The following is a 57,878-nucleotide window of genomic DNA, read 5'->3' as shown; positions in this document are numbered from 1 at the left end:
AGTAAGTTATTAGTGTTATTATATTTGTGTTAAAGGTATAGAAATCATTATTCAATCTCTTCATGATATTGAAAAATGTCGTTGATATGAAATATGCCTCTTAGTCTGTTCTCTGCATCTATTAACACATAACTATTTAGTCCATTCTGATTTTCAATTGTATATGGACCTTCAAACATTGGTTGTAATTTCTTACAACGGTTTTCTTTAACATTACTTTTTCTAAGTGAACGAATTAACACTAGGTCTCCTTTTTGAAATGTGATTGGTTTTTTTATATTTCGATTTTGTCTTCTGATATATTTTTCAGCTTTCCTCCTAATTCGGTTATTCACTTTCTGCATTACTTGTTCTAACATATCCTGATTATATTCACTAATCCACTTTCTGTTTCCTATATGGCCAAACATTAAATATTCTGGTACTTCCTCTGTATTCAAATTATGTGTATTATTTAAAAAATACTCTACTTGTGGTATATGTTGCTGCCAAGTTTCGTGTTGATTTTGGCACAGTATCCTTAAATATTTTATAACTTCTTTAATATATCTTTCTGCAGGATTTGCCTGAGGATGTCTGATACTTGTAAAATGAATGTTGATTCCCTTTTTCTCACAAAATGCCCGAAATTTTTGGTTGTTAAAATATGTAGCATTATCTATTATGCAATTTCTAAATGGTCCTATTTCTTCGAAAAATTGATTAATATATAATTTTAATGTTTTAACATTTGTTCTGGAGCAGGGATATAGTTTAATAAATTTTGTATATAAATCAACTATCACTAGTATATGCTTTTTTCCTGTTGGACTGAGAACTAAATTTGAAATAAAATCCATGGAAACTGTATTTAGTTTTTCATATACAACATTAGATTTATATGTGTTCTGGTTTTTGAAATTCTTTTCTTTGTTTAGTTGACATATTGGGCATTGGGTAGTAATTTCTTTTGCTATACTTATGTCATTCTTTGCAAAATAATTGTCCCTAAATAGCATCCATAGCTTTCTTGAACCAATATGCATATAATTGTTATGTAAATTTTTCAATATTTTCTTTGCTAAAGTTCTAGTTATTACATATACTTCTATGCCATTTATTATTTTATAATATACTCCATCTTTCCTAAGGACTTTTTGTTTTTCACTCAAATTGATCTGATCTCTTATAATTTCTTCTTTAGAATATAATCCAGTACTTTCTACTAATTGATTTAATCCAATTTTTATTGTTCGCTGCCCTTTTTGTGATGTATTTTCTAACCTTGATAAAGCATCTGCCACTATATTGGATTTTCCAGAAATGTATTTGATTTCAAATGAGTATTCACTCAATATTAGACTCCATCGATGTATTCTACTGTTTCCATATTTGTTATTTAATATAGACGTTAAAGCTTGGTGATCTGTTTCTATTGTAAATTCATTACCCAACAAATAAAATCTTAATTTTGTGACACAGTGTATTATACTTGCTAGTTCTAATTCTGAAACTGAGTAACCCTTTTCATGTGGCTTTGTAATTCTTGAAATGAATTGTATTGGGTATTCGACCCCATCATGTATTTGTAATAATACCCCTGATAATCTCTCTATTGATGCATCTGTTCTTAATATGAATGACTGTGTGTAGTCAGGATAGTATATTTTCAAATTTGACAGAAAAATGTTTTTAATTTCTTGGAATGCTAGTTCTCTTCTCTGATCCCATCTCCATTTTACACCTTTTCTCAGTAGTTCAAGTAATGGAATTTCTTTTATACTTAGATCTGGTATCATCCTTTTATAATAATTAATTATTCCAATAAATCCTCTTAAAGTTCTTAAATTGTGTGGTGTTTTATATTCCTGAATGACTTGTGTCCGTTCTGGATCCATTTCGATTCCCTTAGTGTTAAGTTTATAACCTAGATATATGACTTCTTTTTGAAAAAATGTACATTTTTCTTGATTTATTTTTAGTCCAACTTTGTCTAATCTATTTATTATAATTTTTAGGTGTTTCTCATGATCTTCAGCCGTTTTAGAAAAAATTAATATATCATCAATGTAGTGAATTACAAAATGTTCATATTGATCCAAAATATCATGAAGACATCTACATAGAGCACTGCAAGATGATTGAAGTCCAAATGGTACTACTTTGAATTGATATACTACTCCATCTATCTGAAATCCTGTATACTGTCTACTTTTTCTTTCTAGAGGTATTAACCAGAAACTATGCTGTAAATCGATTTTAGTGAAAAATGACATTCCTGTAATTCTTCCTAATATTCCATCTATACTCATTGGTGCTTCAAATTGCTTTTCAGTAATCTTGTTAATATTCCTTGCATCCAAACATAACCTGATTTCACCTGATCTTTTTCGTACTACTACTATGGGGTTAATAAAACGTGTGTCTGCCTTCTCAATGATTCCATCTTCTAACATATTATTAATTGTTTTGTTTACTTCTTCTCTGTATTTATATGGTATTGGGTATGATTTTGTTTTAAAATCTTTTTCTTCTTTAACTTTTATACTATGGATATAATTCTGTGCAATTCTATTTTCTTTATTGACAAGTCCCTTGTGTTGCTGCAATATGGAAATGACTATTGATTTATATTCTTCAGGGCAATTTAAAACTTTCATCATATCTTCTTCTTTACAAATAACATTATTCTTCATTATGTACTCATTATTCCTTGCTTCCAATTTTACGCACTCCGCCTCGTAGGCATCCATCTGCTTAAAACTTCCATTCCTTAAATATTCACTACAATAATTATTCTTTACATTCTTTTGGGACATTTCCCTATCATCAAAATACATTTCTTCTTCATAAACATCATTATTTTCTTTTAATAATATCCTATCAACTCTTATTCCTTCTTCCACCTCATCTTTCTGCATAAATTTAATTATTTGCCCTTCCAAAGTTACCATTTTTTCTTCAAAATCTATCTTTACTTTCTTCTTTTCCAATTCATCATTTCCCATTAATATATCAACACATAAATCCTTGACAATAAATCCTTGCATATTAATTTCTTTATTAAGAATATTAATTTTAAAATTGGCTAGTTTATCAATTTCACCCAACTTCTTATTATTTGCACCAATAATTTTAATTTTTGGAATCTTTATTATATCTGATAGTTTTAATGTATTAAAAATAAAATTCTCCGAGACTAATGTACTTTCTGAACCAGTATCTATCATAATTTTAATCATTTTATTTTTGGCCAAAGCATTTATATAAATTAAATTAATAGATTCAATAATTTTCTCTTCCTCTAAAGAAATAAATTCTGAAGGTTTTTCATAATAGCAATGGCCTAACTTGTAATTCAGAAAGTTTACTGCACAAAATTTTGATTATTAGAATTGTCAGATTGTATCTGACCACTTGAATCTGATGTCCTATGTCCTTCCCTACTATGACTTCTACTCACATTTTCCTGCCTTGTAGTACTTCGTTCCCTGTCTTCGCAGCTTCTATTCCTTCGAACACAATTTACCTGTCTGTTATAGTTAGGTCGCTCTGTATTTCTTCTATTGTTAAAATCTTGTCTATTATTATTAGTACTGTTATTAAAATGTTGTTTATTATAATTACTGTTATTATTATTAAAATTTTGTAAATTATTACCATATCTATAATTATTATATGATTGTCTATATTGTTGATTATCATTTTTATTATATTGAAAGTTATTATTGTTTTTTCTGTTGTTATTATTACTTGTCATATTGCCTCTTTGTATTCTTTGAATAAAATTAATAAAACTATCTATTGTTTGAATATTTTGTACAGTTACGGTTTGCACAACATCAGCATCAAAATGTCTAGATACATTTAAGACTGTTTCATCCTCTCTAAGTGGTGGTTCTAAATATTTTGCAACTGTTATCAGTTTTAATGCATAATCTACCATATTTGATTTTAAATTGTGATTATACTTTCCAAAATATAGAATTTCTCTAAACTTGGCTTGCTCTAATTCACCCCAATAATAATTTAAAAATTTATTTTCAAATGTTTGAAAATTATCTAAATCATTCTCAATACTAGCAAACCAAGTTGCTGCATTGTCATTTAATGTCATTCTAATATAATCTTTAATATCATTAATATTATTCACAAATCTTAATTTATGTTTTAAACTATTTATGTATACTCTAGGATGCAAATTTTTTATATTACCAGAGAATTTAATCCCAGTCTCATTTGTTAAATTTAAGTACGGTCTCCCTATGTCTCTCATTTGTGAAATATCATCTATTCTCTGTTCCACATTTCTTATTTGATTACAATTTATTTGGATATTTTGTTGTATATCGTCTAATTTTTCTTCTGTGTTTCTCATGTCTTCGTTAATTTTTACTTCTAAGTTACATTTCTGTAACTCTATTTTCTGTTCTATATCTATCTTATTATCTTGAATAATCCTCTTTACTTCTGTCCTCTCATTTTCTATCCTTTTCTTGTAGTCCTTCCGTATAATTTTTATTTCATTTGCTACTTTTTTCTCTGCAGCTTCAAGTTTTTTATCCATTTGTTTTTCCATTTGTTTTACAATTTTATTATTATTATCTTCTATTTTCTTTTCTAATTTTCCATAATTCTCTTCCAATTTTTGTTCCATTTTTTTCATGTCTTCTTTGACTTCTTTTGAATTCTCTTCCAATTTTTTTATGTCTTCTTTGATTTCTTTTGAATTCTCTTCTATTGTCTTGTTCATCTGCATCATTAATGACATCAAAGCTGCCATATTGACATTTTCCTCTCTTTCTGGATTCATTTCTGCAGTATCTTGTGGAACTTGAACTAAACTCTCCTCTTGTATAGGTTGTGTTTCTACTTCCACATCTTCTTCATTCTTTTTGCTTCTTGTACCTTTCTTTCCTTGAGACATTTTGAGACTTTACTTGTTCAAATATAATTAAAAATAAATTCTATAATTTTTCCTTTCTACTGATAATTAATTTAATTATATGAGAGCACTTATCTTCCCAAACTAATTCTTTTAAATAGAGAGCCACCGCGTTGGGTGCCAAATTGTTATGATGTGTTTTTTTTGTGTTTGAATGATGAGCAATGAGTATTTTTAATAATATAATATATAGGGTTTTTATCGCGGTTCTCAAAGAATTAGCTTGTAAGTACTTTTTTAAATTATCTTTATTATAACTATTATGAAACACACATATATATCTAACCTAGTCAATGTAAATTTAAAATAAACTATCTTTAAACTGATATTCTTATAAAACTAATTAAATTCTATAGACAATCTAAAATTTAAACAAAATATCTTCAAAATTGAAATTGTTATGACACTAACTAAATTATATTAACAAAATTTTGTACCTTTCTTTCACTGAATGCCTAAATGAACTATTTTCCACTAAGTATATAGATTCTAATCACCACTGAATGTCTTCGTACTTCAGTTATCCTTGTTTTTTGTGAAATTACTTTTTTCAATTATCAGCTTCTACCAATTTGATATATTTTTCTTCACCAGCATCTATACATCACCAACCAAACCAACAAACAGCATTTATATTTATTCTTCTTTTCAATATACCAATATCCAATTATTATAAGTTGATTTATACTAATCTCCAACCATAATATAATTTAATTTCTTCCAATATACCTTTTTTTATCTTCAATAATTATTTGTGTATAATTATAAATGTGCATTAAATTATATGCATAATTTTTAATCTTCATTTAACTCACTATATTAAACTATTGGACTATTTGTACTTGATTCACTGACTCTAACTAACTTTCATAATAAACTACTTGACTTCTGACTAAAAAAACTTAAAAAACTTCTTAAAACTCTTCTGACTGCACTATCTAAAACTTTTCTGACTAAAAACTTTCAAAAACTCCCAAAAAACTGCCATCTTGAATCCAAATCACGGGTATTTATATCTTTTGGACATTCTAGAACCATCTCGTAAGAGATCATGTTCCAATTTGTTCTATTTCATACTTGTATGAATTTTCTGGAACAAACCATTTCGCAAACATGGCCATCTCCGGAGATCCAGAGAATTCCATTCTTTTCTATTAATAATTTTGTTTACATTTAGGCTTTTCAGATCAGAATATATAATTAAATTAGTAACTTAACATTCTAATTTAATAAAATACACATTTCAAACAATATATTATTATAACCCACTTTATACTCGTAAATATTCTTAAACGTCACTTCAGAGTATAAATATCTGTCAATCTCCGAGAGTATTTTTGGTTGCCTAAGCACATGGCTCACTTATATATATTTACAATATTAAAATACAACTTTTTACAATTATTATTTTATAATATACTAATTTATTAAAAATGCCCTCACATAAATATATTTTTATTAAATTCTCTAGTATATAACTTATTTAAAACAACCAAATATCTAATATTATGTAGTATATAACTTATAAATTATTTTCTATAAACCATAATCGTCACAATATATATATATATATATATATATATATATATATATATATATACATATATATATATATACATATACATATATATATATATATATATATATATATATATATATATATATATATATATATATATATATATATATATATATATATATATATATATATATATATATATATATATATATATATATATATATATATATATATATATATATATATATATATATATATATATATATATATATATATATATATATATATATATATATATATATATATATATATGTATATATATATATATATATATATATATGTATATATATATATATATATATATATATATATATATATATATATATATATATATATATATATATATATATATATATATATATATATATATATATATATATATATATATATATATATATATATATATATATATATATATATATATATATATATATATATATATATATATATATATATATATATATATATATATATATATATATATATATATATATATATATATATATATATATATATATCTACGGCATAAAGTGGACTCCGCCCATGTTAAAATTCAGGTTTAATTGAGCTCCGTGGTCAAGTGGATACCGATATACGGAGCTCACTTGACCATTCCATAATATTGGTTCTGTCGATTCATCAACATGTAGAGTTTAATAATTTATAAAAATTTTTTGGAGCCCGTAAATACCCCTGTATCATAAATGTATATCGTTTAGTTCACGAGTATATATTATAGGGGTCGTTCAGATCTTTTTCATTGTATATTTGAACCATACGTTTATCGGTTTAAGTAAGCTCTGAGAGTTTGGCAACTGTGCGATTATACCGTATATTTTCAACATATACCCTGAACGGTTTATATGGGCTCCTTATTTTTATCTACTATTTGTAGACAGTGTAATGTCATATGCATTACACTGTGTAACAGAGGATATCTTATTACCTGGTATAACTACGTACTAAAAGGTAACTGGTTCTTTAAAAAACAGGTATATAGATACAAAAGGATTTCGGCTTATTATTTAATGGAATGTTCGCTTGCATAGAAAATTTTATTTTTTCTGCATTTTTAGAAATATTGTTTTTTTATTTAATATAATTTATTAGTTCAATGCCGAATTCGATGTTTTTTTTTATTACAGAAATTTCGTAATGTATTTTGTTTACGTGAGTATGTCTTTGTACGTTTTATGTAAGCACCCGATTAATAAAAACTACTTTTATTTCATCTACTCTTCTGCGATATCTTGTATAAAGCTTTTTTATTATTTTAGTTCTGGTCTTATTTGTATACTCGATATCTCGTATACTATATCTCGATAAAAGGTTATCTCAAAATAAATATGGTTAAGTGCTGCAATAGATATTTTTGTGTTAAAATGGGTAGTAGTGTTGTGCACAAAACGAAAGAATGGTTAATTTGTCTATCAAGGTATATTCGGCAGCAGAAGCATATAGTGCAAGCGTCTATGTTTTAAAGGCGGAAGGACGTACGTCTCATTTTTAGCTGACAAGCTTGCGAAGAATATTATTTCTGGTCCTCAATTTACCTTTTAGTTTTAAACAATGATCTGTGACTGATCCCGTGGGATACAAACTATTTTCAAGAAATTTATAGGAAGTCTACAGTTCAACAATTTCATGACATTATTGGATGTTCAGTTTGTGAAAGCGTCTATGTTAGGGAAATTGAGGAGCGCACATGAGTTTTTCAGGGGTTTTGGCTGAAAATTGATTCATAGTTTATTTTTATTGTGCAATAATAGGTGTATCGTCTTTATAATATTAGTCCTATTATCTACTGGTATAAGTTGATCGTTTGGGTAAATGTCATACAGTGTAGGTGCTTTTATGCTACCCCAAGCGAGACCGTTCTTCATCTGCTATTCTTAACATTGAGTGATACAAAAAATATTCTCTTGTGTAGGCATACGCAAATAATATAAGTGAGTTTGTTATCTAAGGGAATATCATATAGTTTTTCGAGAAATATTTGGTATTTTAAGGTGTCATAAGCGGCATTTAGATTGAAAAATACCACCCCTGATACCCGATATTTTTCGTACCCGTCTTTGATGTGTTGGGTAAGATTTAGCATTTGTAATGTACATGATCTTCCCTATCTATAGCCACTTTTGTCTTTTAATTTGAGATTTTCTTAAAATATCGGTGAAATCATATTAACGATCTTGTGCAAAAGTATTTTAAATAGCTGATAAAATAAAGATATTGGCCGATAGTTTTTGTGTTCGTTGGAGTTTTTGCCAGGTTTAAGCGAAGTAACAACTTTGGCTTGTCTCTAGATTTTGGGTGTTTCCATAATTTGAATACAGTTGTTCATCATCCGGATAAGCCATTGTGGTGTTTTTGGTCTAGATTTCGTAATAAGCTTTGTGCTCAGATCCTCAATGTCGGTAGTTGTATTATTTTTCATTAAATATGTAAATGGTGGATCCAAGCTCAACATCGTTGAAAGGTTCTCTGAAAGCTGACTGGTGTTGTCCTTTCTTACTTTGAGTTATTCTTTGCTTTTTTTCCGACAGAGATAGCATGTCTATAATTATAATGTGGTTTTCAGCGATAAGCTTTATACCAAATACCCTACGTTAGGCCCTATATGTGTTTCCTGCACTATAAATAAGTCAGATTCGTGTTTAGCGCATATGTCTGATAAGTTTAAGTAAAGCAAAGTTTCTTGATCTCTAGATATACCCTTAACAGTTATAAACATATGTTATTAGAATAGTTGGTCCTAAAAAGGACCAATTTAACAAAATCATATTAAAGGGGTGACTGAAGAATTAGCCGATTAATTATTTAATCATTACCCTGGGTATGCCCGATTGTGGTGATCTTCTTAGTACTTAAATTTTCGTAAAGGCTCGTTCTTTGAACCCCATAAGTAATGCCTAATATTTTACTTTTTATTGAAAATTTAAATTTTACATGCCGTGTATTACTTTTTGACGATATTTCGAATCAGATTTGTATAGTAATAATTTAAGGTATTAAAGAGCCTGTTTGTGGTAAATAAATAGGTTTGTGATATCGTTCGTAACTCATATATAGATAATAAAAAAATAAACAGTTAAAATAGGTGTAAAAAATTTCAACTTCATACATCGGCGCCATTGTTCAGGTGATGAATTTATCACAGATATCAAAGGTTACATTTTAATTCAAGGTTCTATTTGCGTATTTTCAATATTATAAGAGTAGGAAAAGACATGTTTATGCTTTTATTTTTTTTTTAAATCTATTCTATTTTCTTTCTAGTGTTCCGTCTTTTTTGAACGACCTGTGGTCTTTTTTCAATTGGACACTTGTCTAAGGCTATGACAAATACTCTGTCCTCTGCTATTCTACATTAATATGACTGATTCATTTTCTCTTTCTTGCAGCTATTTTATTGTTTATCCTGTCAATCCTGTGTATCTTTTTCTTCTTCTTCTTCTTCTTTTTATATAGACATGACTCTGTCTGTTTTTCAATGTGTCTCCAGTAAGTTGCCGTTCCATGGTTTTCGTGGTCTTCTTACTGATCGTCTTCCTATTGGGTAACCGTCTCTTGCCATGTCTACTACTCCATTTGTTGTCATTCGGCTTATATGATCTTTCCATTCTACTCTTCTATTTCTTAACCAGTTCTTGATGTTCTTCACCTTGTATCTACATCTTATATCTGTACTTCTAGCTCTGTCCCATAGTGTCTTACCATCAATTTTTCTAAGTGTTTTTATCTCTGTTGTTTCTAACATCCTTTTTGTTCTCTCTGTGTCAGGTATTGTTTCTGCTGTGTATGTCATTATTGGCCTGATAACTGTTTTGTAAATTCTGCCTTTGGTTTCTTTCCCGATATTTTTATTTCTTCATATTGTTTCATTTAGGCAGCCTGCGGCTCTGTTTGCTCTATTCAGTGGATCTTCCACTTAAGTTTCGAGTTTTGCGTAGCTAGATAATATGATACCTAGATATTAAAACTCCATCACTTGTTCTATTATCTGACCTTAAAACTCCAATTAACATATTAGTAAACTTGCTGTTGTAACCATGCATTTTGTCTCTTTTGAGGAAATTAACATGTTAAATTTTCTGGCGGTTATATGAAATTGGTGTAGCATACGTTGTAAATCATCTTCACTTTGAAAGAATAGTATTGCGTCGTCTGCATAGCAGATTATTTTAATTTGTTTTTCTCCCATTTGGTATCCTCTTTTATTTCTTACTTTTTTAATATTTCATCCATAATCCGGTTGAACAATAGAGAACTCATTAAATCTCCCTGTCTTATCCCATTACCAGCTTCAATAGGGTCGGTTAGTTCTTCTTCTACTTTTACTTTTATTGTGTTGTTTTGGTATATATATTCGATTGTTTTGATTATTCAATGAAATTCATCCATAATCCGGTTGAACAATAGAGAACTCATTAAATCTCCCTGTCTTATCCCATTACCAGCTTCAATAGGGTCGGTTAGTTCTTCTTCTACTTTTACTTTTATTGTGTTGTTTTGGTATATATATTCGATTGTTTTGATTATTCAATGAAATTGACATTAATTTGATAGTTTTCATTTTATTAGTACTGATGGTATATAACTAGCATCTGTTGGTACTATATATCAATTTGAACATGTGGAAGTAAGAGAACTCTCTTGTTAGTAATTTCGGTGTAAATTATGATGAAACCAGAAATAACCCATAATATTATCCCACACCTCAAAGGTCTGCCTCGCGGTATCTGGGAGACGCAATAATTAGCTTTTGATAGATAAAAACAAAAACCCACTAAGACGAACACAACATAAATCAAAAAAATCCGTCAACCTGTCAATAGGGACATACAATATTAGATCAATGTCTACGGATGAAAAAGTACATGAATTGGAAGAAGAATTAACAAACATAAAATGAGATATCATAGGCCTATCAGAAACTCGACGAAAAGAAGAAACCCGAATACAGCCTATGTCATACTTAAAATAAGAAGAACATCAATTAAAATTATCCAGGTATATGCCCCCATGACAGCTTATGATGACGAAGATATCGAACTATTTTATGAAGATATATCAAAGGCTATGGAAGAACATAAAAATCGTCTTATACTAGTAATTCGAGATTTCAATGCCAAACTGGGTAGAAAACTAAACAAGGAAGAAACTAAAATAGGAGATTTCGGGTATGGTCAGAGAAATGATAGAGGTGCTACTTTGATGAACTACCTAGAAGAAAAGCATCTATACGCAATGAACTCCTTTTACAAAAAGAAGCCCCAACGAAAGTGGACATGGATCAGCCCTAATGGATCCACAAAAAATGAGATCGACTACATACTGTCCACGGAACGATATATCATTAAAGATGTAACAGTTCTTAACAGATTCACAACAGGTAGCGATCACTGGTTGGTCAGAGCAAAACTTAGTATTGACGGTAACTATGAAATGAAAAGAAAAATAATTAAAAACTGGGATCTAGTAGATAGAAACAAACTAGGGCAATATAAAGAGATATACAAAGACCTATTAAAAGAACAACTTACTTAAAAATTAGACAGTGATGACAAAGATATAGATGAAATAGACAACATACTTACAGCAACGATGATTACTTCAGGAAAAGAAATAGCAAAAAAGGATCTAAAAAAGACCAACTATATATCAACAGAAACAAAGAAGCTTATGGATAAAAGAAGGACGCTATAGAATATGTAGAAATCAATAAAACAATAAGCAGAATGATAAGAGAAAATAAGAGAAAAGAACAAGAAATAAAAATAGAAAAGGTAATACAAAACAACAAAAATATGAAATGCTTAAGACCGAAATTAGGTAAGTGTGAAATAAACAAAATAAAAGATGAAAACGGACTAGAAACAAACATTAAAGATGACATTATAAATATTAGCCACCATTTCTACTCAGAACTATACAAAACAAAAAAGGAACCACCAGAAACAATTAAAAACCAACTTAAGGCTAAAGTAAAAAATGTCAACTCAGAGCTATAGCCAGAAATAAGCAAATCAGAAATAAAGAAGGCATTGAAAGAAATGAAAAACAACAAATCGCCTGGAAAAGATGGGATAACTGCAGATACGCTGAAATATGGTGGAAAAGTGGTAATTAACACTCTACATTCCCTTTTTAACAAGATATTAAAAGAAAAAAGAATCCCAAACAACTGGAAGGAATCCGTAACCATTATCCTACACAAGAAAGGGGATAAAGCAGACATAAAAAACTACCGTCTCATAACACTCCTCAATGTAATGTATAAACTCCCAACAAAAATTTTAACCAATAGATTGACGACAAAATTCGATGGATACCCAACAAGCTGGTTTTAGAAAGGGATTCAGCAAAAGTGACCATTTACTAAGTATGAAAATACTTATAGAACGAGCAAATGAATACCATATTCCTCTATATATAGCGTTCATAGATTTCGAAAAGGCTTTCGACAGTGTCGAACATTGGGCAGTGAAAAGTTCTTTGATTAACAGCAGAATTGACCACAGATAAGGAAGCCAAAACAACAATTAAAGGATATGAATAAACAAAATCAATACAAATAAATAGAGGCGTGAACACAATATCACCGAAACTTTTCAATCAGGCTCTGGAAGATATTTTTAAAAGATTAGAATGGGAAGAAAAAGGTATAAAAATTTGTGGACAACGCTTGAACCATCTAATATACGCTGATGACATCGCATTGATAACAGATAAATGAGAAGAATTATTTGAAATGATGAAAGAACTGGACGTAGAAGCTGGAAAGATAGGCCTTTTTATGAATTACAGCAAGGCCAAAATTATAACAAATACAGATGAAAACATCACAATGAGGATCGGACAAGATGAAGTAGAACAAGTTCAGGATTATATATATCTGGGTCAAACTATAAAACGTAACAAAGAAAACCAAACAGCAGAGATAAAAAGACGAGTTAGACTGGCATGGGCGGCATTTGGCAAACTAAGCTACATTCTTAAAAACAAAAGATATCCACAGCATCTTAAGACTAAAGTATACAATCAATGCGTACTCCCTGTTCTAACTTATGGTTCTCAAACGTGGACATTTACAAAAGCAAACATGGACATAACCATAAAAACCCGAAGAGCAATGGAAAGACAAATGTTGCACATAAGACTAATGGATAAAAAGAGAAACGAGTGGATAAGAGAGAAAACAAAAGTGAGGGATGTTAGACAAGAAGTTGCAAAATTGAAATGGAGATTTGCCGGGCACAATATAAGACAAAAAGAAGACCGATGGAACAAAATTCTTATAAGTTGGAGACCGTGGGAATATAAACGAAGCAGAGGAAGGCCCCAAATGAGATGGGCAGATGATATCAAGAAGCACGTGGGCTCTAGGTGGATGACTATACCGACAGACAGAGAAGAATGGAAAAGGATTGGGAAGGCCTATGTCCAAAGATGGACCGAAAAGGGCTAATTAGATAGGGACAGATTCTCCCCGTGTGATCTTAGTATTTCCGTTGATTGAATAGTATAGGGTATCCAATATTTTAATTAACGGTATGTCAGAGTTTTATTAATTTTTATATATATTTGCAAAATGAAGAAGAAAGTTCAGTACAGGCAGTTAAACAGCTGATCTGTCAATTTAGAAGTAAGAGCAAGTACCAACTTGCTGAAAAGCATACCATACACAAAAGGGATAATAAAATGTACTGCACAAACTATAGCGATATAAGCTATATATAAGCTATATATCTATTAATTATTAGGATATACAATATTTTTTCTAATACACCTGGAACGATTGAGTGAATAATCAATTATTGACTATTAGGCAGTTAATTAGAAATGTTGGGAATACAAAAAAAAAACATTAAATTAGTTATTTATAGATTTTAAACAAACACTGATATAATCATAAGAATAAAACTATGAAATACCATGGCAGAACTTACTGTCGACTTATTTTCAAATGTATTGCAAAGAGCTTTAAAAAATGTGAACGAATTATTAACAGCTGTTTTGAAAACTAAATATTATGAGACGAATTGGGGATATTATATTACACAAACTAAACCGCTTGCCTACAAAAATATTAGGAAAATATGATACGACGCGAAAGACTAATGACTTTACAGCTAATTGCCACATAAGTATCAATGTAACTATAGCTCGCAAAATGGGTTCAATTACATTGCAATTTTTAAATTTTTCGTGATAAAATGAAGTGATTGATTGTTGTTTTGAAAAGGTAAGTTGTTTTTTATTTTTGTATTCCTATCATCTGATATTGTAATATCAACAACATTTTTCATAATATATTCTGAAATGCGCTTTCTCTTACTGATAACGAACAAAAGTTTTATAAACTTCTCGTTAATATAATTATGAAGGAATTTAGATTTTTATCTTGTTCTTACTATAGTTCTAAAGCACAAATGTAGTCATAGTCTACCGTATATTTTTCATAGTGGTCATAGTTTTTAATTGTAGTATAGCTTATGTGTTTATAATAACTAGCGCATAGAAAATAATAAAAATTTTTACCCTGTGCTTTATGTTTATTATCCTTTATTGTATTGGAACATCTAGAAGTATAGCAATACATTTTAATTGTTGAACAAAAGAGAAAATAAAAACACTTTTTGTGGTGTGTCACTTAACCATACACAAAATTGTACACAAATAGTCAAATGGTAGTAAAAGTTTCCGATATAGGCCGCCAAACGGCAGAGGCACCGCCGCGCTCTATGTCTATACTATGAGATGTTTTTCATACAGTTTTCGGATCAGATTTTTTCAAAACATCAAATTACATCTTCTTTTTGCCTTTCTTTATTTAGGCTAACCGCTACTGTTTTTTTCTTCAGCGTTTTTTCTTAATCTACATTAATGTTTATATTTACAATTCTTTCTGGAACGAGCTATAATTTTTCTCAAATAACCATTTTGTGTGGTTTAGTCGCCTTAAGGTTTAGCATGCTTTATCAGATGCTCTTTAAAGTCCCTTTTAATATTAATATCGTTTGAGAAATTTTTCCCAGATACTTATATTTCGTTTTGATTTTCAATCTTCTTTTAATGTTAGTTTAAATGGTCCAGTAGTGTGTTCGTACAGTTCAGTTATAAGCAAAATTAGGTGTTGTTGTACACCTAATTCTTTTAGTATCAGTCATAAGTGTATCCATTTGACTCTGTCGAACGCTTTACGATAATCTATAAAACAAATCCATAGTGGGATATTGAATTCCCTAGACTTTTATACTTTTTTTTGGACTATTAGAATAATAGCTTTAAAATTAAATGTTTAGTGAAAATCTCTACGCGACTTTAATGCATTAAATATTTTAATTAAAAATCGACATATCTATTGAAATTAGGCAGTAAAAAAGTATGTTATTAAAGATAGATTTATAAATTATTGTAGTTTAAATTCAACTACGCTATAAAACAAACATTGCATGTCTTAAACTGCAGGAATCCAAAAATTACAAAGATCTTCCTATTGTTTGAGTTTTCTTTAATTATATTAATAGGAAAACAAGCATTATAGTCCTACCAAAGGGGCTTCTACTTTCATAAACTGTTACACGATTACTCTATCCGATGTACGTACATTTATGAACTAAATGTTTTAGTGACAATGCCTTTTAATAAAAAATACTAATTAATAAAAATGGAAACTTAACTTTTCCACGTTTATAATAGACACTTTCTTATGTTTAAAAATATATAAAACAAGTAATATAAATTACCGCCTTGTTTATTAAAACTAAAAAGTAAAATAAAGGTATATGTCGGTTAACAATTTATATTTAACTACATAAATTAGCCAAATAGTCCTCAAATTCCTCCATGATTAAATTAATGGATATTTAAATAAATTTCCAGTTCCAGAATGTACCTGCTGTAAAATTTGAAAATCTACTACTAATACAATTATTGGCAACATCGCAGGAGTTTAGAAGTATATGCAATATCGTAAATACGGATCCCACAAATGGTTTATCCTTTTGTGGAGTCCACTTAATCCTACGTGTTGGTCGGAGTCTACATAAAGCGCTACTCAGATAATAAAATACACGGTGTATATTCTACTGGAGTTAGTATAATACCGTTTTAGAACGGAGCTTACATTAACCGCTAGATGTATATATATATATATATATATATATATATATATATATATATATATATATATATATATATATATATATATATATATATATATATATATATATATATATATATATATATATATATATATATATATATATATATATATATATATATATATATATATATATATATATATATATATATATATATATATATATATATATATATATATATATATATATATATATATATATATATATATATATATATATATATATATATATATATATATATATATATATATATATTATATAACTTATTAAACTGTTTATTCGGGCTGTTGGGCTGTTGGGCCGTTGTCTTCTGTTGGGCTGTTGGGCCGTTGTCTTCTGTTGAGATTTGTTCTCGACGTTTCGCCAACACTAGGGGTTGGCATCTTCTGGAGATGTTGATGCTTCGCTTGTAAGCAGAAACTGACGACGCGTTGTACTACGGAGGCAATATTTATAATTCCCACTCGCCTCCCCTCCACTGGTTTCGGCTTGAGGGGGCGTGTCGTTGTTTATAGTAGCTTTTCTATCTCCGTGTTTGGCGGGAAGGGCGTTTGTGGATTTTAATACTGGTATCCATGTTTTGTTGATTTTTAGTCCTTCTTCTATCCTATTGAAATTGTTTGGGTGCTTGTATATTTCCACCGCTTCCCGATATAACCGTGGGTAGTACTGTGAAGTTTTGTCCAGCATCTGTGTTTCTTCAAATAGTATTCGATGTTCTCCGCTTCCCAAAGCGTGTTCGGCAACGGCAGATTTGTCGATATGTCCTAAACGACAATGGCTTTTATGTTCATTTATCCTGGTGTTGGTGTGTCTTTTTGTGGTTCCCACATATACCATTCCACATGTGCATGGTATTCGGTATACTCCGGCCGTTGCTAATGGGTCGCGTTTGTCTTTTACCGATCTTAAACAATCCTTGATCTTCTTTGTAGGTCTGAAGATGGTCTTTATGTTGGCTTTCTTGAGTATTCGCCCAATTCTGTCCGTTACCCCCGATATATAGGGCAAGAACGCTTTCCTTTTACATTCTGTTTCTTCGTCCCTTCTTCTAGATACGTTGTTCATCGCCTTGTGTATTTCTCTTCTGGTGTACCCATTAGAGGTGAGCGCTTTTTCAATATAAAGAAGTTCACTTTGGAGATGTTGTGGTTCACAAATTCTCTTCGCCCTCTCTGCCAAAGTTTTGATGATACCTTGTTTTTGGCTAGGATGATGATTTGAGTTCCTGTTTAGGTATCTGTCTGTGTGTGTAGGTTTTCGATACACTTTATGTCCTAAGTGACCTTCCTTTCGATTTACTAATACATCCAGGAACGCTAGTTGTTGAGCTTTTTCTGTTTCCATCGTAAATTGAATATTTGGATGTAGTGTATTTATATAAGCCAGGAAATCGTTTAGTTTTTCTGCTCCGTGACCCCAAATCACAAAGGTGTCATCAACGTATCTGAACCATACCCTAGGCTTGTATGCTGAGTCCATTATCTTCTTCTCTAAATGCTCCATGAAAAGGTTGGCTACGACCGGGCTTAGTGGGCTTCCCATTGCTACTCCATCCATCTGTTCATAAATTTGGTCTTCCCATGAAAAGTATGTGGTAGTTAGGCAAATACGGTATAATTCCACCATATCCTTGGAAACTAGTCCCTCAATTAAATTCAGAACGTCTTCTAGGGGGACTCTTGTAAATAGGGAAACCACATCAAAACTAACAAGAATGTCAGATTCCTGCAAGGTTATTCCTTTGATCTTCTCAATAAAATGGGCGGAGTCTTTTACAAAGGCATCGTTTTTTTCTATATGTGGTTGTAAAATATCGGCCAGATGTTTTGCAAGGCTGTAAGACGGAGATCCTATGGAGCTCACAATAGGGCGGAGAGGTACATCGTCTTTGTGTATTTTCGGCAAACCATACAAGCGTGGTGGGACTGCTTCGCTGTTGCATATTCTTGGCTTTATCTCCTCTGGTATGGACGAAGATTTAATAAGTCTGTTGATTTTCCGTAGGGTGACTGCTGTGGGATCTTTTTTAAGTTTCTTATAAACTGCAGGATCTAGAAGATTTTGTATTTTCGTTTTGTAGTCGGCTGTCTTCATTACGATCGTGGCGTTTCCCTTGTCTGCTGGTAAAATTACAACATCTTTGTCTGCGTTTAACGATTTTATGGCACGTATTTCTTGGTGGCTCAAATTATTTTTCGGTGTCTTAGCTTTATGCAAAATTCTTGCTGATTCTGTCCTTATTTCTTCAGCTGCTTCGATTGGTAAGTTGCGGATCGCAGACTCTATATTAGCGATGATGTCTTCTTTGGGTATAACTTTAGGCACAATCGCAAAATTTCCCCCTTTGGCTAACAATGATGTTTCAGCTGAAGTTAAAACTTTATCTGAAAGATTGACCACTGTTCTTTGTGTGTTTTGTTTTGATTCTACCTCCTTATGTTTGGTTAAGCGTTCGTATTTGTTTTTCTGGCGTTCAGTGTTCCTTTCTAGTTCATTTTCCATTTTTCTGTAACAAATGGATTCAATTTTATTCCAATCTTCATATTTCAACCTGCTGCTCAAAACGTAAAACAAATCTAGAAGCTCCTTGTCAACCTTCGCCAAATTTCGTCTGGTGTCATGTATTCGTTCTCGTAATAGTGCTTTTTCCATGCGTGTATATATTCTATTGGCTTGACTTGTTCTGATGGATCGATTCGTTCGTAAGAAGTTCGGTAGTACCCCGTTGTCTCGACATCGTGATAGAAAAGCTAACGACGCAAGAAGTTGAGCTTTCTTCTTCCGTAGACAATCTAGTCTTCTGTAGTATGTAGTTACCTCCTCCCCGTAGAGGCGACTGATAAATTGCGTTAGGCTTTCACGGCCATCGTCTAACTTATTAAACTGTTTATTCGGGCTGTTGGGCCGTTGTCTTCTGTTGAGATTTGTTCTCTATATATATATATATATTATATATAATCAAAAACCTCATAAAAACTTCTAAAATATTTTTAAATGCTCAAATCAAATTACCACTTAATTAGCAATAATAAAAAATTACAGATGTATCTAAAATTACTAATTAATATTAAGAATTATTGGTTATAAAAAAATTTATTACTAATAAAAAATTAGAGTTCAAATTTGGTTTATATAAATACAAACTAAGTTTATTACATTAACTCAGTAGTTACCAGGTTTTAATTAATCACAGTTCTCCAATCGATACAAAATGTTGAAAATTATATTTTTCTTATCCAGTGTTGTAGCACTTGGTACTGGTAAGTCAATTTTTAAGTTTTATTAAGACCATTAAAATTTCGTGGGTTGGAATTTTTGGCACAGAATAATATATAGGTATATAATGTAGCCTGTTTACAATTCTGTAACCAAAATTTTAAACAATATATGTTTATAAACAACCTTTATATTGAAAATTTCAACTTATATATGTCATTCGGTGAAAATTGCTAAACTGCCACCACACGATATTTACATACACTATATTCCTTTATATGGTTTTATATTTCTTATATTATTTTAAAATTAATTATGGCACTATAAAATAAGTATGGACTGTCCTATTCTCCATAATGTGTTTTGTATAATTTTCCAATTCTAATGCATAGATGAATACTACAGGATATGACGGTAAAAACAGTAGAAAATCTCTGAATTTTTTATATTCATCGATTGGCTTGAAATTTTGTGCTATTCCTCTAGAAGTGGTTACCACTCCCACTCGAGGGTCATCATCATCATCATCATCCAGCCTTAAGAGTCCACTGCTGAACATAGGCCTCTTCCTCATGTTTCCAACCCCGTCTATCTTGCGCCGTATGACCAGTTTTTCATGAAAAACGTATCGAAATTTTATTAAAGATATTAAAAATACCCCTAAAATTACCACTGGCAAAAGTGATTAGCATGAAAATTTAGGTAAATTATAACTAAAATTAAAATCGCTTATATTTTTTGTGAAGCAGAAAGTAACATTCGTTGTTCATTTACAGTTCATTTTACAGTTCAGTTTACTTTATTTATATAGCTACAAATATTATTTTCTGTAAGTTTAACTGGCTTAGAAGGTTTAGTTTTGAAAAAAAATGAGTTTAAAGTGAAGAAACTAGTTTCGATATTTCTCAAAAAATCTACTTTTTTTCAAAATAACTTAACAACTAAAAACGATAAAGAAGAAATGTTAAGATACAAAAAAAAAACAGCTTTTTTACTCATGATTTTAATTTTTTTTATTTCTATAGACTAAAAATTAAACGGGATATGATTGTTTAAAGGTTGTATTCACGTGAGTTTAGCACCATCTTCAATCCCTTTCAAGGGCTTTTTGAAAAAAAAATAAATATGTATCACTTTGTAGATTTTAAAATAAACTACAAAGTGTTGTATATTAAATTTTTTTCAAGCCCTTAGCTCTAAAAAGGTTTACGCTGGAAGGACTTGAAGATGGTGCTAAACGCTTGCGAATACAACCTTTAAACAACCATATCTCGTTTAGTTTTTAGTCTAGAGAAAAAACAGACTAATCTAAATTTTCAGTAAAAGGCTGTTTTTTTATATAGTAGCATTTTTTCTGTATATTTTTTAGTTGTTAAGTTATTTTGAAAAAGGAGAAAAAAGGAGAAATTCCAAAAATAGTGTCTTTAATTTAAACGGCTTTTTTCAAGACTAAAACAAACTTCCCAAATGTAATGTTTGAATATAAATGAAGTAAACTGTACATAAATGAATAATAGTTTTAACCAGAGGGGTTTTGGCGAGGGTGAGTTTGTTACTTTATGTGTCATAAAATTTGGTCTGTTGAATAAAAAAAAGTATTGCTTTCACTCCTTCGTATTCAAGCATTTATTTAATAGTAATTGAATGAAAGAACAGTAACTCGTTTGTGTAAAAGAGTTTTATCTTAGAGCAAAAAGTAATCTCTGTTATTTTCAAGTAGTTACTGAAAGTATAAGGTTATTCAAGATTTTTTCCAGTTCTTACTTCTTTTTGTTCAATACAAAAAAGAATTTTATTTAAAAAATTCCTTTATAAAAGGTATATTAATAAAAACCATATCGGTCTATATCACAGAACGTTTTCGGAATAACTATTCCATCATCAATGCTATCGGGATGTACATGTTTGTCCCTTCGTCTAAGGACTAGTTGAGTCTTAGGTTGACATGTGATCAATTCCTTTTGTGAGTTAAACATCATAGTTTTTAATTATCAAAGATGTAACCAGGCCCGTTCCTAGGGTAGTGAGCGCCTGCGTGCAGGATTTTTTGTGCGCCCGCATATTATGTTTTTAAGATACCTATATCATAACATGTTCTTGTGATAAGATTGAAAATACGATATGAATGTAAAAAGAAAAATAAAACGAACCATGTTTGAAAAAAAGGTTTTATTTTCAAAATTAAATGAAGAAAAAAGGTCATTTTAAAACAATATTATTATGTAAGTTAACAGTAAGAAAGAAAACACTCAATTCGCAAATTAATAAGGCATTCTGCAATATAACATGAAACAATAACGGAAAGGAGATACTCTTAATGCAAAAAAGCTTTATTAAATAATACATATATACCAAGTGAAAAATAATTAAATAACAAATATTGGAATTACAACATGATACGTCGTGCTTTCACAGATGCAATCTCATTTATCATTTCATTGTGATCAATGGCTTCACAAATTTTATTTTCAATTGAAATGACTGCCAAATCTGATAGATTTTCTTGGCACATTGACATTCTTAAATAATTTTTTATGAGCTTTAGCTTTGAAAAACTTCTTTCGCTAGATGCCACCGAAATTGGAAGGGTCAGGAATATTCTCAAGGCTATAAATAGATTTGGAAACAAGGATTGTAAATTTTTCTTTGTTATATAATTTAAAATATCTATGGGCGAATCCGAAATTTTGCTAGAGTCTGTGATTGGGTTAAGAACTTTGTATGACAGAATTTTATTATGCAAATCAAGACCATCAATATCTTTGCATACGTTTCCTTCATGTTGAATTTGTAAAGCTAAATCCAAATCCATACATGATCTTTTAACCATATCAGAATCTAGATTTTGAAAATTACCCAAAAATCCAAATAAATCGTGGCACTTATCTATTCCCCCAAAGCGTCTTTGTAGGGATGGAATTGTTGTGTCCAAAATTTGAAAATAAAAACTGATCTTAAATTTTTGTTTTGGATCGAATACTGTTTCATCTGTACCTTCATACGAAAATTGAAGCTTCGTCTTTCTTTGTCTTAATAATGGAAATGTTTGCTCTACATCACTTTTTTCTGCTTCTGCTACAGCCTCATTCCTGAAAATATCGAAATGTTTGTCTGACCTTTTTTCAGTGAAATAAATAATAAGATGTTTTATTTCTGTATGGCATTCATTTAAAGTTGTATTTGGATTCTGGACCATTTTACTTACTATATTAACTTTTGTTAACACATTATGCCAAATTATAATAGAAAAAATGAATTTGAACGTTTTAATTTTGTCTAATAGTGACCTTGCTGAATGTTTCGTGTTCATATCTCTTGAATTATCTTCCACCAAATCATGTAAACTTTTACAAATTTCGAGGAATTGAAACCTAAGAGGGCGAATGGCTTTGACTCTGCTTTCCCATCGTGTTTCACTTACTGATTTTAAAGTTGAGTTTGGTACATTCCTTTTTAAAATGTCCCATCTGTAGGGTGAAGCAGAAAAAAAATTGAACAACTCCTGAATAATTGAAAAAAAAACTAGTCTCATATGAAATTTTAGCTGCATCGTTGACACTTTGCACGTTGACAATTAAAAGTGTGAGCTGACCAAGGCAAAAACATTGCTCTGGCATTAATTTTTAGAATTTGAGCTTGAAGGCCCACATGCTTGCCAGACATATTTGCCCCATTGTCGTAACCCTGACCTCTCATGCCATCACGGTTTATTTCAAATTTTGATAAAATTTCTTGTTTTAAAAAATTAGTATTTAAAACTTTAAAAAAACCCAGAAAGTGTTCTCTAATTTCGACTTCATATGGAGAACAATAAATGAAGCGAATTATGACCGTCAGCTGCTCAACATGGCTAGCATCTGGAGATTCTTCCAAAATAATTAAGTAATACTTTGTTGTTCTGAGGCAACTCAGAATTTCTTTCTGAATATTTCTTGAAAATAAATTAATTAATTCATTTTGGAAGTGATTGCTCAGGTAATGAGGCATATTTCGGCACAACCCTTTAGACCTTCGAATATTGCTCAGGTGTTCCATCATAATTGGATCGAATTTAGCAATCATTTCAACTAATTTAAAAAACTTGCCATTATTAGTCTCATAAAGATTCGTACTGTCACCCCTAAAAGCTAAATTTTGGCCAGGTAAATACTGCATAATACAAATCATTCTTTAATGATTCCACGCCATCGCTGTTTTTCAATTTCATTGAAATTTAGCGCTTTCCGGGGAAGTACTGAACACTGACTTTTTTGTTTTAGAAGTGAGAATATTTTTGTAATGGTAACCAAATATTTGGCGCCCCTAAAATTTAGCGCCTGCGTGCGGGGCATTCATTGCATACCCGCCAGGAACGGCCCTGGATGTAACTCTCAAAGTTAATCAAACTACATTTAAAGGGTTTCATCAACATATTTAGTGACTTCAAACATGTACATCCAGATAGCAGTGATGATGGAATAATTATTCCAAAAACGTTATGTAAGGTAGCCCGATATGGTTTTTATTATTATACCTTTTATAAATGAATTTTTTAAATAAAATCTTTGTGATACATGGTATACAGACAACTATAGGAATTACGTTTCCTTGTGGAAAATAAGAATATTATACAATAAGTAATTAATACCTTAATATTTTTTGTTATGGGATCTCAAATGTATACTTACACCAGAAGAGTGGCGGTTCCAAACATTTTATTTTTCATTTATTATAATTATGGTTGACCTTATATGTTGTATTTCCGTAATAATAAATACTACAAAAAAAGAAAAACATAAGTCCCAGAATAGTCCAGTCGTCACAGATATGACCTCTAAAAATCATACGAACAAGCTGAACTTTGCTGAGAATGTCAATTTTAGTACCACAAAAAAGATACAAAGAAGTTTACCACTTTTATCCCCCAACTTCCCTCCTAGGGGGAAAACGGAAAAATCGATATGTACGCCGTAGAAAAAAAAATGTTTCAAATGAAAAATGTAGCTGAGATAATTTAAAACAAAAATGTTTATTAGCACTTTTTGTGTAGAATGAACCGTTCTCTCAGAAATAACGCTTGAAGCGACCGGTGATTTTGAATGTCAGTTAGCGTTCGAAATCAGTTTTAAATAAAATTTTTAACAACTCAACGGTAAGAATTCTATATCTTTTGATCAGAGTGTCCTATCGACATAAATTAAAATGCTTTTTAAGGTAAAGACTGCAGCTTTGATATCCAACTTTTGTATTTTGCCGCAAATGCAGTTTTTATAAGGTGATAAATAAATAAAAGTTGCGTGATTTTTTGCCATTTTTTACGATTTTCATGAGATCAATAATATTTATTACTTCTATTGACAGGTCGTAGTGTAATTTCCAATGTTAAAGAATAATCTTCAAAACTTATAACATGGAATTTCGATTTTGAGTTTTGACAACAAAGAGAGGCATTCGAAATATGATAAAAAAAGGGAGAATTTAAACTTTTAACTTTTAAAGGCCTCCACGAAGGTGGTATTGTGTGGAATTTGTAGTTTAATTTATGAAGTTTTAAAGAACGTACGTATGTAATCAAAAAGAAACAGTTTTAGATCGTTTGTCATTCAGCGTTTTTTGGGCATATTTCAAATGTCTCACACTCACATTTATTACAAAAACTTAAAAACCGAAATTTGATGCTATACGCTTTGTAAAGTGGCAAATTTTATTGATGTCCTGGAAATCATAAAAAAATGGCAATAATCGCGCAACGTTTATTTATTTAACACCTTTATAAAACAATTAACTTTATTTTCGGTAAAATATAAAAATTGCATACGAAAGCTGCACTCTTCATTTTTTTAAAAACGCATTTGGATTTTTGTCGATATGATACTCTGATTAAAATATACCGCATTTTTACCGTCGAGTTGATACAAATTTTATTTAAAATTGATTTCGCCTGCTTAACTTCTTCTTTTTCTTTTTCTTTTTATGTAGAACATGTCTGTTTTTCAATGTACCTCCAGAAAGTTGTTGTTCCATCGTTTTCGTGGTCTTCCTACTGATCGTATTCCTATTGGGAAACCGTCTCTTGCCGTCTTTACTTTATATTTGTTGTCATTATATTTGTCGTTATATTGTTGTCATTATATTTGTCATTATATTTGTTGTCATTCGGCTTGTATAATCGTTATATTCTACTCTTCTATTTCTTACCCAGTTCTTGATGTTTTCCACCTGGTATCTACGTCGTATGTCTGTACTTCTAGCTATGTCCCATAGTGTCTTACCATCAATTTTTTCAAGTGTTTTCATCTCTGCTGTTTCTAACATCCTTTTTGTCCTCTCTGTGTCAGGTCGTGTTTCTGCCGCCTATGTTAAGATTGGTTTGATGACTGTTTTGTAAATTCTGCCTTTCATTTATTTCCCGATAGTTTAATTTCTCCATATTAATTCATTCAGGCAGCCTGCGGTTCTCTTTACTCTATTCACTTGATCTTTCACTTCAGGTTCAAGCTTTTCGTAGCTAGATAATGTGATGCCTAGATATTTAAACTCCATCACTTATTCTATTAATCATCATATTATACATTTTAGTAAATTTGCTGTTGTAACCATGCATTTTGTCTTTTTTGGGGAAATTAACATGTTAAATTTTCTGGTGGTTATATTAAATTGGTGCAGCATACGTTGTAAATCGTCTTTTATTAAAATTATTTTAAGTTGTTTTTTTTTCCATTTGGTATCTTTTTTTTAGTTCTCACTTTCCTTATTATTTCATCCATAATCAGGTTGAACAGTAGGGGACTCAGGAAATCTCCCTGTCTTATCCCATTGCCACCTTCAATAGGGCCGGTTAGTTCTTCTTCTACTTTTACTTTTAATGTGTTGTTTTTGTAGATATTTTCGATCGTTTTGAATATTCCTAGAGGTATCTCTCTTGCGTACAGTAAGTGGATAACGTCCTTTAATTTAATCCGGTCAAATGCCTTTCTAAGGTCCACAAAACAGTTATGCCGTTTCGTTGTATTCTTATAATTTCTCTTGCACTTGCATCAATATAAATATAGCTTTGGTGCATGATCTTCCCAATCTAAAACCTTGATGTTCTTCTGCTAGTGTTATAATTTCATTCAGTCTATTTGTTATCACGTTGGTTGTTAATTTAAGTGTTGTGTTTAATACATTAATACCTCTGTAGTTGCGTGCTTAACTGATGTTCTAAATCACTGATCGCTTCGAGCGTTGCTTCTGAGAGTACGGTATATTCTACACAAAAGTGCTAATCAACATTTGTGTTCAAAATTATCTTCTTTGACACATTTAGTAAATGAACGCTCCCCCCCTACGAGGGGCCGGTAAGCCGAGATGTAAAAGTGGTTAACTTTTTTGCAGCTTTTTGTGGTCCCAAAATATACATTCCTATTGCATTTTGAAAGCGAAAGTGTCGACTTTCTATCAGATTATTTTTTGCCACAGCTAGATGAAACCATAGGAGGTGCACTTTGCGGATTTAGATTTTTCTGAGATACGTTGGTGATATTAGATTTCACTGAGGTATTGCTGAAGATTTCGGCGTTCACTATACGGCGGTATGTAAAACCATAAGTGTTTCCATGTTTCCAAAACCATGTTTCTGACAAAATTTTTGAGAAATCACATCAGTGGATAAAGTTTTCGTCTGACCTGTAAAGAAGAAGCAAGGGTAAAATTGGCAAATCGATTCCAAATACCTATAGTCATTGGGCACTAAATTACACTTATGTTCAAATTAAAAACCGTTTGGTGACGAATTTATTAATAGAAAACGATTTCCTGGCATAAATGTACAAGTAACGTGTCATGCAAATGAAGTGATTACAAGTGTGGATACACAGTGGCCTGGAAGTGTTTATGATTCGAAAATTGGGAAACAAAGTTCGATTTATCAGATTAGGTATACATAGGTTTACAGGCATTTTTTGCCTTTTTGGAGATAGTGAATTGCTTCATGGTTATTACGCTCATATAAAAACCCCCAAAACGGAAGCGATGAAGTATTTAATATTACTTATTCCAGAGAAAGAGTGATTATTAAAAGAGCATTTGAGCAGCTAAAGTAGAGATTTCCTATATTAGGGTCTAAAGTAAGAGTATCTTTCTTCCACGCTTGACGGCAACGACATGAGTACTTATAGCGCTAAAATTTAAATGACGTGGATGTACTACGCAGAATATCAACGACGTTTACAAACTTGTCAAAACTTATTACAAAATAACATTACAAGACAATTTTAAAAGTAAATACTTACAAGTATAAGTTAACACATACAAGTTATACTTAAATTTCAGAATGTTTTTCCAGTATTTACCTTATCAGAAAAAACTTACTTTTATTCAAATATAAATAAGTAATATCTTTTAAGCCCAGTTCCACAAACGCGATTTAAATGAAAATTTGATCTTAAGAAATAATTTTCACTAAATCCGTTGAGTTTCGTTCCTCCAACTAAAAATATTTACTTAAGTAGGTACAAATATTTTTGCTTAAGCTTAAGTCACCTACTATGACGACTTAAGCAAAAATTTTAACTTATTGCATGCATTGAAATTCATCTTCTGTCATATATTGACACATAAGTGAGGTTAAATTTCTTCTGTTGATCGTCGATGTTCGGTTAACTCGTCTAATTTCATTTTTTATTTTTATATTATTTAATCTATAGTATATCGTAATATCGTAGTAATAGTAATTTATAGTATAAAATAGTTAAATATATAATAGTATAAAAGTAGTATATAGTATATAATAGTTTATAGTATAATAATATATATATATATATATATATATATATATATATATATATATATATATATATAATGTTCGGAAAGATTTCCGCGGTTAGTACAATTAAACTTAGAGCTAAGATTAATATTATTATAAAAATTAATATTAAACTCACCAGTCTTCCGGGTTGAACCGCGTCGATATCCATTTTGCCGAGCTTTCGACATCCTCTCTGATGTCTTCTTCAGGGCTTCCGAGGTCTCAGTCTCCCGAGCCCCCAGACACTACTACACTCACTAGTCACTTCTAGTTCACTCACTAGTTCACTACTACGACTGGGACCAGGGGACGGTTCATTTATACCGTCGAGGCCACGTCACCATCGACGGTATAAATGAACCGTCCCCTGGTCCCAGTCGTAGTAGTGAACTAGTGAGTGAACTAGAAGTGACTAGTGAGTGTAGTAGTGTCTGGGGGCTCGGGAGACTGAGACCTCGGAAGCCCTGAAGAAGACATCAGAGAGGATGTCGAAAGCTCGGCAAAATGGATATCGACGCGGTTCAACCCGGAAGACTGGTGAGTTTAATATTAATTTTTATAATAATATTAATCTTAGCTCTAAGTTTAATATATATATATATATATATATATATATATATATATATATATATATATATATATATATATATATATATATATATATATATATTGTTATGACGTATTGTTTGTGAATGATGAGCAATGAGTGTTTTTAATAATATAGGGTTTTTATCGCGGTTCTCAAAGAATTAGTTTGTAAGTACTTTTTAAATTATCTTTATTATATCTATTATGAAACACATATATATCTAACCTAGCCAATGTAAATTTAAAATAAACTATCTTTAAATTGAAATTCTTATGAAACTAATTAAATTCTATAGACAATGTAAAATTTAAACAAACTATCTTCAAAATTGAAATTGTTATGACACTAACTAAATTATATTAACAAAATGTTGTACCTTTCTGTCACTGAATGCCTAAATGAACTGTTTTCCACTATATAGATTATAATCACCACTCAAATGTCTTCTTCTCAGCTTCGGTTATCCTTGTTTTTGTGAAATTACTTTTTCCAATTATCAGCTTCCACCAATTTAAGATATTTTTCTTCACAGCATTTATAAACCACCAAGCAAACCAGCAAACAGCATTTATTTTTATTCTTCTTTTCAATATACAATATCCAATCACCAAAAATATTATTTAATTTTAATATTCAATTAATACTTCTTCCATTATCATCATTTATACATAACATAATTTTTAATCTTCAATAATATTTTCTTTATACTGTTTCTTAATCTTGATTTAACTCACTATATTAAACAATTGTAACTGATTGACTGCCTCTAACTAATTTTCATACTAAAACTGGCAATCATATTAACTGTAACTCATAACTGATTGACTAACTGAATGGACCTCTTGAATCCAAATCACCGGGTATTTATATCTTTTTTCATGTTCCAGAATCATCTAGCAAGAAATCATGTTCCATTTGTTCTATTAAATACATGTCTGAATTTTCTGGAACAAACCATTTCGCAAATAAGGCCATCTCCGGTGATCTAGAGAATTCCTTACTTTTCTATTGATAATTTTGTTGACATTTAGGTTTTTCAGATCAGAATATACACTTAAATCAGTAACTATATATAAATTAAACATTTTAAACTAACATTATTATAACCCCACTTTATATTCCTAATTATTAATTTCTATCTATCACTTACTGTATAGTTGGTTGCCTAGTCACAGGGCTCACTTAAATATATCTACAATATTAAAATTATTAAAATACAACTTTTTACAATTATTATATGCTAATTTCTTAAAAATGCCCTCACATAAATAATTTTTATTAAATTCTCTAGTATATAACTTCTTAAAATAACCAAATACTTGTTATATCTAATATTATCTAGTATATAACTTATAAATTATTTTCTTTAAATACCAATCATCTCAATATATATATATATATATATATATATATATATATATATATATATATATATATATATATATATATAGCGTACGTAGATGTTTTTGTGTTGATAGGATTTTTATTTTTATATTTTTTTTCTTGTAAATTCCACCAAAGTATAATATACTTTATCTTGTAATATAGTTTATCTTGTATATATAGAATATAGTGTGTACTATAGTTTAAACTATTAAATTTATTTTACACTAGCTACAAAATAAAATATCAAAATACACAAGAACACAGGTCACCATTTACATTTACAATAAATATTGAAATGACATTGAATTAAAGACAGCATCAAAAATGACACAAATGTTCTTTTTCTTCTTTTTTTTTTGTAGTTTCTGCATTAATAACGTGTCAACAATTTAAGAATTTCTGACAATTTTGCAAAGTTGGTATTTCTGAGAACTTAAGTTTTTTCTTGGTTAAGTTAAGTAAAAACTTGTATGGTGGAACGCAAATTACAACTAATAAATTTTTTTGACTAAGCAAAACTTAGGTAAGATTTTATTTAGATCACGTTGGTGGAACCGGACGTGATTTTTATAAGTATAAGCTGCTGTTTAAAAGTTACTACTTCTAATCAGCTTCATATTGGATGACTTACAGTACAACTATAGTAACAGAATTTTAATAAAATTTGAATAAAAATGGAAAAACATAGCAACAGACTCAAATAGTCAGTACTATACTCTCCATCCTACCTTGTAGCGGTTATATTGCCTACCACATTGGGATCACTTATAGTAGGTTGAAAATTGGGGACATAAATTACTGGGCTCGGCATAGGGTAAGCAAAACATACCGGAACGTTAGAGAATGGCTACTCTTGGTTTGATTGGAGAGCTGAGTCGTAGATAAGTGAATAAAAGGGACTGGAAAGGGGCAATTACAAAGGAAGAAAATCAAAAAGATACTTACATAGATTTCCTGGACAAAACAACACAAGAAGGTTCCTAAGCTATTTAAATCAAAGGCTGCTTACAAGAATCTTCCTGCTGGATGGAAAGATAGGCTTTTCTTTCATAAAAAAATACAAAAAATAGTTAGAATCTTTTTAAAGGAAATAATACTCTTGGTTCAGGGAGAAACATTACATATTTATTATTATCTTGCCATAAACAGTTACAAATATAAATAATAATAACAAAATAACATAAACAACTCACAATGTTGCTATCGGTTTACAACTTTAGATGTTGAAGACACTATTAAGAATTAAAATTATTGTTGGGCGATATTTTGTAGCGGAAATAAATTATTACAAATGAAAAATATCTTTTTAAATACAACTATGCATAGAGGTTAACCTTTATAAATACAAATCAAAACAAATTCTAAATTTATGGTTAGGTATTTTAAAACTTTATAAGATTAATTAATATGACAGTTAGCCACTCCCCAATATTTATAATGTTACTTATAACAATTTCTTAACTTGTCATGAAAGTAATTATTGATGAAAAATGTCTTATGAAAAATGTTTCTTCATCTTTATCTACCGTCTTCTACCGAAGGTTGGCGATCATCAAACTATGGTTGGCTGTTTTGTGCCGCATGTATTATGTTCGAAGCTTCTGGTATTTGAAACCATTCTCTCAAGTTTCTCAGCCAGGATTTCTTCTTTCTGCCCAAACCTCTTCTACCTTCAATCTTGCCTTCCACGATAAGCTGTAGTAGACTGTACTTATCGTTACGGAACACATGGCCCAGGTATGACGCTTTCCTCTTTTTAACAGTTGTTAACAATTCCACCTCTTTACCCATTCGTCTTAATACCTCTGTGTTGGTCACTCTATCTGTCCAAGATATTCTCAGTATGCGTCGATACAGCCACATTTCTAGAGCCGCTAGAAAAATGTTTACTTTAGAAAAATTTAACAAACAAAAGGTACCTGATTTCACTGAATGTTATATCTCCTCTAAAATTTCTGGGGTTGAAACTGGTTTTCTAAACACCGCAAAATAACACAAATGCGTCTCACAAGCTACAAAATTAGTTTGGAATGACTAGGGACAACAAAATGAGGATGGAAGCTGGGAACTGGATTATGAAATCTTTAAAGCTTGGCTTTTAAATTACTCAAGCTCCTGCTTGGAACCATGTGGACATCTATAAAATTGTTTGGAATTGTTTGGATTTGTCTTACAAATCACTCAGGTGAAACGCAGCACTAAACAAAACAGTGATTACACAGACAAAAATTGACACATTACATTTGAGTATAATTCACATTTTTACAAACAAAATTTGCCGGTTCCTTCAGGCCATCCACCTTGCGTCTTCTCTCTTTAAAATCTTCTTCCAACCTCCAACTGTAACTACATATTGAACTGCTACTGCCACTTTATACTATATTTCCATGACAAAAAAGGAAAAATGAAAAACAATAACGAATTTGAAGCTAAATCGGGACAAAACAATGAAGTGACCGCTTCGGCGACCAATTCTACAGGGACATCATTCGCCCAACTCGGTATAAACAAAGCATATTAACGGGAATATTTCTGTTTATTTGAAGCGCAAAATATCCTAAAGCGGCTCTCGATCAAAGAAATACCGAAGAAATAACCATCTGTGTTATATAAACAAACTTTAAAATGTGTTTATTATCAACTCCAGCGACGCAAAATGATTGAAAATACTTTTGCGGTGTTTTCACATATACGATAGGAAATAGAAATACATTGAAAATATTCTTCGGTGTTTTATTATATACAAGGTGATTATTAATACATACGAAAGAAAATATAATATCCCTTCTGGGGTATGCTAATGCATACCCCAAATTTATATCAACAATGGCCAATGTATATCACAATGTGACCATATTCTTTTCAAGTGCGATAAATATAACAGATCAGCTGTATTTAAAACTATCAGATCTTAAAATTCAGACTCCAATAAACATGACCCACATACTTACTAAACAGTACAGAAATACAATGTATACGGACTATGTTGTATATGAACTAATATTATGTAACATTTATTTAAATTTGGTTAATACACACACACACACACACAAGCGCGCGGGCACACACACAACTACACACGCACACGCACAAACACACACGCACACACACACGCACACACGCGAGCGCGCGCGCTCTATATGCACAAATTTGTTTGGTTCAACTAGCCTTAAGTTTAGTTTTTCGGGAAAAGAAAGGTTTTTTTCCAGTGCGTTTTGCCGGTTCTTACATATGGTGCAGAAACACTGACCCTGACAAAAAGAACAATAGATAAAATAAGAGTTACACAACACGCTATGGAAAGATCAATATTAGGTATTACCATCAGAGATTAAGTACCAAACCTAGAAATAAGAAGAAGAACAGGAGTCACAGATGCAGTTGAAAATATAGCCATGGCTAAATGGGCTTGGGCCAAACATGTTGCCAGATTAACGGATGATAGATGGACCAGAAAGATTCTGGAATGGCGACCAAGGCAAGAGGCATATCGAAGCAGAGGACGACCACCGACTAGATGGACGGATGATATCAAGCGCATCACCACAAACTGGATGCAAGAAGCTCAAGATAGAAATAGGTGGAAAATTTTACGGAGGCCTACGTTCAGCAGTGGACAAATATAGGTTATTTGATAATGATAATGATGATTAGTTTTTCGAACCGATCGCTTCGACGACTAAACTAGTACTGCCAGTAGGAATACGACCTTAATAAAATTTAAACTATACCTTTATAAGACAAAAAACTTTCTATTTTGGTCTTTTTAAAAATTGTCTAGATTTCTGTAGACTTCCTAGAACATAAATTTGAACAGCTAATCGTTCACAAAAACTAATTTTATTGAATATTAATTTTGTTTTGTTGTAACAGGTCTAAAGTGCTTTGTAAGTACGTGTGAGGGTTTCCGTTGCTCTGATGACGATATGCGCTTTTGGAATACTACTGATTGTAGGTACACTGTATTCGACGCAGTTTGCACAAAAATGGTAATAAAAGGTAAGTTAATCCCCCAATAGTTGCCAAGTTAAAATAAATTAAATACTAATTAAGATCTTATATATATTAGATAAATACCATTTAAAAATATGTTTTTAACTAGATAGATTTTCTACTATATTATCTAATAAACAGCAAATAAAAAGCATAAAATCTAGGTGATATTTAATAAATAATCATGATGCTAAAACGATTCGATACATATTTAGCCAGTCCTACTGCCCTGCATGTGTGCGGGCACAAAAAAATAGTTAGATATTGAAACTAATTCTCTAGTACACTGTTTAATACATAGGTTAAAAGGTTGTCCAAAATCTTCCATTTATTCATGATAACCATTCCAGAATTCTCCAAACCTGCACCAGCTTGTATAAGTTTAATGGATACGTACCATACGCTTTTAAAGTCACTTGTTAGTCTGAAAAAAGTGTCGCACAGCCACTCTGTGTCGACAGTGTCGACCTAATTCCTCGCAGTGTTACAAGATATGGTTGACTCTTTGACTCTTTCAGGTTCTCTACTATGATCTAAGGGCCCTCTTTACCGATTAAATGTCTGTGCATACATTGATCTGTTTTAGTTCGACAGCCATGTTAAACTCTCTTACAAATTACATCATACATCTCTGCCGAATTTGTGGATTGTCACCAATACTAAACATTCCTGCACCCGATCCTTCGGCAGTATTAGATCAATTTCTGTATCAGGTAGGTATTGGCATTCGGAGTTATTTTTTTTGTCTGTCTCATTTCTCTCATGGGCAGGTGTCTACTTAGAAAGGCCTATATATGGGTATGACATCACCAGAACTCACTATCCATTCGATATCGCTGATTTAATTTATGATATTACTTTACTACCATCTGATTTATTCATTACTTTGCTCGGCTTTTCTTAAAGGGCCTCATATTCCATTTTTGCTTATCCCATTCTAATGATGTGAAAAGGAGTGATGTCCAGTAGAACTTTCATAGGTGCTGTTAATGTTCACCACAGTTTTATAGCACTTTTTTGCTTCTTTACCCTAAGTCACCATACCACTGACAACGTGACTTTCCCATTGATCATTTAGATCATGTAGTCGATAAACAATGCCCATTAGAAAGATTTGTAGGAACTGCTTTCGTTATTTTCTCGCTATTTATAAATATTAAGTAATTTTTCCACATCTTTACACACTAAATATATTTATTTGATCACTTAAAGTGGAAATGGCGTGACACTAAGATTTGGGGTAAGGTGAAGTTAGGTTTTGATCACTGTGCATTTTCACTTTTAGCCTACATAGTTTAGGTATCTACTATATTAGTTTTCTTGGCTAGTTTATATTATTTGGGTGTATTTTCAAAGAATATTGTATTTTTTTGTACATATCTTGATTTCTTCCTTGATAACTTCGAAGTTTTTACATAAAGCTTTGCTGATAATACACCAGGTCCTATTAACTCAAATATTATTGAATATTATATTATTATTATTATTATATATCATAGTATCAAATAATATCGGTCAATTAACCCTCCATCCCACGGGTGGGGTCCATCAGTACAAGTATAAATGAAATTTGCTTAATTTTTTAATTTTTTTTTTTTTGTATTTTGTTTCTAGACTCGGTGTACCTTTTAATGGTACTGAATAGTACACTTTGGCATAATTTGGTAAAATTGTATGAATCCCTTCAATCGCTACCTGCAAAAGTATCCTGACAGGCCCACCCATGAGTGGACGTTTCTTGTTTTGTGCTAAGGCTTGGCTAATATTGCAGCTATAAATGCATTTATTATATACTAAGATCCGTCGATTGTTTCTGAAGTCTTTAGGAATTGCGTTAGTCCAGAAAAATATGAAAATAAGAGCGCTAAATATGCGTATACCGAGAACATCACGGTTACTTGCTGCAAAATTTAGTATTGTAAAAACAGAACAACTAGGTATTTTTGCCAATTGTGCAAAAACTGGTTATGTGTGGAACATATAAAAGCATGTTGTGCCGATTGTATAGAAACAAAATTAGCATTATCTAACCCCCTCTACTGTTTCCAATTTTAATTTTGGATATTTAGTTTTTACTTGTATTACTGTAACTATATAGAGTAATAATATTGTCTTTTTTTATATTTTTCTTTTGTATATTGCCGTTCATGACTTTTTTAGTAAACTCTTGTTAAAAAATAATGGTGTTAGTTATTTCGCAGTAAACTATACCAATACATATTAATACACATATTATATATACATTTAGGTAGTACCCCACCCGTGGATTTGTGTCACAAAAAAGTCACCCGTGGAAAGGAGGGTTAATAGTGGGTCAGATAACCAAGCGGGACAAACGGCCGACCCACATTTCACTTCACTGTGAAAAGATCTAGTGGTTAGTGATCGATGGTTCAGACCCTGTCCAGAAAAACAAAAAGGCTAATGTAGCAGTTTAAGATTCTAAATAAATCTGCTACTTAGACTATTATAAATTCACCTTCAAGCTAAAACACAAGTCACCGCGTGATATTTGAGTCTGCACGTGACGAACGCATTCCTATTTGTCATAAATTATCGAACTATCTAAGTCATGTCTGTTGGGCTACTAGGCAAGCATTTCGTTTTTTCGCTCCGTCGTCTGTCGAATGAAGAGTCACAGTAGTTATTGTACAAAACTGCTTTATGGATTGATAATTTGTTAATCGTTAGGTCGTATGTTGATAGTGTAAAGCTTTTTTTAAGAACTTATTTTTTTGCCAATATTGATGGTAAACAGATGTAGTTTACAGCATTCATTGTAATGATTGTAATAGTAAATGTATTGGTCAAGATCTACGTCTAGACGTCTCAAAGATCGCACCACTACTCATAAAAGTGACTGTAGGCTTTATCATGATAGGTGTTCCTTACGTTTACACCCAGAATCACAAAACGAATTTTGCAGATGTCAAAATTCATTCAAAATAATAGAAGACTTTTTTTTTAAATGACTCACATCGCAACAACTGATAATGTGATTAACATCAAATCAGATATACAACATTTAAGCGAAATTTATTCCTTTAACGAAAAACTGTCATTATTCTTTGACAGAAACTTCCGCATCTGATAATTGACAGGCTACATCACCTTGAGATTTTTGGTATATAATTCATTGAGCATATGGCTTCAAGAGTTATAACTGCACAATGTGTTGGTCTTAATATGTGTATTTTAATAATTGTTTGTCCATAAATGTATGTTAATCAAATAGATAATTTCGAAATGCTACATTCAATATATATACTTAATTGTCTGGATGACGTATAATTTTGAAAAAACTTCTACACAGGATTTTTGTCCATTTTTTTCTTTTTACTACAATGAACACCTCGAGGCTTTTTTTCACAACTTTTAGCTGCAACGTCACACAAGAAAGCGTTTTATCTTATTTTGTAAATTATACAATTTCACCATTTTGTAATACTACTGTAACTTTCATCTGAAAATTTTAGAGAAATCTAACCAAATATAACGATATTGTTGATAAGAGTACACTTTGGCTTTTAATATTCAGCTGCTAATCCAATGAACCACCTGTTCGACATGTATATATATATATATATATATATATATATATATATATATATATATATATATATATATATATACAGGTCATAAAAGACTAACTGTAGAGATGTACTACGTCTCCGAAGCTGTTTAAGATTTTCCCAGAAAAAAAATATTAAAGCCATGAAAATGGAAATGTGAAGGTATGGGAATACCAATCCGAGACGAGTTCTTGTACATATTAAGTTTTGCTGAATATCAAGTAGTAACGGATCAAGATAAAAAGAGGAATACACACACACAATGGACTGAAAATAACTTAAGAAAAGACCGAATCTTTAACAACAGAACAATAACTAGTAACCAACTTGGCAATGGACCAAGATGTGGAAATTTAAATACCTAGGATTCATACTCTCAACGAATGGAAGCATTGAGCAAGATATAACCAGCAGATTAACACAGACAAGAACATAATTAACTATATATCAACCAGCAATATAAAAAAGAAGAGATAATATAACACCATGGTACGTAGTGTAATGATTTACAGAGCAGAGAATTGGGTAATAAACAAACAAAACAGGTTCAAAATTATAGCAATTAAAATGGAATTTATGAGAAGAAGCTGTAGAGTGACAAGACTGGTAATGAATAGTAGCTATCCTTATATATACAGCATAATTATTGACAACTAACATTACTAGTGGTGATACTCTGGTATATTATCAATTTTAAAATTACTGCCTTATTTATTGGAGTTAAGAGATACATATTTGGCAAATGACTTTTTAAACAGGTAAAGCCTTTTTGATTTGTTTTTTTTTTTGTGAACCGTTAAAGTGGTAAATATGTTTAGAACCCAAAGTCTAATATAAGTTATTTATTAATGATTATTAAACCACTCTATCAGTGATTTAGGATTCTGTTTTTCCCCATGTTTACTGTTGATTTGTTTGTTTTAAAGAAGAATGTCAGTGGATATCCTTGAATCATCGCAAAGGCATATCGATGTGAAAAGAAGCGTATGCGTGACTGAACTAACTTGTGAAGGTAGGAGATGGAGGTTGGGATGGAAGTTGCGATTGGTATGGGTGGGATTTTGAGTAAACACAATAATGGAAATCTTATGATTGACTTTTCTTTATGATAAAGTAGAGGAACGGTGAGGAAGAATCCGTTTCCATCTCCAAAGTAAACTGAATAGTAGGATATCATTTAGATTTGTTTGTAAATACCAAAGCATCCTTGCAGTGAGGCTAAATGACAAATGCGCCGTCATCAGATAGTAATAAATAACATATGTAAATCCGTTAATAGAAAAGAATTTTTGACGAGAGGTTGTAAAGTTTTGACGAAGTATTTTGTCAATCACTGTAGGTATTGACAGTAGAGGAATATTGGTATTATGAATTTTAGGTAGGCCAATATACGGAGTGTTTTATAGAAGACTTTGCACAAGATAAACTTTGCACTAAATTTTGTTTCGCGTCGACATGACAAGAGGTGTTATTGATGATGAACTTTATTGTTTTCTCAAGGTAAGTTGTTGTACAATTGGAAATTGGTTTGTAGTCCGGAGTATTGATGAGATTTAAGAGCACATAAATAGAAAAAGATGGGTTTAGGGTGACTTTGATGTTTTCTTTATTAGCAGGAAGAATGTAGAGAAGTATGGTATTAATACTAATATTAAATAAAATATTAATAAAATAATAAGATTAATATTAGCTTTAGGTTTAAAAGCCTTCTCGAATATAATATACTAATGATTTTACTTGTCGCCATGCGACAAGGAATCCAATTATCATATACAGTCACTCCAATTTTTTCTGAATTCCCTCCATTTTATCGTATCTCCCTCCAACACCCTTTGGATGCGTATATTTCTTTGGAAAGTAATTTGTTGTTGTTGCTGTTCTTGTAGCTGTTCAGGTGTCTATCGTTGCTATAACTCTCGGGCCAATCTATCAAGCGCATTAATCGTCTGCTGTAAACACCATTCCTAGACAAGATCATGTACATGTGTCCCGCATAGCTATTGATATGAAAGTCGATGATCTTCTAAAATTTTTGGGTGAGACGGTACCAGATATTACTTTTAACTGCGTGGAATCGCATAAAACTGACAAATACTTCACATATGAGGTATCTTTCCCATTCTATAAAGTTGACGAAGTCTACAGACCTAATATTTGGCCCAATGAAGCTGCTGTTAGGAGATTTATCTTAAAACAATTTTCAGCACATGAAGAAGATAAAAAGGAAGAAACATAGAAACTTTTATCGCTAAGCATGTTTCATGTTAACTTGCAGTGTATTTCAAATAAAGTCGATATGATTAACGCTTTTCTTGAGGATCAAAATTTATATGACGTCATATGTTTTTCGGAGCACTGGCAAAGTGAAGAAAATTTAAAATTAAATATCATCTCCGGCTTTTCATTAGTTAATTTCTTTTGTTGGGTAAAAAAACAAGGTGGAGTTGCAATTTATGTGAAAGAAAATCTTATGTATTCTTCTCTTAATCTAAATGAATATAATGTAGACCAAATTTCAGAGTTTTATGCAATTTATGTACCTTCAATAAAAACCAATATTTTAACTGTATACAGATCAGGTAAGGGTGACTTTGACTTGTTTTTGGTGAATTTTGAGAATGTCATAACGTCCTTGCTTAGTAAAGCAGACAAACTGATTATAGTTGGTGATTTTAATTTAAATTTGAAAATTAAATCTAACACTTTTTTGATATTTAAAATCTATTAACACCTTTTGGTCGAAAAGTAACTATAAATTATACTAAAATCACAGCCCAGTCGACAACATTATGACGAATTTTTCTGAAAATAAAATACAGAGTGGGCGTATTTGAACCTTGTTATTCTGACCATCGAGCTCAATTTTTATTTATTTACTCTGAGCATAAAGTTGTTGACACTAATCAAACATTTCAACGGTTTATAACTTCTTCTGGTTTACATAAGCTTAAACGGACGCTAGCTAGTAGAAAGATGAACTTTTTCTATGATATTAATATTGATCCTGATTTTTTGACAGTCTTACTGAAACTTATAAAACCTTAATATTAGAGCATTTTCCAACAAAAAAAAGTACGACAAACTGCTGAAAAAACACCCGTGCAATGGTTTAATAATGAATTGAGGTATAACAGATCTAATCTTCCTCTTAAAGTATGTAAATAACAAAAATTTGAATATACTCGACAATTACAAATTGCTAAAAAGTCAGCTTACTGTAATTTTATTATTAATTCCAATAATAAACCTGGAGACTGCTAAAAAATAGTAAATTTCGAAAGAAACTATACAAGATCCAGTTTGTTGTAACCTGATCTACCTCCAGACTTCTTCTTGTAGTTCCTTCTCCTAGAGGAGATTGGCTATCATCACAGCTATCCGTACCTTATTGGCGGCTCCTCTGAAAAGATCTACCAAGCTGCAACTATACCACTCTTTTAGGTTTCTTAGCCAGTAAATTCTTCGTCTTCCTATGGATCTTTTATCCTTGATTTTACCTTGCATTATGAGCCTTAAAATCTCATATTTCGCACCTTTGGTAATGTGGCCTAAATATTCCAGCTTTCTTGTTTCGATGTGTTTTATGACCTTGCAATCCCTTTGTAGCCCTCTTAATACTTCATTTGTAACTCGTTTAGTCCATGATCAAAATCCTTCTATAGCACCACATCTCAAATGATTCCAACTTCTTTATATTATCCACTTTTAGTATCCAGCTTTCCACTCCACACAACAAAGACTCGAACACGTAACATCTTAAGGCTCTTCATCCTCAGCTTCCGAGGAAGGTCTCGATTAACAAACATTGCTTTCATTTTTATAAATGCTTGTCTTGCAATTTCAATGCGTCTGCTCATTTCTCTACCTTGGTCACTGTTTTCATTTAATAAGCAGATTCCTAGATATTTGTAGTTATTCACTCTTTATACTTGTTTTCCCTAGATATATATAGCCGTCCTACTGTATGTTGCTTAGAAATAATCATGCACTTGATGTAATCTATTTACTAAGCGTTGCAGTGCATCTAGATTGACTGCAAAAACAGCGGTATCGTCTGTGAATCTTATATTGTTCAAGATTTTTCCGTTTATTGATATATCCTGTTGTTCCTCTGATATCGCTTCCTAAAAATAGCTTCGCTGTACAGATTGAATAACAATGGGCGCGCAAAATGACAGCGCGCAACCCTGTCTAAAACCCATTTTGATTTCTATAGTTTCTGTATCAAGACAAAATAAATTAATTTTTTACTACAATTGCAGAGAATATAATTACATATCTTCCCACTATTATTGTCGATGTCCTCTTCAATTACAGAAATTATCCTTCTAGAATCAAGTCCTTTTTTTCCGTTGTGCAAGAAGAGGTCTCTCAAATAATAAAGTATCTTAGTAATTCTAATTGTAGGGAGGTTCACGAAATTAGTAGCAAAATTTTAAAAGAAACTTACCAAATAGTTTTAACACCTTTCACTCATCTCTTTAATTTAATTCTATTGTTGTTTTGTGTGTTGACAGTTGACAGTGTTGACAGTTGTTTTGAGTAGTATGGACCTCTATAACCATAGCACACTACCACCTAGCAGTGAAACTCCCGTGTTAACGAGTAAAACAATGATTGGCGCATCACCTAGCGACCGGGCGCGTAACTATATATATATATATATATATATATATATATATATATATATATATATATATATATATATATATATATATATATACATGGCGCTAAATTCAAAAGTTTAGTAATATTACCTAGGATTGAGAACTCATTTTAAAATAAAGGAAAATCGATATAATCCTAAAATATCAATAAAAATCCGAAAATAAATATTTTTCGTATACTTTTTGGGTTTTCTTGTTATGTTGAGTTTATATTTATTTTCCATTTCATTAAAATGCCAAAGTGGTTAAAAAAATCAAAGAATAAAATATAGAATAAAATCTTTATTTATAAAAATGTTACAAGAACTGTTATTGTGGTACAAGAACTAGTCATTATTTAAATAATTGTTTTGTCATTCTTATGTCAAGTGAAATGTTATTGTATTACAAGAACTGGTCAGTATTTAAATAATTGTTTTGTCATTCTTATGTCAAGTTTTATGTGAATAAAAGCCTAATTCTGCAAAAGGCATTTTACTACAATTTTATTCGTATAAATTTACAATCGAGAAGTACTTTAGACCAGATAAACTAGAGGCTGATCCAAACTGTCAAACTTCCACCCAAGAATTCAAACATTGGTATATTAACATTTAAGAATTTTTAATGAATTTCAAGAAAGCAATGAATCTAAAGATAAATCCGTAAAAGATAAAGATAAGTACATGCTTTTAATAAATTTAGTCTATGATTACATAAGCGAAGCAATCAATCTGGAAAACCAATTGCTTTTTTCACACGTACTCTCACAGATTCTGAATTAAAACATTATGCAATTGAAAAAAAAGCAAATGCATTGAAGTACTAAAGAAATGCAGAATTTATCTGGTAGGAAAGCAATTCTAAGCAATCGCAGATTAAATCACTATTTTTTTTATATAGAATGCCGGCATAGTCGAAAGATACAATGAGTTATATGGAAATTGGTGAATCTAGCATTGAAAACCAAAAATTTAGAATTCACTAAATGGAAAACTGCTTTACCAGATGCTCTGCACTATATACGAAGTTTACTGTTGAATTGAATTGTTATATTATTCATCCAAATAACATACTAGAGAATTCCACTACTAAATCAATACCAGATGAGACAGAAAATTTACCTGTTCAAAAACCTGATGATAATGATGAACAAAGATTGGAAAATTCAGATTTTCAATCTAGCTGTAAATCAGCTGGAGCTAAAAATAAACCAAGATAGTTGCAACATTTTGCTCAAAAATAGGAACAGGTAAATGTAGTATAATTTAGTGTTCTAAATGTTGACAAGTTGTTGTGTGACAAGAACTTGTCGGTATTTAAATAATTTTTTTGTAATTTTAATGTCAAATTAAAGCCTAATAAGCAACAGACAGCCGTCAGACATTCTGAGTTCTTTGTAGTACTTACATCCTACTCTAATAACACACACTACCAGCGGTCCAGAAAATGTCAAAAAAATATTCTGGTTATCATCAAAATTATGATTTTGATTAGATTAGCAATATATTGCTTCTTGCAAAAAGAAAACCCAAGAATGAGGAATAACTGAATAATAGCGAAAAAAAACAAGCAAAAAAAAAGAACAATGGATAAGGTAAATCAGTTATGTTTTGTATGTCAGTTATGTAATGGGTATGTTTAAAGTTTTCACCCAGAATGCAAGCTTTGCTATAACCTGATATATGTAGTAACTATTACTATATTTGCTCAGTATAAACTCCAAACAACAGAGGATAATAATGTTTTTATGCCTGAAATGACAAACACAATCACAATCAACAAATTTTTTCACCAGCATGTCATCTTAAGATCAGTCATCCCATGTTATATCCATATCATCACATCAACAGAATAGGACAGATCCCTGTCGACACATTCAAATTTATTTATTCATAACTCTGAAAGCCTGACCACTGTCTATGTGGATGTAGGCTAATATAAGGGACAAACCAATCAAATATTACAACTTACAATATACAAAATAGTGATGGTACCAGTAACTCTTTTCTACTAATATTTATATATTTATTGAGACATATTAAATACATTTACATTTAGGTTGTTTAAGAAAGATAAGTATCTATTCAGTGGGCTATTAGCACCATAGGTTGTTCTACAAAATGGAACATTAAAAGTACATAGATGAGGCAAACCATGGTAATATGGTACTTTAAGACCAATCTCACCCACAAGAGAGGGACAGATCCCTCCTCATACTTAAAGCAGGCAAGCTCATAGACCTCTCCATGATAGTGTAGTCATGGTCTGCTAATCTAATCCAAATTTGAATGAGACTAGCAGCGCCATCAAACGAACGGGCGCCAAATCCAAACGTGATTGGACCTTGGCTATCCCTGTTACCAATCTAGGTGTAATTTTATCTATGTCTATAACAAAAACCTATATCTTTCCTGCAGTCGATTTTTTCGAATTAATTAATTATTAACAAATTAAGGTCAAAAAACGATAAATTTTCGCTTTTTTCGTCTACTAGCAAAAAGTAAAGCGTTTAAAACAAATTTGAGAAGAGAAGAAACTTATAAATTATATAAAAACATTTCTTTAAAATGGCGTTTTCTAAACGTTCATAGCCTTATTTGTTGCTTAGAAAGTTGCAAAACAAAATAAGTCAAAAATTTAGGTTTTTTATAAATGTTATTAACTTTTTTTAAAACAAACTTATATTCTTTATGTTACACACAATGTTGGGCCTTATGGTGCTTAAAATAAGATCAAAATTTCAAGTTCAAAGAGTTTAAAAGTTATTTAATTTGTTTATCCCAAATTAAATTTTTTTGCAACAGTCAGAAAGACTTTAAAAATTGTTAAACAAATAAATAATAATAAATAAATAGGATTCTATGAAAATTATTGCATTGAGATGATTTTTCCATTAAGGAAAATCCTAAATTTTGCTTTAAGATTTTTTATTTTTTAAGAAATATTAGTAAATACTTTAAAGTAGAAAAAATTGAATAGGATAATTTGTTTTTTTCATAAAATCTATTATAAATAAAATATTAATTAATAAAAAATTTATTATTATTTATTTATTATAAAATATTTACGAAATTTATTACAGAAGTATATATATTAATCATCAATATTTATTTTTTACAATAAAAATTACCTCAAATATTCCTAAAAAAATAAAAACTGAAAAAAATTTTTTAAACAAATTAGATGGTTTATTTAAAAACCTAGTTATTTAATAAATAATACATATTCATAATGTACGCAAAAAGTACATATAAATTAAAAAAAAACGTTGAAATCTATAAACAAGAAACATAAATATAGTTAACAGCTCCTTCCCCCTCCTGCGCTCTCACTAGTTTCAAAGCCGATCAATTTTGAGGACCACAATTTTGAAGCTTTGGGATCGACTCTATTAAATTGCAATCTTTTTCAATTTTTTCACGTTAAAACCTTAAAGTATGTTCTATCAGATCACCCTAATAAGGTCTCTTAATTGTTATAAAGAAAGCTGATATCAATTTTTAAAAAAAGGCACTAACTTCATCTCAAAGTTTCCTAGGTCAACTTTTTTACCTTTTAAATTTGTAAAAAAATTCAGGCTGTCAAAATATTTATTTTTTTTATATTGTTTTTTGCAGTCAATGGTTAAAAAGCTATTCTAATTGTTTATAAGCAAAAAATTGACATGTTTTTGCCAAATATTTAAAATTATTTTTCTATATTTTTTTTTAATATTATTAATAGAATAAGTCTTCTTCTTTTAGAATCTATGCGTATATTTAATATATCTATTTAATTTTTTGACTTATATTGTTGCAAAAAAATTTAATTTGGGATAAACAAATTAAATAACCTTTAAACTCTTTCACCGATCGACTTGAAATGTTGATCTTATTTTAAGCACCATAAGACCCAAGATTGCGTGTAATATAAAGGTTATAGCTTTACTTTAGAAAAAGTTATTAACATTTATAAATTTATAAAAAACCGAAATTTTTGACTTATTTTGCAACTTTCTAGGCAACACATAAGGATAGGAACGTTTAAAAAACGCCATTTAGAAGATTTTTATATGACCTATAAGTTTCTTCTCTTCTCAGATTTGTTTAAAATGTTTACTTTTTGCTGATAGACGAAAAAAGCGAAAATTTACCGTTTTTTGACCATAATTTGTTAATAATTAATTAAATATAAAAAGTCGACTGCAGAAAACGTAGGTTCTTGTTATAGAGGTCCATACTACTCAAAACAACTGTGGGTTGCCTGGCCGGATGAGTGTCATGAAAAAAAGCCTATTTCCCTCGGCTAATTTCCAAAAGTAATAAAATACTCAAAAGTACTACCTATCTACACAAAAGGTGATTCCTCAAAAATTGACAATTACAGACCCATAAGCATTGATTCTACTTTTGGGAAAGTGATTGAAAAGGTTATCAAACAACAACTTTATTCCTAATTTGAGTGAAATAATTCCTTTAGCAACTCACATTATGGATTCAGAAGTGCTCCTTCTACTACGACCGCGGTATTTTTTTGCTTCACATTTTGCTCCACAAATTAAATTACTATGGAACCAGAGGTGCCCCTCTTAAGCTTATAACTTCTAATCTATGTCGCAGACACCAGGCGGTAGAGTCTAAAGGTCGTCTCTTCGATTTTCTATGCGTAAAATATGAAGTCCCACAAGGTTCGGTCTTAGAACCTCTTTTGTTTATTATGTCAACGATTTGCCTAAGTAATTCATATATAAGTACAAATCAATACAATTTGCAGATGATACGACATACGTTATATCAGGAAAAAACAATGATGATTTAAAAATGTCTTACAACTCTTATGAAATGTAAAATTTGGTAATATTTACAAGGAATTTACGCAATTATCTCAGATCTCATAACTTAAGAAAAAGCTATCAAGTGCATTATTTGTTATTTGCCATCTAGCAACTGTTGTCAACTTTAAAACATTAAAAATGACATTTTATTTTATTCCACTCTCACACCTAAACTATGGTGCAATCATATAGGGCAATTCAACATATGCACTTCACATTGTTAGAATGCAAAAGAAAACTATCAGAATTTTAGCAGGGGTTAGTACTGTATCTGTAGAGTAGGGAGGGCGAGTTAAGTTTCACAGCACTTAGGTCACAATTAACCTATTATGCATCCTCCCAGGGAGCTGTCACCCTTAGCTCATTGTCCATCCTGCCATTTCTAGGAAGGTGGACAAGTCACCAGGAGACATCTCTTTTACGTGGGCAGGTGTGGACCAGGACTCGCCGAACGCGTACTCGCGTATTAACGATAACTCCGGGCATTCACATAGGACATGCTCTACAGTTTCGTCTTTTCGTTCACACTTCCTACATAGAGAGGTGTATCTGCTAGCCCCAGTATGTGGAGGTGTTTGCTTAGTGGACAATGACCAATTAAAAACTCAACTGCCAAACGTGGGTTTTTCCTAGTCATTCCCAAGTACTTCTTTAATGTTGACTCTTCAAGATTACTTAGTGTTACCCTGGTAAGTTTACATCCTTGCCCTTTTTCCCATCTTTTTACGGTTTGCGTATGGGAGTGACATTTGACAATTTCCGCGATTGTTGTAGTTGACCAACCAAAAAGTTCCCCAGGTCCTAAGAGTCTTAGGCCTGCCGCCTTTCTAGATAATTGGTAAGCAATGCGGTTGCCTTTATTCCTATTGTGTCCTTTAACCCACCTCAGGATGATGGTATTACCATCCGAAGCTTGTAAGTAACTCGTGACACTCCATTACTAAACCTGATGTGACACGTGGTCTATTCAAGGTTAGTAGCGCTTGTCTGCTATGTGTAGATCATTATAGTTTTCCCTGCTATACCTTTTTGGGTTATCTCTTTTGCGACTATGGAGATACCAGTCAGTTCTGTCTGAACTACGCTGGCATTTTTGCCCATACCTCACTTTATTCATAGGTTAACTGATCTGGAGTATATCCCGCATCCTGAGCCTTCTTTTATTTTGGAGCCATCGGTGTATATGCAATAATCATTTGCCACGTTTGTCTCCATATACTATCTTGTTTCGATTTTGTAGGGTTTGTTAAAGACAAACTTTGGTTCAATTGAGTCACAGTCTGCCTGTAGCAGTGGTAGCGCAGCCAGCTCCCCCCGCCAAAAACGAGTTCTCAATTATCCCATTCCTACATCCAAGTTTTGCACCAGCTGAGCGCATTCGTATCATTGTCACTAGCGCCACCTCTTTGACCATATATATCTAGAGGCGTGATGCAAATGATCAACTCCATTGCAGCAGTTGGTGTTGTTTTCATGGCACCTGTTATATTTATGCAAGCCATCCGCTGAATATGGTTTAGTTTGTTAATCGCTGTTGTCTGTAGTACTTTAGGTACCCAAGCAATAGCTCCGTAAGTTAGCATTGACCAAATGACAGCAGTGCAGACCCAGGCGATCACCATGGGCGTAGGGGCCCAGGTGCGTCCGACCGTTTGTCGACACTGCTTATAGGCAATATATGCTCTTTTAGCTCTACCATCTAAGTGTGAGTTCCATGTTAACTTCCTGTCAAGGGTAATACCAAGGTACTTCACCTCGTCAGAAAAATTTTGACTGTAGTTTTGAATCCTTGGGGGTATTACGCCCGTGATTCTTCTTTTCCTGGTAAAGAGGACCGTCTCTGTTTTCTTATGATTTATAGGTAGTGAGTGTTCCTTGCACCATGTTTCTATTAGTCGGAGAGCAACTTGTGATCTCTCACATAGTGTGTTCTCAAACTTATCGCTTTGCAGGACAGCAATATCGTCTGCATAGGCTATTGTGTAGAAACCGTTGCTGCCGAGTTGGTCAACCAGGGTATCTAGACGTATGTTCCAAAGTAGTGGTGATAGCACCCCTCCCTGTGGACACCCCCTCGTAACCATGCCTCTAACAGAAACGTCTTCTACATTTATGCTTATTGTTCTATTAGAGCAATTATTATTATTTCAGTATTATGTCACATAGCCTTTCCATCGTTTTCAACAGAAAGGATGTTAGGCTAATTGGTCGGAAAGCCTTTGGTAGGGTGTAGTCCATCCTACTTGGTTTTGGTAGGATGGACGTACCCCTCTCCGTTCTTCACATTATATTTTTTTAAGTCTCACCACATTCGCAGCCAAAATTTGACTTTTAAAATAATAAACTTCTTGAATGTAAAACAAGTAAATATAAAGTAACATAAAGCTTTAAATTATTTTGCTTAATAAATCTTAGCTTAAAATTACAGTAACTTAAACATGAATTAAAGAAGTTTCTATATTGAACATCAAATGTTAGATGGAAGGTAGATCTGTAGACTATTTCTATTAACGAATTTAAAAGAATGTTTGACAAAATATATTGAATGTTTTGGTATTATGACAGCACTATTAATATATTACTTTAATGGATCTACGAGTTCCTTCCCATATCAGTTGGCCCAACGTTAGATTGATAAGAAAACTAAATATTAGAGAACAAAAATAAAAGCGCAGCGTAAATTTTAGAAGTTTTAATCCATCGAACAATATTTTTGAATTTACTAATTATAGAAAATATTTTATAACGTAATGAAAACTATTGATTAAACAGAATAATTAACAAAAATATGTGGAAGTTTACCACTGAGTTACATCCACTTTAAATTTAATGACATCCACAATTCTTCGAGGCATAGTTTTTACCAAGTTCTGACCAAATTTTAATGTAAACGAATCCCATATTTTTTGCAATATTTCCTTCAACTCGTTGACGGACCTTGTTGGATGGCAGGATGTTGTCTCTAAGCTTTTTTCATTTCGCGCCACAAAGTCTCTATCGGGGACAAGTCGGGCCTGTTAGAAACCCATTTTAGAAGTGGTATGCTATGGTCTTCAATTCATTTTAAACTCTTTTTTAAGGTATGACAACCTCCGCCATCCTATTGGAAGGCAAAATCTTTCGCTGATGTTAAACGGTGTTCCATAATCGGTAAAAGAGATTCTTCTAAAATATTCAAATATTTGTCCGTGTTTACAATCCCATCGGTAAAATGTAACTTTCCTACAACTTTAGACGACATGCTGCCCCAGATCATGACAGATGCAGGAAATTTGACTTTTCTCTTCAGACAGTCGGGATGGAAAGCTTCATTTTTCCTGCGAATGACGCGCCTCTTACTTTCTCCAACACACACTTCAAATTCATACTCATCACTCCATTGTATTGAATCCCATTTCGACTGAGTCCAATCTTAATGCTCTTTTGACCATCTTAGTCTATTTTTCTCTCGTTGTAATGTTAAAAGTGGCGTTTTCTTAGCCTAAAATAAAATAAAATTTATTAAAAACAATTTATACTAATTTTTTCAACTATAAAACTTACTTTGTAAGTACCAAATCCTAATTTGTGGGCCTCTCGGTGACATGTTGATCTAGAAACGTATCTTTCAATAACGTCACTCCATAAAACGCTTAACTCCATATAATTTGCTCGTCGATTTTTCACTATAATGCGTCTTAATGCTGTTCGATCTGCTTCGGTTCTTTTACTTTTTCGTACATTTCTAGGCTTTGTGACTAGCGAACCTGTAATTTTTGTATCTTCTGAGTATATTTCTTATACTATAGCGTGATAATTGCAACATATTCGCGATTTCCGAATTGGATTTTCCAGAATTAAAAAATCTAATAATGATTGAACAAATTTTGAACTCATCGATAACTTTACCTCGACCCATTGTACAATCCACAAACGGCAAAAAGCTTTACAATACTACAAAATACATTTGACATTTACTGACAATATTATTCTTTTGATGTCATTTTTCCATAGCTACATCTGGATTTAACGTAATTATGAAAAATCAACGTATGTTGACATAAGTGAATGAATAGCCAGGGTTTGGTGAAATTTTTTATATGGTTGAAAATAAATATATTTTTAATAAATATTAATAAAAAATGTCATATTAACTTATAAAAACATGCAGAGTATAATTTGTTTATGGTAATCGACTTAAACTGCAAATTCCATAGGTGGGCCAACTAATATAAGAAGGGGCTCGTATTTTGTATAAGAATAATTGCACCCTTTATAATATTTTCAAATATGGAAACATATGATGGTTGTTTTTTTTTTGTAATAAAGCAAAAGCAATATAATATCTATAACAAGTAATTTTTCAGATCATGGGCAGCTCAGCGTTTTAAGAGCGTGTGGACCGAATCCCAAAAATGTACATTATAGCACCTGCCCCCCTGGTGCAAGCTGTAATTACTGCGAAACGGATTTATGTAATTCAGCACCACCCACAACTATTAACATTGTTACTTTTATCTCCACTATTTTATTAGTTCTGTCATCCTTTTGTATATTTTAATTTATTTAAGAAATTTTAATTAAGAAATTTAATGTGTTTAAAAGTTATTCTAAAATACAAAAATATTCAATCCTATTTTTTAATTATTTATTCTAGAGAAAACCAGCATTTCTAAAAATGAAATAGCTGTTTAAAAATTACACTATTTCTTCGGGGAGAAGTGTCATAGTCTAGAATAGCGTCTAGTCTTAATAAATGGTTTTGGGAGCTGTTTACAAGAGAATTATTCGGCTAGGACTATAGAGTTAGACATGCAAATAAAATTACTATTGTCTTATATATTGTCAGTTGGTATAAAACAAAATGACAAATGTGAACTTGATCAAATAAATAGTTTGCCTTATTCAGACATTTAAAATAAGCATTTAGATTTATGTTGGAGGTGTCAATGGTAACTGAACGAGTTAAGTTCTGTGTGTGAAGTGCCGAAATTTTGTCATTATTTTCGGATATTAACAAAACTGTTATATCTAAAATTTGAACCATATAGTTGATGGAACACAGTTAATCGTGAAATGATGTTATAACTGACTCAAAGTGAGTTGTACATTAACTAATTTACTTTATATTATTTTGAAAACATAACCAACAAAGACACTAGTTCTGTCAATTGTAATAAATATTGTTCTGTGATACTAGCATCAGAATAGTCGCTAACTTCCTGGTTCGTATGGGCAACCAGTTTTACGACATGCCGTATTTGAGGTTGCCTATAGCAAACACAACCCACAAATATTACCGACCAAGCTATCATCGCTTCTGACTACAGGGGCGAGATGAAATCTAATACAAGTTCCCCAACGGCAAATAATAGTAATACAACTGAAAGTATTAGATCTCCAGTTTCATATGTTGCTGCTGCCAAATCGGTACCTAAAACTACGTTCCCAAAAAAAGAGCAGGCTATAGTGTTCCATATAACTGATAACAATCTTAAATTATTTGACTACGTCAAATCAATTGGAAATATTATTGGGCCGAAAAACATCAGCTTCGCTTCCAGAATCTCGAACAACCGATTGTGCATTTACCTAAACAATATAGAATGTGTGGACCTATTACTTACAAATAATCCTGTTGTTCGCGTAGGAGACGTAGACCATAATATTAGAAGACTAGTTACACCAGCTAAACGTCTAGTTTTATCAAATATATGTCCATCTATTCCAAATGAGCTTATCAAGACAGCATTCAAAGATTATGGTCTACAGATTGCTTCACCCATCTAGTTTCTAAGGGCAGGAATTCCAGACGACGAAAATAACCATATTCTTTCCTTCCGTAGACAAGTCTATATAGTCCCACCGAATGATAACTACGAGATCCAAACTTCATTGGTCATTTTATTTGAAGGTAATGCACATCGCATATTTTTGTCCACCGATAAAATGCTCTGTTTTCTATGCAAACAATCTGGACATGTAGCTAACAATTGCCCAAACACAAATGTCCCTTCAGTTTCTACAGAGAATCCATTAACAACTGAAGAAATACCAGCCTTATCTGTCCCTGGAATGAAGAGAGCCTTTTCGAATTCAACAGATTCCAACGTAATCAACGTGTCAGAAACGCAAGAAGAAATTTCACCTGCAGTGCCACCTCCTTATCAAGATACAAACATAAAACCAATGAAACAAGCTAGGAAGAAGTTAAAAAAAGATTCGTCTGATAGTTCCAAAATCACGGATGCCTCAAAAGAAGCAATAAAAGACTGTTTTAGTAAGTCATCACACTCTTTTTCCACTTCTGTAGACAATTTCATAAGTTTTCTTGAAAATAGTTACGGTAGTAGCAATCTATTATCTGAAGCCCAACAGTTTACACATGACATCAAATCATTACTCTCTGACATGTATAATGTTTATCCTTTTCTAACAGATAGGTCACTAAAAAACAGATTTACACGAATATCAAAAAAACTTAAACAAGATTTTCAGTCTGACACAGCAGACACAGTGAGCATAAATTCCCTGTCATCACTGGAAACCTCCGGATGAGGAATATCTCTCAGATACCTCCCAACATTCCCAAAAATCCTCTTTTTAATAAATTTCAATCTAATTCAATGGAATTGTGATGGGTTTTACCCTAGACTTGAACACCTTCAAAAGTTAATCGTTGATACTACTACCGACATAGTATGTTTACAAGAAACAAATTTCAAATCTGACCACAAAAGACTTCTAAATGGTTTTACAGGATATCATTTCTTGAGAACTGACTATCTTAGAGCTAGCGGTGGAACATCCATATTCGTATCCAATGATCTCTACTCCACACATCTTCCCATTTGCACAAACCTAGAAGCTATCGCCGTTAACATTTGGTGTCCAAACAAAATTTCAGTTTGTAGTATTTATATCCCTCCAAATTATAGTTTATCCGAAGCTGATTTAGTGGACCTCATATACCAACTTCCTTCACCTTTCATTCTTGTTGGAGATTTCAATGCCCACAATACATTGTGATGTTCTGAAAAAACCTTCGGCCGGGGAAAGACTGTCGAAAATGTATTAAATATTACCGATACTTGTATGATGAATAATCAAATATTGCTACTGGTACATTCTCCTCAATAGATTTAAGTTTGTGCCACCCAAAAATATATCCTAACCTCACATGGAAACCAGCTGACTATCTTTATGACAGTAATCATTATCCTATTTTAATATCTGAAAAATCTGCAAAACATTTCGACCCCTTTAAAAAATGGAACATTTCTAATGCCAACTGGGATGGCTTTCGATTATATACTGAAAGCAAATTAAATCAGCTGCAGTTATCAGAAGATGCAAATGAAAATATTAGCGCTTTCAATAACTGCATAATCTCCGCTGCTGAAGCAAATATCGGACAAATAGCAATTTCTTCGTCTCGTAAAACAACACCTTGGTGGAATGAAAGATGCTCTCTGGCTTTACAACAAAGTAAGGCAGCATTAAACAAATACCGCAAAGACAGTCCTAAAGAAAATTTAATTACCTTAAAAAAACTGAGAGCCAAATCTAAGTATGTAATTAAACAAAGCAAAAAAGACTTTTGGAAAAAACACGTCTCATCCATAAATACAGATACTCCTTCTAGCAAAATTTGGAAAAAAATTTAAACACATGACAGGAAAGAAAACGTATTCAAAAATTTCTGCCATACTTACTCAAAACAGCACAGTCACTTGTAGTGAACAAATTGTTAACATCTTGGGTGAAACTTTTCATAAGAAAGCAACTAATAGACTTACTTCAAATTGGCAGCTTCCCATGTCTACTAATCTAAACTCCAGTTTATCTGATAGCAGAAAATCCGATCAAATTTCTCTAAATATGCCGTTTACATTACAAGAATTATCAGACACATTGTTCTGTTGCAAAAATTCAGCTGCAGGTCCAGATAACATTCCTTTTATCTTTATTAAAAATCTTTCAAGTCCTAGCCTAGCTAAACTGCTGGAAATTTACAATTTAATATGGACCAAAAAATCATCTCCAAATTTGTGGCAAAAATCCATAATAATTCCTGTTAAAAAACAAGGCAAACCTTCAACTGATCTAAATTCCTACAGACCAATTTCTCTTACATGTACAATGTGCAAAGTTATGGAGAAAATGATCAATAAAAGACTCCTGTGGTTTCTAGAAAAATATAAAATAATAAATTTGGCACAATCAGGTTTTAGATTACACCGAAGTACAGCAGACAATCTAGCAATTATCCAAATTTCAATCATTAACGCCTTTCAATGCAAACAAGACCTAATAGCTGTTTCGTTTGATATCGAAAAAGCATTCGATACTCTGTATAGGCCTCTTATTATAGCTAAACTCGAGGAGTACAGTATATCTGGAAATATATCTTCATTTATTAATCAACCTTTAATGTAAAAGAAAATGGCAAAATCTCTAGGACTTTCAAACAAACTGATGGCGTTCCCCAAGGGTCGGTATTGAGTCCTACACTCTTTATTCTTGTTTTAAACGATATATGTAATAAAATTGAGCTTCCGGTCAACCCTGTTGCTACTTGCAAACTACTTCAGAATGCTACTGACCAATTGCTTGAATGGACTTCAGTAAGTGGATTTAACTTTTCTGTTAAAAAGACAAAAATCATTAAGTTTTCTCGCAGGACAGCCAGTACTATAATTTCTAAAATTACCATAAATGGTACTTGTCTACCTACAGTAAAAAGTATGCGGATTTTAATACTCACATTCGACAGTAAACTTACTTGGAAATGCCATTTAAAATATCTCAAAATCAAGTGCATGACAAATCTTAACTTATTAAAAACTCTGTCCAATCATCATTGGGTGCAGACGAAGACTCCTTGCTTCAGATTTATAGATGTCTTATTCGTTCTAAAATAGGCTACTGCAGTTTCATTTATATGTCAGCTAGCCCATCAGATTTAAAACTTCTTAATTCTGTACACAACACTGCACTCCGAATATGCCTTGGAGCCTTTAGGTCGAGCCCTGCAGAGAGTTTATACAAAGAAGCTAATGAACTTCCCCTCTGGCTACGTCGCCGGCAACTCCTTTTAAAATATTCGTCTCGAATCTCAGCTAATACCGAAAACCCAGCTTATAAATTATTAAGTAATGAACTTTTAAACTCTCCTTCTCCTATTAAACTTCAGTCTATGCCACAGTATCTCTCACCACATCTGAATAATATCGATCTTTCAGTCACAACTCCAATATTAATATATCACCTAAACCTCCCTGGAATAAATCGATAGCCGATTTTAATCTCTCGTTAACTAATTATGATAAGCATCTGACAAATCCACAATTTCTAAGGCAAACCTTTAAAGAATTAATTGCTAACAACAGATTTGACCAAATTTTATACACAGATGCTTCTAAGAGTTCTACAGCTGTTGGATGTGCTGTAACTTCTCGCTCTTCTGCTGCATACATACTGCTGAATTACTCTCTATTCTACAAGATACAAACTTATTATCTCCAAAATATAAAAAAGTAGCAATATGTACAGACTCTTTAGCGTCTATCTATTCTCTCAAAAGTATGTACACGGTACATTCTTTGGTTCAAGCTATTCAAAACTCTTTCGATAGTTTAATCTCAATGGGAGTATCCATAATCATGATCTGGATTCCTTCTCATGTAGGAATCCCAGGTAACGAACTAGCCAACCTCTTTGCAAAACAAGCCTCGTCTTCTAATATGGAGACTGAAAACATACAACTTCATACAGATTTACAGTCGCATTTTAAAAATATTATCCAAATGTCTTGGCAAGATCACTGGAATAAAATCCCTTCCAAGCTTCGTGACATCCATCCCAGCGTTAAAAAGCTTGAGTTTCCTTCCATGACACGAAAAAACAAAATCTTAATTCGCCGACTTAGAATCGGCCATACAAGACTAACTCATAAACATTTAATGACTTCCCAAGATCCATCTACATGCACACACTGTGGTAATATTCTATCTGTTAAACATATTCTCGTAGACTGTCCCCACTTTAACAACGAAAGAAAAAATAATCTTTTGAGTCAAAACCTACAAAATATTCTCAGTTCGCCAGATCAATTCCAAAACCTTACTAATTTCCTCTATGAAACCAAGCTTTACCAGGATATTTAGAAGAAGAAACGTAGTTTAGAATTTGATAATTAATAATTGTACCAATATTTAATGTATTTCTTTATTAATT

General features: G+C 31.5%; 1 long non-coding RNA gene across 1 annotated transcript; it reads left to right on the top strand.

Annotated features, from left to right (window-relative positions):
* The first annotated feature begins 19,801 nt into the window (after window positions 1–19,801).
* On the top strand, window positions 19,802–52,275 carry LOC140438258 (uncharacterized). Its single transcript, XR_011950471.1, has 3 exons — window positions 19,802–19,935; window positions 34,507–34,632; window positions 52,007–52,275. It is a non-coding gene; the product is annotated as an uncharacterized lncRNA (long non-coding RNA).
* The last annotated feature ends 5,603 nt before the right edge of the window (window positions 52,276–57,878 follow it).

Source organism: Diabrotica undecimpunctata, chromosome 4, assembly GCF_040954645.1.
Source record: "Diabrotica undecimpunctata isolate CICGRU chromosome 4, icDiaUnde3, whole genome shotgun sequence".
NCBI classification, from domain to species: domain Eukaryota; kingdom Metazoa; phylum Arthropoda; class Insecta; order Coleoptera; family Chrysomelidae; genus Diabrotica; species Diabrotica undecimpunctata.
The sequence above is the reverse complement of the archived record's forward strand: the minus strand, read 5'-3'. Positions and strand labels throughout refer to the sequence as shown.